We start from the raw sequence: 72089 nt of genomic DNA, 5'->3' as shown, positions 1-72089 counted from the left end.
AGATTGTTGTGGCTCAGTCAGCACTGCAGTAAAGATTCTCCTTCAGGAAGTCCAGCATCTTCCTCCAGGCGTCTTCCTGAGCGTGGGAGTGCGGCGCCGCCTCTCCGCCCCACAGCATCATGACTGAAACCAAAACAACAGCAACACGGTGACTGGAAGAAGAAGCTGCTGACTGCCCAACCATTTTTGGGCAGGAAACCAAACGCTTCGGTTCACAAGGCAAATTAGTGTGATGTGGTGAGAGCAGGTGGTGGGGCCGGGCTCAGCACAGTTCTCTTGTTAGAGGAGCTTTTCAGGTTCAGAGGACAGTGTTCTCACCTGGGAAAACCACCTGAACTGAAGCAGGAAATAAACTGGGGATGATCAGTGAGTGTGTGTTCATTAAAAGGTTTTAAGGCAGGACAGAGGCAAAGACCCGCCCAACACAAAGACTCCACGAAGTGCCTTAGCACCATTTTCGGTACACCTACAACTTGATTATCCCGCTTACACCATGGTCATTTACACAGCTGATAATGAGTGAGCATTGACAGCTGTGCTTTTTGATTTTGCCATGGTCACATGTCTGGTAGCAGGTGACTTTAGCACACTGATCAAACTTTAGCCAAACTGCAATACATGGTTTTAATGCACACCTGCCAGCTAATGAGAAAAGAGTATTCACCCACATTATGGTTTAAGAACATTTATAGAGCTGCAACCAGAGATTATTTTTAACATTTTTGTTTTTTGGCATTTCTGCTCCAGTCAACAGCAACAGTAGAGAGAGACAGGAAAGGCAGGACGACATGCACCAAAGGGCTCAGGCATGAATCGAACCCGGGCTGCCACGGCAAAGACCCCACCCTGACACAGATGGACCACCAGGGCATCCTCAACCAATCATTATTTTCATTGTCTGTTACTCTGTTGACATTTTTTTGATTAGCACATGAATCTTTTAATATATACAATGTGAAAATAGAGTCAAAGTTATCAGAGTCCAAAGTGATGTCATCAAATTGTTTCTGTAGTCCAAAAACACACAAAATATTAATTATGCCCACCAACCAGGAGTTGGACAGGGTTTATGTGTTTTTGGATATTACTGAACGTTTGAAACATGAGGCTGCATGAGGCTTGGTGGAAGGTTGGTCACGGGACAAGGAGGAACTGGGGAAATACCTTTATTACCTTTTCACACTGACTGGCCAAAGGGGGTGAGGCTTTCGAACAGATTCACACAACACCATGAAACTTTGTGGAAAGGCTGGTAATCCATCAATTTCATGGCAGGCTTAGAGCACATGTGCCAAATCACCTGTTGGTTGGAATGAAAACCTGCAGCCTCTCACATGTGACAACATGTGTTGACACTTGTTGACACATGTTGACACATGTGCTTTAATACACTCAATGTGAAAAATAAAGCCAAAATGTCATGGGAATTATCAGAGCCCGAAGTGATGTGACAACACCATGGAACGTTGTGGAAAGGCTGGTCATGGGTCAAGGATGAACTGATTCATTTTTCACAGCAAAGGAGGGTGTAGCGGTGGGCCTGATGAACTCATCCTGAATATCCAACAAGTGGAACTGGCAGATCTGGACAGCTGCATCGTGTTGGCAGAGGTACGCACTCTACTGAGGGCCATCCAGCTTTATCAAACATCAGATGATGTTTGGCTTTTTCACTTCCAGTAATCTCTTAATTATTGCAGATCAAAAATGAGATAGTTACTAATTTAGAACTTGACACGACAAATATCAACATTGTGAAACTCAATGCTTCCTTCGTAAACACAGCACACACACACACACACACAAACACACACACACCATGGTTGACATACCTCTCTCCTTATGGAGTGGTGTTCTAAACTTGCTGGCCCGGCAGTGTGGGCTGTACGGCGGCTCGATCAGGTGACCGGTTCCGGGATACGACAGGACGGTCAGCAGGTGGCTGTTCCCCGCTCGCTCCATCATCTGCCTCATCTGGGAACATACAGTTAAAATACTGAATACATTCTCCTGTTCTCTGTTTTTTTTTTTCTTTGTTTACCACAGGTGGATAACAAAAGTATTTGTAAATTAAAGGATTTACAAACCACAACAAAGAGTCATTAACACATGGACACATTGCAGCCTTAAACCTCTTGATGCAGTCAACCATTCCACATTTATTTTACTCTTGAAAAAAAAGCTTTGCACTTTACCTAACATAGCAGGTACATTATAGCAGTGCAGATAATACAGATAATGCAGATACAGTACAGTTGATATCAGACTGACACTGAAAGGTTAGGGAAAGGTTTGTAGACTAATAATAAAAATAGATGATTACAGTCTTCTGACCGACTGGAAGATGCAGTAGGGCCCCTTCTAACCCATACCTGTCAGGGTTATTACAACTAACAGCATCCATTCAATGGTATGATAACATTCGGATCAGGTGTAGTGACAGTTTGCTTATATATTAGTGCTGTCTGACCTCAGACCGTCTGTCATGACTCAGGAACAGGAAACTCACATCATCTGCAGATTCAGGCACAGGCATGTTCTGATCATCCTCACCCACAACCAACAAGAGAGGACACTGCAGCCGGCCCACCTGCAACACAGCAAACATCCACTGCCTGTCAGTCATTTGGTGATAAAGTGTTATCATTTATGTTTTTTAGTGAACCCATGTGGCAGATACAACTTTCTGGCTTCTGACTAACAATTAACGTTACTTAACGTTAGTTAATGCCGTAATGCAGTGGTCCCCAAACTACGGCCCGCGGGCCGGATACGGCCCACCTCTACATTTGGCCAGGCCCCCTGAACAATACCAGAGACACATTATGATTTTTTTTCAGTCTGGCCACGCGATCGAGACTAATACACGCATAGAATGTGACAAGCCTACTGGAACCTACAAAAGGATTATAAGGAAGGAACACAGGAACTTTGAGAGGCTGCTCATATGAGTCATTTAAGCAGTGGCGGTTCTGCCTATGTTGCCGCTCTAGGCGATATTACTGGATGCGCCCTTTCATGTTACTAATCCAACCCCCCCGCTCCCGCGGCACCAGTCGGGTGCGGCAAAGGGGCAGCATCAGTTGGCATCAGGCGAGCCGGCACTGGCCGGCATTAAGCCGCTCACCTGTCAGATTCGGCAGACCAGACCGGCCCGCCTGATGCCGACTGATGGTACCCCGGTGCCACGGCATGTGCGGGTCAATATGGTAGTCTAGAAAACTGGCGAATTTTTTTCTTGTGCGCCCCCAAGTAGATTGCACCCTGGCCCACATTGCCCATAGCAAAAAGAATTACATGCATTTTACATGCATTTGATTGTGCACAGCACAACAGAAAGTTAATGTTCCATGGACTTTTTTTTCTGTGAAGAACCCAGAGAGGGTTATTTGGTTATTATTTATTTCATAAATAGTGTTATTATATATTTCCTGACTTTATTTTTTCTGTGAAGAACCCAGAGAGGGTTATTTGGTTATTATTTATTTCACAAATAGTACTATTTATTTCCTGACTTTTTTTCTGTGAAGAACCCAGAGAGGGTTATTTGACTTTTATTGATTTCATAAATAGTGTAATTTATTTAATTAATAGTGTTATTATTTATTTCCTGACTTTTTTTCTGTGAAGATCTCGGAAACGGTTATTAATATTTGGTTATGTGTGGCTTTCTGGAAAACAATAAATGTTTCCGTTTAGGCACCCCTGCGATCAACACACTTTTTCTGTTACAAACTGACCCCCGGCCCCACATCAGAGAAGGGAAAAGTTATGTGGCCCTCACAGGAAAAAGTTTGGGGACCCCTGCTTTATAAGGTCCAGGAAAACCTGAAAGACAAAGACTGACCAACTTCTCTCTCTCTCTCTCTCTCTCTCTCTCTCTCTCTCTCTCTCTCTCTCTTAATTCATGAGAACTGTCAGTGATTAAAAGAAGACAAACAAACTGTGTTGATTGTTGATTGTTTGCCTGATGAGAAACTGTGTGATTCTGTTGTTTGAGTGCATTGTCCCTTTATGTGGCTTCTGCAGAAACCCAGGCTTTTATTTTTGTGATTTTTTGCCATGTAAATAATCATTTTCCAGAAATTCACCTCACCACATGTGCTCGAGTGTTTACCAAGAGCCTCTCTGAGCCAGATGTCAGAGGAAAACACCCCGACAGGTTCAAACAGAGGGCGCAGGTGCCACCTGGTGGACGCCAGGCACACTGCAGCCATCAGTGACAATTACTGCAGTACTTCCATAAAGTTACTACATTACTACACAGTACTACACTGTAGAAAACCTTATTATGACAAAAAACATTCCTGCAGTATGTTTAAATGGACTCACGCTGCATCCACCACTGAGTTAAAGGTGCACTATGCAAAATTATTGAGGCTTAATTAACCTTTTAAATCCCATGAGCCTTTTTTCTGAAAGGCTGAAAGGCTTATCAATATATTTAATTTAATTTAATTGCATATGTATATATTTATTTACTTACATAGGCATTCATTCATTCTAATTTGGCAGGGAGGGGTGGAAATTGTAATGTAATGAGACAGGGAAACATGGTTTGACATTTTGGAGCAACTGTAAAATATGATAATATATAATAGTGGATAACCATTTTAAAGTTCAAAGGTGCAACCCTCCCTCCATTAAAAGCAAGTTTTTATTTATTTTACTCTGTATGAATAAAAACTGGTTTCTAACGGAGCGTGTCGCCCCTTTGATCTTTACATGTTCAGACGATATTCTTATCTCACGATACGATGCGATACATGACATCATGATTCAAAACAATCAGTGTGTAATAACAGAAGTTAAAGTCGCCCTTCACTCATTCAATAAGCCCTTAACAATAATCTCTGTTCATCAATATTGCTCATTTAGAAGTTTCATCCATGAAACAACATCGTATCATCTTTTTTTTTTCATTTTTTTCAGCTAACCTCTTAGTTGCAGAAATATTGTAGACGTTGGTCTGGTTGATTTTTTGAAAATAAAACGACCGGCAGAGCTGCTGCTAATGATATGCAAAGCAGCGCCCCGTCAGCTGCCAGCTGATTGGCTGTGGGATTTGTGGCCTAGGGTCGATCTGAATCACACACACACACACACACACACACACACACACACACACACACCCCTCCACCTTTAGTAGGAGTATGAAAACACCTCTCTAGTGACAAACTGAGCAGATCCAGTCAGCAGAGTGAAGTTCACACATTTTAGACAGAAACTGAGGAAACACAGTTTTGCCTGGAGGAGAGTTTAAACAACCGCAAAGCACGTCTGTCCAGATGTTTATGAGTCACTAATCTTTCTAGCAACTGGCAGCAAATTAAAAATGTTGTCATTACAAAGTGCAGATAGTAGAGCTTGTGTCACGTGTGGAGGTCAGGAGGACACAAACACAGGAGCAGGCAGGAAGAAGACTCGAGTACAAGAACATCTGAGGAACATCTGAGGAACAGCGACAACCACCAGACAAAGACCTGAACTGAAACAGGACTTAGATACACCAGAGACTCACCAGGTAACAAGACCCACCTGGGGAAGGGGCTGGAACAGCAGACTGGACTGACACAGGATTGGCTGAGAGGAACGGACCAATCAGGGCTGGGAACGGCAAACGAGACTAAGGCCGAACAGGTGAACAGGTGTGGAGGCGTAACGAGGGGGAGACTCAGGGGGCAGACGTGGCAGCTGACTGGTTAGGAAACCACAGGAGGCGGGACTAACAAGACGCAGGTGAAAGCACGAACAGGAAGCCATGAGGGACAAACAGAGCGGGAACAGAACTCAAAGCACAAAATCCATAAAGACACAATCTGAGGGAACCACAAGAGACGAGGAGTTCAACCAAAGTCCACAAACACAAAGTCCCAAAAGCTGGACTGAGCCAAATGTTTGCATCACAATCCACACCAGCCTCATTTTTTTAACTTATGATCTTGTGGCGTGCAGAGATCCTTCGTGTTAAAGAGTTTCTCAGGATCAGACGTGTTGATCCAGACAGCTGAAGGAACGTGGGCGCTGTGTTTCCGTTAAAGATCCCGTCATTTCATTTTAGGAAAAAATACTTGAAGGGTGTTTTTGTTTTGCTCAAACCAAAATCTCAGTTTTGGAGGATGCTCACGGCCTGCGGGAGCCTAAATAAAACTCATCCAGCACTCCCACAGGAGCTTACAGTTTGTTTGTGGTCTTTCAGTGGTGACCTCATTTGACCTGATCTTCATGAGCTGCATGGTATTTTTATCTCATGTGTTGTTACTGTCAGATTTCCTAAGGTATCATTTTTTTTTTTTTTGCCCAATAGCAGCTGCATGATACTTCCATCGTTTTGCTTGTGTGGTATACCCTTCTACAATTTATTACAGGTTTGCCGTAGTTCTTTTTGGCAAGTGATAATCCAGGTCAGATTCCTCGTTGGGCGATGAGCTGCTGCTCGGATCGGGCTGCCCTGTCATTTGAGCTGCAACACAGCAGGTTAGGATTTCAAAACTGGGATTTACAGTGGCTGTAATTGGTGCATAAGTCACATTCCTGAGCCGGGGATTTTGATTTGGGAACAGACGAGTCACCCGAATGTCGCTGCTGTGTTGTGAAGATGATTAAAAGACGCCGCTGCAGCTTGACTCCTCCTTATAATTTGTGTTTCTATTTGTGGAAACGCTGATGGATCAGCAGTGAAAGCTCCTTCCAGATGTGGGGACGCTGCTCTCCCTCCTCCTCCTCCTCCTCCTCCTCCGGCCTTTAAAACATCTGACAGGGAGGCTGTGTGTGTGGAGTAGAAATTTGGCAAGTGCCCTCGAAAAAAAAAGAAGAAGAAGAAGAGGAAGGAGCAGGAGAGGAGATGATTTAGTTTTACAGTAGCTGCCACTCGGCCTCAGTCTGGCTCTTCTCAGAAAGTGCAGACGAGATTGATTTCCGTCCTGTCCGGTTTCTCTGTCGGTTCAGGTGAGGCATGAGGACGATGATGATGATGATAATGATGGACATTTTGCCCAGGATGAAGGCCAAAGGTGTGGTTTCAGTGGTGGTGGTGATGCTGTGTCTTCATCACCTCTCCTCTTCCTCCGCTCAGGTGAGTACATCTACCAAGTCTTCCTCCCTCTGTTGAGACGTGATGTCCTTTAGCACAAAAAAAGGCACTGAAGGTTAAAGGAAAAATACTCCAAAGTAAAAGCCCTGCCTTCAAAATGTTCCTTCAGTAAAAGTATATAAAATAAAAGTAGTTGCTGTGAAGAACCGTTCCTTTAAGAGCCTTAAAATACCAATGCATTCATTTGTAAGTTGTGTAATATATAGTTTACACTGCCGGTAGTGGAAAGAGTACTACAATACTACAGTACAAACTGCTCCTCAGGTAGTAGTACTGTTCCTCTGCTGGTATCTGACTGCAGTAAAAGTAGAAGCTGTCTAGTAAAAATCTACTGCAGTAAAAAAAAAAAAAAAAAATTAAATTAATTAATTTAAAGCCTGGGTACTAAAAGGTTTAGTGATATGGGGGGGATATTTTTCCTTTTTTTTTTTTTTTTTTTTTTTTTTTGGGTTTTTACATAATAGTAACATCCCAAACCAGAGCAGCTGACAGTGAGTAAGACAGCTTTTTGCCACAGACAGGGGGCGCTGTGGAGCTCGAACCATCTCTCTGTTTATTTAATTAAAAAAAAAAAAAAAAAAAAATCTACAGGATACTTTAGCAACTTTTTATTCTGACATTAAACTTTACAAGAACATAAATTAGAGCTGGTTTAGTAATTGAACACTATGAATTTCTTTATGTTTTGAGATATAATTTTTTTAAAACAATATTTTATTATTCCACTAAAAACAAATGTATGTATTGAGGCACTGCTGGAAAGTTGAAGCCATTTAAACAGTTCTGCTTTTTCTGTGTCTTTATTAAGCGAAGTCACAGAGCAAAATTTGTGTTTTTATGGAAACCGGAGGCAAATTTTGTGAACTCTGTAAATATTAACTTTTCTTCACCTGTACTTTCATACATCAAATGCACCAAAGCAATCTGAAGCGAATACATTAGATAAAATGAATTTATTACTAAAGCAAAAGAATATAGCACAATATTTAATGTAATTATGTCACTGATTCTCATTGTTGACTTCTTTGATGAGGAATCTGCTGCTCAGGGTCACTGTACAAGTTGCTGTGTTGAAATTAGATTATCATGTTAAAAAATCATAGAAAAATCATATGTTATATCATAGCCATAAAATCCTTGCCGGTAACAGTGCTGGAATGCATTTTAAAGCGGCGGCGGGTCAGAGTTCAGCCTCCTGCGGGGAAACAGCCGGTGTGTGACGAGGCTGCTCTGAGGTCAGCAGCGGGCGGCGCTCCAATTTGCACCACCGTGCGACTGCAGCAGAAAACCTCACCTCTATCTATAGACCTCACACCTGAGACCCATAATGCAGCGCTGCGGTTTGCTCATGTGAGCGGAGGGACTGTCAACAGCTGCCGAGGTGCTGAGCTTTCAAAGTGAGGTCCGGGGACCTTGAAGGGCCTCTAGGGCGTCCTCAGCAACATGAGGAGTCCAGCTTTAATGCTTGTGAAAGGCATCTGAGCAAGAAAAATTATTAAAAGAATTTTTTTTAACATAATTTTGCTTTTTTTTTTTTTCTTGCAGATTTTTCATCATTTATTTTGCAAATTTTTCTCTAATGTTCCAGTCATTTTTTGGTTCATTAATTAATTGCCTTTTTTCCCATGAGAAGGGAATTTGTGTCAAAGGGTTAATTTTGCTTTAATTTAATTCACTAGTAATTGTTCTGCTGTTGTACAGTATAGTACATGTATGAGTGATTGTTTTAAGTGTTCAAGTATGATTCCAGAAACAGTTTACCGGAAACCAAAATATCTTTTCATATCAGGGTCCATACAGTAAAATCACTTCAAGTGGGGGTCCAACTCCAAGGCTGAATGAAAGTCCATTTGGGGCTCCAGAACATTGAAAAGTTAGACAAGTTTTCCTTTAACTCTATTAAAAAAACAGCTGTTGGTGATGTACTTTGCATTGCTGTCTCCATTCGGTAGTCTGGTGTTTGTTTCTCCTGGCCATTCGTACACGAGGTGACGACACACCCACATATCTCCAGTGGAGTTTGATATCAGAAAATCAATGTTCAGGAAATCAGCATTTCAATGATCTAAAAAAATCAGGTTTTGGAGCGAGGTTTTCTTTCTAGAGTTGTGATTTTGTACCATCGTTCAGCAATCATACAGGGAGAAATCCATCACAGAACAGGACGGAGAGAGGCATTTTGGGTAATGTAGGAAATCACAACCAGCAGCAGAAGAAGACAGGGCAGGTTGAAGGAAAGTAACCTGGTTGATGCGCAGGGCAGCATGTAAGACTGATGCAACCTTGTCTTTGTCCCGCCCTCAGGAGTGCCCGTCCAATCAGGAGCTGCAGAACTCCCTGCGGCAGGTGGAGAAGATGCTGGCAGCTCATGAAGCGTCCTATCAGCAGAGTCTGCGCTCCCTCAGGAAGAAGCTGAGCGCTCTGCAGAACAGCACCAGGGCAATCAGCAGGAAACCCAAGAGCAGTGAGCAAAGGCCCTTCATGTTGATGTTGATGTTTCTCCTGCTGTTGAGCCTCCTGCAGGAGAAGGAGGAGATCCCTCATTCAAGATGATTCAGAGCCAAAGGTTTGAGGTTCAGGACAGTTTTAGGGAAGGTTTCAGAAGTTCCTGAGGGAAGGGTCCTTAAAGAGGTCTACCTTTGGAAAGGTTCAGGGGTGCCTTGAAATGTCCCAGAGTGCTTGCAGGGGGTTCCAGGGCTTCATCAGGACAAGGATTTTCAAACTGTGGGTCCTGACCCACTGGCAGGTCCCAGTGTGGATACAGCAGGGTCGTGAGATGGCCAAATCAGTGTGTTTTTTTAGTAATAGAAGATTAGAAATTTATAAATCGTGTTATGTAGGCAGAATTTCTTCATCCATCACACTCGGTAAAGCACCAGTGATCACGTTTGAGAAGACTGTCCTTTGGGAGATGTGAGGGGTTCCTTTCAATGTTCCAGGGTGCTTGAGAAAGTTGCACAGGTCTTTTAGGGAATTCAAGGGGCATTGAGGAGCTTCCATGGGGGATCTTCAGAATATTCAGGAGTCCCTCGCCAATCACATGGGTTTGTAGGAGGTTCCATATTATGTTTAATTGCCAGAGGTTTCTTGGGGAGTTGATGGGATCCAGGATGGTCAGGTGACAGTTGCAGTAAATAGACCAGACTATAATGTAAACACTACATGGGTTGTGGTTTGACTAAGGGCAAACTCACTTTTTCTTAACTTGAGAAACATTTTAACTGTCACTTGTGTGCATCTCTTCTCTAAGAATTATTGAAAGGCATTCTGGAAAATGTAAATGAGGCAGGCTGAGGAAAGATTAGTGCATCAAAAAGGGAAAGTATAACCCTTCAAAAGTGTATTGGATGAAAACAGGAGATAAGGCAGTAGAGGAGGATCAGGAGTTTTGAACAGGATGGTGGAGCTCTGCAGCTCACAGGATAAATGGAAAAACTTCTCTCTGCCCCCAGCCACCTGCCCCAAACCAGAGCTCCCAGCAAACAGCCGCAGACTGGGGAGGGTGTTTGCCATCGGACACGAGGTCCACTTCTTGTGCAAGCCCGGATACGAGCTGATTGGCCCGCGGACCCGAGTGTGTCTGGAGTCTCTGAAATGGAGCGGCCAGCAGCCGATGTGCAGAAGTGAGTCAGACGCTGAACTGAAGTGAAATGTTTACATTCTGTAGGGAATGAGATGTTTGAGAGGACGCGCCTACCCAGTGTCCTGCATACAGATGCCATTTTTATATAGGAGTTGGCCGGTGATTTGATATGATGAAGTCTGTAGGGAATATTGACATTAATAAATATTAAAATACCATGCAGACATATAACTGCAGTACTAATACTCTAATACTATAGCAGCGACAGCATTTGTGCTGAATGTTGATCAGCGTTTGTTTCTTCCTGTTTAACGTCTCGTCTTTTTCCTTCAGTCCTCAACAGCACCAGCAACTCCCTGCCCTCCTTCTCCGCTGCTCCTTCCTTCTCCTCTTCCTCCTCATCCTCCTCCTCTTCCTCTTCATCTTCCTCCCTCTCCTCCTCCACCTTAGTCTCCACTCCCCTCGCCCCCTCATCACCCACGTCTTCCTCTCCCTCCTCCCCCTCCGTCCGTCCGTCCCGCTGTACTCACTTCCTGGGTTCCACCCGCTGCACCTGTGACGTGGGTTTCACCATATCAGGCCGCGACAACAACATCTGCACAGGTAACATCTGTACTGACAATCAGAACTGACCAAAACACAACTAAATGGACACAGCCAGAATAAAACACTCTGATGTGTTTCTGTTGGTTGTGACTCCAAATTCACAGGTCAGAGTTCAACAAAAGTGAATTGTTTTCAGTTGTTATGATCGGGAAGCACAATAACTTTATGTATGAGTTAGGTGCTAATCTGATGGCACCATGAGACTGAAAGACTGAAAAATGACAGGTGATCCCCTCTGATCTGGGAGCGTCAGAGGTCAGAGTTTAGTCGGGGTTTAATGTTTTGCTCAAGAACACTTCAGCAGACCAGACTGGTTTAAGTGTGTGTGTGTGTGTGTGTGTGTGTGTGTGTGTGTGTGTGTGTGTGTGTGTGTGTGTGTTTCAGATATCGACGAGTGCCGGCTGTTTCCTCTTGGCCAGCCGGGCCGGCTGTGTGTCCATCAGTGTGTAAACACACCTGGCAGCTTCCACTGCCTCTGTCCGGCCGGCTACGACCTTGCCAGAGACGCCCGCAGCTGCAAAGGTCAGAGTTCAAAGGTCATCCCATCCCGTTGGTTAGCGGTAGGGTTTGAAAAACGTGATTGGTGGTGATGACTCTCTCGCTCCTGTCCTCCTGCCTGCAGACATTGACGAGTGTGAGAGCCGCAGGCACAACTGCACAGCAGAGCAGGTGTGTGTGAACACGTACGGAGGGTTCCGGTGTGTGACGGTGGAGTGTCCACGCTTGAAGAACGCCACGTACATCAGGACATCACCAATGTAAGATCCTCCTCATTCTTCACTCTTAAATGGTGAAACTGTGTGGACATTAAGGATCACAGCTGCACAGAGCCACTGCCGGCCAGGACCTGTGGACATGGCTTTTTCTTTTACTGCTGATCTCAGTATCTCAGGTGAAAAGCCATGTAAATTGTTAAAATGTGATATGTAACTCTCTGCATTAATACCGAGCTGATGGGCACAAAAAGGTTTGACCCTCCAATGAACTGCACTGACTGAAATTTTTATATAGCTGCAAACTGAAACCCTGAAAAAAGAGAGAAAAAATGCAAATGCTGTGGGTGAGAAATGAAAACCCAAAAGAGACAAAATAACAGTGACACTGACAATGAAGTAGAGATTCCCTGCATTGTGGATGGGATGGATTAAACCCAAACAAAGAGTTGTAATTTCATTTCACCCACGTTCCTTCCCCACCCATCATTTGGATCCTGTGTGTCTGCCAGAGCACTGCCGTAAATCACCCAGAGGGTCAGGGAGCCGCCGAGCAGCGCGAAGCCTGTTTATCGCGGCGCTCAGAGACTGAACATGTTTACCAAAGAGGTCACGGTCGAGTCTGATTTACTGCTGCAGCCAAATCACAACTGTACAGTACAGTGAGGCGGGAGGAGGGAGGGTGACATGTCAGCCAAACAGATCTGAGTGAGTCTGTCCAGGTTGTCCAGCGTGTCTTAGGATCTTATATCCACCAAAAAATATGTCCTCCCTCAATCTGGGTATACACCGCACCTTTTTGACTAAAGATGACTAGCGTGGAAGCAACACGGTGTTATCTTAGGTCGTGGCTCCAAAATGGCGCCCTGCATGAGAGACGTTCACAGTCCGCCATCACGGTCTTGCAACTAAAGGTAGCCTGGAACAAAATTCTGGAAATTCTTTAACAGAAATTTGGGAGAACCATCTCACAGACAACAACAAATAGGAACGCAGCATAAAATGATGACACTGATCAACACGACACTGACACTAAGCCCAATGATGGAGGTAAAACGAGCAAAATGAAATGTTTGGGATTCCAACACAGAAGAAGTCAGACCCCACATCCTCCTGCTCTTCTTCTTTGGGTTTTTGTCCAAACACATTAATATCACTTGATATTAATAATTAATATTAATTCATTAATGTTGCAAGGCTCCATTCTTGCAGAGTGATCACGTACGCCGATGATATTTTGTTCTATATTGACTTGTACTGTTTTAGATTCAGTCGCATGATCATCACACAGTCTACATAAATAAAACTGGATGTCAAGTTTAGTAGATCCATGTGACGCAGTGTGGCCTGCACTTCCTCATGTCAAAGAACATGAGGAAGAAAAAAATTATTTGGGAGAATATGTTTTAAATACTTGAAATTCTATTGAGATACTATATTGTATCTCAAAACTTTTGCTTTCTCCCAGGAAACTTTTGTGGAAATACCACATGTTCATCATCACATTGTAGAATTTGTACTTTTTCTCTCATGAATTCCAGTTTGTTTGTTTGTTTGTTTTTTAACTATATGACTTTTTTTTTTTTTAACTATATGACAACTCACTCAGTTAAAATCAAATCCTTAATAAATCCAATATTTTTTAAATCCTTGTGTTTCGTTTCCCCCTCCAGGCGCTGTGAGAGGAACCCCTGCATGGTGGGCGACAGGACCTGCACTCAGGCACCCAACTCCATCTCCTTCCACTTCCTGCCTGTGGTGTCCAACATGTCCGCCCCCCGCGTGCTCTTCCGGGTGTCGGCAGCTCGGGTCCTGGGCGACACGCTGCGCTTCGGCCTGGCGGGGGGGCGTGGGCGGGGGCACTTCAGCGTGCAGCGCTCCGGCCGGCAGTCGGGCACCCTGCTGCTGGTGACGCCCGTCCAGGGACCTGCCACCCTGGAGGCTGAGGTGGAGATGAGCGAGCTGGAGCACAACGTGCTGCTGGGACGCTACGTCACCAAGGTCACCATGTTCGTCTCCCCGTACGAGTTTTAGGGTGGGGGGTGGAGGGGTTTGGGGGGTGGGATGGGTTTGGGAGGGGTTGGTGGGTCAGGTAACTCACTCACAGGTGGAACAGGTCAGGGTTCACCAGTTTGTTTGGTGATGTCCCAGTAAGAAATGGTGCACTGGATTATTGTCTTAGTATCAATCATGCAAATCTACAGTTTATGCCTCCATCCCGAAGTAATAATTAATCATTATCTATGGAAGTGAAATCAGGACTTTATTATTTCAAAAGTGTACCCAGATTTGCGAAAGTGTGATGGGATTTGAACACGTGAGTCCACTTCTGCAAACATATGGTCTCATATAGTCTCATTGGCAAACTATGTACAGTGATTGATTGGCGCCCTCTTCTGGTGGGATGTAGACGCACAACTCCACAAATATAAGTTCTGCTCTTTTTCCTGCTCTTTTACAGAAATCGTTTTCCAGGATTTTTCTAGAACATGTTCAGGGACTTATGTGGATGTTAGCTATGGAAAGTTAGAACGATTCCAAATGAACAAAGTGGCCAAATGGCTCAAACGATGAATCTGACATCTCAGAAATGTTGTTTGTACATTCTGCAGCATGTTGTGTGCATGTAAAAAAAAAAAAAGAAAGTTTTCCAGGCATTTTCCTTGAGTGGAAAAAGCCCGTCTATACATTTCCAGGTTTTCCAGGATCTGGACAGACCAACAGAATTCACAAATACTTTGACACAAATTTGTAAATGCATGGTAACATTGTTAAAATTAACATGAAGTACTAATTACATACATAAAGTGTAGATGCATATTTACAAAGCTAAGAAACGCACAGGTTTGCAGATGTGACAACACATTTACAGCTCAAAACACACATTCACAGATCTGGACTCATCACATGACACATCCACTATAATAAAGTCCTGATTTTATTTCCTTAATCCTCTTTCTCACACTGAGCTGCTTTGGTGAGAAAAAGTAGGAAAGTGAACTCGCTCTGCTATGTTGATTTTCTGCAGTAAAACGACATAGATAGATAGATAGATAGATAGATATACTTTATTGATCCCAACCAGGGAAATTCTGGTGTTCCAGCAGCAACAGTAGAAACATACAATAAAGTTAACTAAAAAAGAATAAAGGCTAAAAATATACAATAGAGACTATAAAGACTAAAGACTCAAAAAATACAATAAAGGCTAACCTAAGGAAAGGAGATACGAGATGTGAAAATATACATATGGAGTGAGTATGACAATATACAGATGGCGCTGAAGTATATGCATGATTGTATAGATTGTATAGATAAGGAGAGTTAGTATGAAACCAGGAGACTAAGAACCAAGTGGCAGAACCTTTAACGCCCGGGACTGGGACAAGGAACTAACCGCCTTGATTCAGCCTCTTAAGGAATCCACTTCCCCTCCAGTCTGAAAAACAGTGTGAGTGTATATTAACTTAGGCTGTAATATACAGATAATAAATAAAAAAAAAATAAATAATAAATAAATAAACAGTTAAGGTGCTGAGTGATGGATAATAAATACACAGTTAAGGTGCTGGGTGATGTACAATAAGTACAAAAACAGTTAAGGTGCTGGTAATGCAGTGTTAAGAACAGAACTATACAGCAGACAGTTGCAAGTCTCTGTCTGACAGATGTGATTTGTTGTACAGTGTGATGGCTTGTGGCAGGAATGATTTCCTGTATCTGTCCCTTCGACAGCGGAGCTGTAACAATCTGTTGGAGAAGGAGCTCCGCTGTCTGTCCAGTGTGTGGTGGAGAGGGTGGTCAGGGTTATCCATGATGGTTAACAGTTTAACAGTTTAACAGGTTAACAGGTTTAACAGGTTAACATTGAATTGTGCCATGAATTAATCAAATAATATTTGTCAATTTCACCAAAAAAAATTTGCATTTAGTTCAGTGTTTTTAAAACGCTCAGTGAACTACACACATGCACACGCATCACATTCGTGTTGGCTTCAGGAGTTCTGGGTAGACATAAAGTTCTGAAGTCACTTAAGCCACTTTTGGGTGTGCAGTCGTTCTAATTACGTATTTACTTTTTCTTTTTTTGTTAAATGTATGTTTATTGCTTTTCAGAATGAAACAAGAACACAGGAAAAACAGATAAAAAAAAACTCCCTCCCCCACCCCAAAACTAACAGATCAAACAAAAAACATGAACAGGATCAGCACATCATATGTAAGAAATAATGTATTTTCACAGGTTTACACTTCAGCGGTTTTATGACCAACTGCGACTTTCTTGACTTGGAGAAATTATCTTTTAAATTGACAAACATCTTAAGTTTAATTCATGGCACAGTTCAAACACAACCAACAAATTCTCTCTCTCTCTCGCACTGTTGACTATTAGACTTTTTTTTTCTGAAATAAGATCCTCTGGTGGCCCAGCAGAAGGGAAGGGTCATTGGCTCCTTGAACTGTTGGTCTGGAGCCCCCTGGTGGTCTGAGAAGGTATTGCAAGCCGTCCCTGACCATGCATTCTATAATGGGAGTTTAAACGCTGTTGTTTTCCATTTATTACTCCATGTTTGTGAATAATTCATTCAAATATATGAGATTAAGAAACGCCAAGGTGATGATGACAACTAGAGCCCGTCTGGTCCTTGGTGGCCTCTGCTGATGTTGGGATGTGTGGCCTGCCTTCACACACACACATACCTGAACTGAGCAATATGAGCGCACTGACCAGCATCTCAAAAAAGGTGATCATGCAAATGAAGGGACATTTTGGGGGGGGGCTGACAGCACTGGGTTTTGTTGCAGCGGTTTTTAACTTTTTAATGCTTTTGTAAACTGTGTGACTGTATATAGCCGTGTGTCATGTATGTAAACTGAATATTTTAGCACAGGGAGCCGTGTTTCTGCAGTTTTTTTTATTTTTACTGCCAACAATAAGAAACTGTGCCTGATTTAAGAGGCATTTCTTTATCCCATTAATCTCTTAATTACTGAATATCTGCTGAGAATATCAGCACCAAACTCACCATGCAGGTAGCTCTGAATGCAACACTTTAGCATGCAGGACATCAAGAGATCCAGGAGCGCATCTATTTCAGGCATCATCTGCAATTCATGTGTTATGAGATTTTGTGCTTTTGTTTGGAATACTCCAATACTCCTTTTTCCTACTTCCCCAGACTGAGACCAGATGTTGGACACAATTTTCACCTCTGCATGTCCAGAGGTTCAGTTCTTATTCATTCCACTACGATATGAACATGAACTTTCAGAGCCTTCACACTTTCTTCACTCCAGTTTTCCATCAGCCCAATAAAGTCCTCCACATGAGTTTTAATAAAAGCAGCAGCACTGTTGGCTTTTCAGGACTTTTTCACACTGAAACGCTCCCTCCTCCTCCGCTGGGGAAAATAGTCCCTAAGAGGGGAAACGTTTTGCTTTCCACAGCCAATTATCAGCTGTGTGGTTTCTGAATGTTGAGGACTTTGTTCTGTTTGACTCTGTGTTGTTAAATCTTCAGCTCCTGCAGGATTTGCCAGTTGGTTTGTTGACATGGAAAATGTGTAAACAGGCCAAACATTGAAAATCACCAGGATGAAGCTTTAATAGACTGAATGCTAAAATGTTAGTATGCAGAATCCTCTTATATTTCTTAGACAAAAGAGACAAAACTTACACTGTAAATATCAGTTTATTATATATGTATAAAAAAAAATCAATATATGCTTGTTATCAGCAGGAAAATTCTTATACAAGTTTTCTCCATTTTTTAAAAATTCTGTTATTGGCTGTTAACTGTCTTGCTGTGAATGATATAATTCAATACACACATCCAATAAACATGTTTTTATGGTAGCTGTGTGTCATGTGTGCTGTAAATCCTCCCGGGCGATTTATTTTGAAGGCTCTGAGTCGTCACAATAAATTTTTGGTTTTGTGCGATGTGAGCCGAGACGTCGACATGTTTTGGTCTGAAGAATTTAACACAAACCTGTCAGACGGCCCAGAGCCCCCAGAGAGCAGACAGAACACACACACACACACACACACACACATATATAAAACACACACACAGACATATGGATATATATAGACGCCCAGACAGAAACACACACACACACACACACACACACACACCAACATAAATGCACAGACACGTGTGATCCAGACATCCAGAATGTCTCAGGTCAGTTCACAAATTCGACCGCAGATCTTCACATGCATGGACGTGTGTGTGTGTGTGTGTGTGTGTGTGTGTGTGTTTTGACTGGACAGTGAACACAACACGCTGCGACAGGAGGAGCTGGTCAATACTTCAGATTCATCCTCTCGTATTTATTGTGGTTGGAGGAGCTGAGAGGAAACTTCTTGGTCGGAGCGAAGAAATCAGCTGTGAGCAGCTGTGACAGTTTTCTACAGGGGAAACACAGAGGCAGCAACAAATTACTGACATAGAAAAATATACTGATAAATTTACTCAGAGGTAGATTTTGACCAGTTGTCCATTCAAAAAGTGATCAAATATCTCAGCAATATTCACTGAGGCCAGTTTTAATGTGTTTGTTGTATTTCTAATGGACTCTGAGTTCAATAATGATAAAGTTTAATATTTTTGAGTATTATTGAGATCTTGGACAAACGTACAATTTCTTTCTAGATTTCACACTTAAATGTAGGGAAAGTTAAAGTTAACGCATGAAATTAATTAATATGATGCTGCTTAAGTTATTTAAATATAATGCTGCTTATCGGAAGCCAAGTCAGTAACAGTAATGTGAGCTGTTTATGTTAGAAGCTTTTGAAAGGCTCAATCAGCTGCTGCTCCGGATCCACAGTTCATGTTACAGTGTGTGTGTGTGTGTGTGTGTGTGAGGCAGAGGATAAGCTGAGGGACATGAGGCTGGACTTGCTAACGTCCCTATTAATAACCTCATTATTTTCATGTATAGGTGCCTGTAATAAAAATAAATAAAAAACTCATTGTTAGAATTCCCAGTTTACATTACAGATTCACTCAGTCCCTTTTTCCACTCGATGTGACTCAGTAACTACAGGAATATTGCAGGAATATTACAGAAATATTGCAGGAATATTGCAGGAATATTGCAGGCGACAGTGTGAAAGGCCTGGTGTAGCTCGCTCTCTGCTGCGTGACCAAACTCCTCTGCCGACACCGCGGCATCGGTTCAATGTTTATGCCTGTTGCTATGGTGATGTGAACCACCCAGGAACCAGAAACCCCACAACTGCTGTACCCGTTGTAATACCCGTTGTATTAGTATTAGTATTTGACACCACATTGCACAGTGTCAGTATATTAGAGCTTTTGTTACATGTGGTTATGCTTGGTTACCTGACGTCATGGTTACCGGACATCATGGTTGCTAGACGTCATGGTTAGTGCACGTCATGGTTACCGTACGTCATGGTTATTGTACGTCATGGTTACCGTTCGTCATGGTTACCGTACGTCATGGTTATTGTACGTCATGGTTACCGTTCATCATGGTTGCTTTACGTCATGGTTACCGGACGTCATGGTTGCTTGACATCATGGTTACCAGACGTCTTGGTTGCCGGACGTCATGGTTGCTTGACGTCATGGTTACCGGACGTCATGGTTACCGTTCATCATGGTTGCTTTACGTCATGGTTACCGGACATCATGGTTGCTTGACGTCATGGTTACCGGACATCATGGTTGCTTGACGTCATGGTTACCGTATGTCATGGTTGCTTGACGTCATGGTTACCGTATGTCATGGTTGCTTTACGTCATGGTTACCGGACATCATGGTTGCTTGACGTCATGGTTACCGGACGTCATGGTTACCGTACGTCATGGTTGCTTGACGTCATGGTTACCGGACGTCATGGTTACCGGACGTCATGGTTGCTTGACGTCATGGTTACCGTACGTCATGGTTACCGTACGTCATGGTTGCTTGACGTCATGGTTACCGTACGTCATGGTTGCTTGACGTCATGGTTACCGTACGTCATGGTTGCTTGACGTCATGGTTGCTTGACGTCATGGTTACCGTACGTCATGGTTATCGTACGTCATGGTTACCGTACGTCATGGTTATCGTACGTCATGGTTGCTTGACGTCATGGTTACCGTACGTCATGTTTACCGTACGTCATGGTTGCCTGACGTCATGGTTACTGGACGTCAGGTAACCATGACGTCCTGGCATGCGGTCCAGGGAAAAGTCCCTCTGAATCCCCTGACTGGAGGAACTGGGAGACGCCAGCTGTGGCTGCTTCACCTGGGAGCGACTCTCCTGTCCCGTTTGGATTTGAAGTTACTGCGTCACTGTTTGAGCTGGTGAATGTTACTCGGCACGGTGAGTTACAGTGTTTCCTGTTGTTTTCCTAAACCTGGCCATTTGTTTCCTGCTGTCTCTGGAGTGTGGTTTGTCTCTGTCCACCCCTCCGGTGTCTCACGGCCTCATCGGTCAGTATTTAAACCTCCTGTGTGTCTTGCAGCTGTTTCAGTTTCTCTTCTGTTCTGAGTTCTGTTTAGTTGACCTCATTTTTAAGTCCAGAACTTTCGTGACGTATCTTTGTTTTAGATTATGTGGGTATTTCTTGCATTTTGGGTGAATAAATGTCCCCATGTTTTTTTTGCTTGTCCTTGGAAAATTCCTGGGAAATGATTTCTGTTAAAGAGTGGGAACACTGATGATGAAATTATAACTGAATGTATGATGCTGAGGACTTTTATTTTACAAGGTTATTTGAAGCTGCCCTTAAAGTTCACTATTTTGGAGCCTCTGGGCCTGTTGACTTGATTATTTGGCATCATTTCAGACGCTTCAGTATTGATCCTGATGTGGATGTGCTGCAGGCTCCCGCTCGGCAGTGTGGCGGTCATAAAAGGCTTTGAAAAGCGAAGGTAACAGGAAGATCGGTGTAGAGTCGGACTGATCTCTGGATGTTCTCCTGAAAAATCTCAGACCAAGCCTCGTGTCAGGACTTATAGGCCGAGACGGTCGCACTCCTCTGGGACTTGTTTTGGCTGCTTCTGCATGGGACCCTTCTAGCTACAGCGAGGAAGGTTACAGTTTGAAAGGTAGTGCTTTGGTTTGTGAAATAAAGTAGGTCTGCTCCAAACAGAGCAGGTCTGTTGATTTAATGACTGTAAATTCTTTCTAAACTATGTACCAACTTTCGTTTTTTTTTTTTAGTTGAGTGAGTTCAGATCTTTTTTTTTTTTTTTTGCATATCATCCCCGCCCTCAAACCTCCACCAGCCTCCACTAACCGCTCATGCTTGTTCATCGTCCGTCCTCTGGGTTTGATTTGGGTTTTGATTCGACTGATCTCTGTCCACTGATTGGCTGTTATCAGCCGTAATACGTCCCGCAGGTTTGGGTTAGCAGGTCCCGCAGCATCTTCTCATCTATTTCATTCTATCTATCCTGTTCCTCGTCACTCGCTCTTCCTGTGTGTTCAACACGGCGCAATTACATACAAAGACAATGCAAAGACACAAACGGACGTGAATTCATGCCGGCTAATGCAAAATGAGGTGAATTGCCTTATTTTCCAAATTTTTCAATGTATTTGTGAGTCCGTGACTCGAAAATGCACTTGGTTTGGTTTGTCTGGTAGGAACAAACAGCCTCACAAACGTTACCTTTAGCCACCTTCACTAGTTACTTGGTTAAGGTTAGGAGAGGCTGTTGTGATGGTTAAGGTTAGGGAAAGGTGATGGCTAAGGTTAAAAAAAAAACTTTAAGCAGTTTCTAGCTGATGTTCACTAGCTGTCTAAAAAACGAACGTGGGTCTTGTTTAAGTCGGGACCCGATCCCTGACCTCTGGAGTGAAAATGCATGTGATTGCCCCCCCCACCCCAAACCGCCTCCTTCTGTGACCAATTTCTTTGGTCTTCATGCCGGGACGAACTTTGAGTGACTGAACCTTTGAACATTTGAATGAAACACCTCCTCAACCTGCAGACCGTATGAACTGTCTCTATGACACTTCAGCAAAATCTGCTGCTGGAATAAATCTGACCAAGACCTTTTCCACACAGGAGGGTCTGAGGATTTCCTTGGATTTCTCTCTGCAGGTCAGCGTGGGGGCTAAGGTGGTGTTTAGTGCGTGAAGCCCAGCAGGCTGAGAGCAGGTGGGTGTGAAGGCAGGGTTAGTGTCATCAGGCTGAAAGCTTTACGACAGCAGAACCTCAAGCCCGAGTTTGTTTAAAGCCCAAGATCAGCTCAGCGTCCAAGACCCACAAGGCCACAACAAACCAGACAGGACGACACCCCCTGATCCTGACTGAGCCCTCGAGACGCAAAAACCCACAAAACCCCACAGGTGAGTTATGGGAAAGGGAGGAGATGTTGAGGGGGGGCAGAGGAAGACAGGTGGGCAAATGATCCAATGAGATCAGCTAATGAGACCACAGAGGAAAACAAATCAAAATGCAAAGACTGAAGAATTAATTAATTAGCCAGTTAGACAAAATGAGAACAAGAATATGAAATGCAAATTAAATAAATGAAACAAGCGAGCAGACGAAGCAAAGCGGGCAGAAGCAGCAGCAGGACGACCTGACCGATTCTGACAAAAACAAACAAAAAAAATTAATTAATTAATTAATTAAAAAAGAATAAAGCAAATTAGTAAAAATGTTAGTGGAAACCAAGACCTCATACGTGTTTATGTAATGTCTTGTATTCTTAAAAATTAAACAAATCGTCAAAAATCATAAATAGAAAAATTCTGTATTTTATTATGACCTGGAGTTCATGTCTCATGTCTCAGGAAACATTTCTGGTTGTATTTTTATTCATTTATTACTTTTATTATTTTTATTATTATTTTTAAAAATAAAGGGATCGGATGTGGAAGCACTCTGACGGTCTATTATGGAAGCAAAACACTTTGATTTCAAAAATAGAGGAAGGAGCGAAACATTTTTGTCCCAGGTAGGCGAAGGAATCTTTTTTTGTTGTTTATTTGTTAAACTGCTGGTTTTGGGTTTGGATTAGGAATCAGCTGGTGACTGAATGTAAGTCAATTAAATCTTCCCTCGCCATGCTGGGGAGAAAAAAAACACCTCCAAGGAGGAATAACAAGACAAGACAGCAGAGTAGAAACCTGCAGACTTTATTATTAACAAACTGTCCAATTTTCATCTGTACAGAACAACAAAATGAACGAAACAAAATGGAAAAACAAAAAAAAAAAACAAAAAAAAAAAGAGAGAGAGAGAAGCGGACAGGGAAAAGCACCGTCATACAGCGGCGGCATGAAACTCCATAGATTCAGACACAAAAAACAGCGTTTACAAAAAGATTTTTCTCATTTTTTTTTTCATCATAATCTTAATCATATGTTCTAGTCATCGTTCTGGTCGCTCCGGACAAAAGAACAGCAGGGAACCGATGGACGAGAAGGACGAGATCACACAGCGTTCTGCGAAAAAACCGGCAGGCCGCACTCTGTGGGCAACACACACACTTAAACACACACACACACACACACACACACACACACACAGTCAAGCCCACACACACCTCTGCTCGGTGCTGGAGTGGTCAGGTTATTATGGGATGTTCTGTACAGTGGGATCCCTCGGTGGGACGGTGATTAGGCACGCGTTGAGAAACCAACATTAGATGGAGAAGCGAAGGCAGTTCAGCGATTCAGAATGTCTCATTTACAAGCGAAGCCGCGACGAGTCTCAAAAAACTAAAACACAAACAAAACAAAAGAAAACAAAATAAAACAAACAAACAAACAAAAAAAAACCGTATGGTACGATGAATCTAGTCACTCGGCGTAGCACACGTGTACGGATGTTCGGCTTGAACTGATAACTGGAGACTGGAGGAGACATTTTGATTCATGAGCTCAGACCAAGGTGAAGTCATTCCGGCTCGCCGACGCAGATTCACACGGCAGCGGCGTTTCCTGTCCTCACACCGAGCGCCGCTTCCTGTCCTCACGCCGAGCGCCGCAGCTCTCCGCTCTCAGTGTGAAGACGGGAAATCCTTTTGTTTTTGGTCGAATGACTAAACCAAAACGTCGACCACCTTTTCATCACCCGGCATCGACCTGCAGAGACCAGCAGAGACCTGCAGAGACCTGCAGAGACCTGCAGAGACCCGCAGAGACCTGCAGAGACCAGCAGAGACCTGCAGAGACCTGCAGAGACCTGCAGAGACCTGCAGAGACCGCAGAGACCTGCAGAGACCTGCAGAGACCGCAGAGACCTGCAGAGACCTGCAGAGACCTGCAGAGACCGCAGAGACCTGCAGAGACCGCAGAGGCCTGCAGAGACCTGCATCGACCTGCAGAGACCTGCAGAGACCTGCAGAGACCTGCAGAGACCTGCAGAGACCGCAGAGACCTGCAGAGACCTGCAGAGACCGCAGAGACCTGCATCGACCTGCATCGACCTGCAGAGACCGCAGAGACCTGCATCGACCTGCAGAGACCTGCAGAGACCGCAGAGACCTGCAGAGACCTGCAGAGACCTGCAGAGACCGCAGAGACCTGCAGAGACCTGCAGAGACCGCAGAGACCTGCAGAGACCTGCAGAGACCTGCAGAGACCGACCGAGCAGAAACAAGAGACAATCCACAAACTCAGACGGGGGTCGGTCTCTAAAAGGCAGCAGACGGCGAGGCGTTCGCTGTCAGCTGCGTGTGGAAGGCCCAACAGGTCAAAAACAGGAAACTGACGCGCCGTCACGTCGAGTCGATACAAAGAAGCCACACCTTCAGCGTGCAGACTCTCTACGTCCTCTGCACCCATATTTACATTTGGCTCTTTTCCAGCAACTCAGACAGACAGACAGCGCCTCAGTGAGCTCAGTGCTGACCACAGAGTGTGTGTGTGTGTGTGAGTGTGTGTGTGTGTGTGAGATTCATCCGCCTCAGCAGAGTTTAACGGTCAGCTGAGACGATGAAGACGACAGTGGAGAGTAAACAATGTTGTCAACATGACGATGCATGCAGACATGCTGACAGCACGCTGTCGACGTTTTAACAGGAAAACAACACAAGCGGGTAACAGCTGTGTGTCGTCAACATGTTGGCGTGTTGTCAACATGTTGGCGTGTTGTGCATGTAACATTTCTGTGTGTTCAACATTAGCGTGTGCACTGACCCTCTGTGTGTCGTCCACTTTGACCTTTACCAGTAAAAGCCGAACACGCCGACATGCAGACATTTCTGTGCAGATGCACTGACAGGTGTTTTCATGTGTTTTGGCCTGTTTGGGCTTCCGTATGCGTGCGGTGAGCAGCCGTGCCGTAAAGCAGCTGCAGGTTGATGTCCGGCAGAAAAGAGGCCGACCCGTCGGCGGCCACCCCCCCTCCCCTCAGCAGGAGGGGGGGGGCTGTCCTGCGGCGAGAAAAGGCAACCAGAGAACATTCAAATCATAAAAAAAAAAAGGACTCACAAACTTTGACCATTAGTAAACAAATAAATAAGGCTATGACAAAACAATATATATATATTTATAGATATAAAAAATGAACGAAAAATGTGCAATGATTCCAGTATCATCTTTCAACAAAAATGTTCACATCTCTATAATAATCTAGCATCTTTTTAGTTTCATTTCTTGACGTTTTGTTTTGCATTGCTCTCAGCCTGTCTGTACCGAGCAGCCGCTCCGCTCCGCCGCACCGTCGCCTTGGAAACGGCAGGACGCCGAGCCGCTTCGGCCAAAGCGGGACGACCGGGGCGGCGTCGGGCTCCGTGACGCTCAATACTCCCAGCCTGTGATGTCATCACAGCGCGACGGAAAAACCTTTTGTTTAGTATCCTGGTGCTTCCAGACGGCGAGTGTGACGCTTAACCGTTTGTGGCCTGACCCGCCGGCCTCGCGGCGCCGCGCAGGGCGGAGACGCGCCCCGTCCTGCCGGGACGCCGCGAGGCTGATCCGGGAGCAGCAGGTAGACGTGGTGAGTTTATGGCACGGGTGGAGGGTGGGAATCGGGATGGAGGGGCTGCGAGAGAGGGTCAGATTGAGCATCCTGTGAGCGAGCGAGTGAGCTGGAGTGTGTCGGCCCCTCCCCCCTGTGGCTCGGTGCAGGGCTGGTTGGCTCCGCCCGCCTGGCAGTCCCACGGCCAAAAATCTAACTAACACACGACAGCAATGTGACAGACCGAGAACCGAAACGGCCCTGAAACCCTCGCAGGGGAACAAAGTATAAGAACATGTGGTAGAAGACAGTTTGGATCATTCTCACACACACACCACACACACACACCACACACACACACACACACACACACACACACACACACACACTCTGTAGTCATTAAAGTACTGGAGTCATTAAAATGCTCTATGGACGAGCTCGCCCCATCCCACCTACAACACTTAACGCTAAATATAATTTCACCTCTCCCTTGTGACCTCTGACCCCAAAACCCCTAATAACACCACCCCCCCTCCCGCCCCCGCCCCCCTCAGCAGAGGGGCAAAAAGACACAAACAAGCGAAGAAGTACTGCCATCTACATCGGGGAGGAACGAGGGTTAAAACTCCAGGAGAACCGGCGCTCTCTGGAGAAGCACTTCCTTTCACGGCTGAAGCAGAAGAAGAAGGAGGAGAAGAAGAAGAAGCAGTGGGCGTGGTCTCCCGGAGAGCAGGCGGGGCGAATGTAGAGGCAGGGAAAGTCAATAATCAATAAGCGAACCCACTTTCCCATTAGGGGAGGCAGGCGATGGAGCCTGGGGCATTGTGGGTAATGTCATTCCAACATGGACGTCCCAACACCGATGAGAGAAAAGAGAAGAGGGCGGCGAGGAGGGCGAGGAGGTGAGGAGGGGGCCGGGGCGGGGGGGCGGGGGGTGAGGGTGAGGGGGTGTCAAGCTGAGGGCCGTTCGGTGGTGGTTAGTTTCTCTGGTGGGCGTGTCCTGACCCCTGACCCCCGGGTGGGCGGGGTCTACCTGTCCTTCAGCTCCTGAGTGACGCGCTTGGTGATTCGCCCACACAGCAGCCCCATCAGGAAGAGCAGCGCCACCCCCAGGCCAATCACAGCCAGGATGTAGTTCTTGGACGGTGATGTCATCACTTGCATGGCCAGGTCTGAGAATCCCTCCGCCGGGGCGATCTGCCACGGGAACACATTATTCTGTATTTACAAACTGCAGATCATTTATCATCACGACTTCACACGACAGCAGATAAAGCCTCATGTCCTACTTGTTATCACCAGGGTGTCTACAGGTGTCAGAGAATTTCATTTAATGCTTTTAATACCTTTTGAAGACAACTTTTAATATAATTTAAGACTTCATATTCAAATATGCATGGCAGGTAAACATTAAGGCAAGAACAGCCTGGTGCTGCTGTGATAAATCTTGACATTTCTTTCTTGCACACACCAATCAGGGGCCAGATTCTCCAAAAAGTTCTTACTAATAATCTTAAGACGTTTCGTAAGAGGAAAAAAATGAGAAGTTCATAAGAATGTTCTCAAGTGCTATTCCCCATTATTTTCTTAAGAACTGCACATTATCTTAAGAACTTCTTATTTTTTTCCACTTACGAACTTCTCAACTCTCTACCTTTATGTAAACAAACAGCCTCGAGCTGCAGCCCACAGCAGCTCCATCTAAAATACAACAAAACAATATCCATTATAGTCTCAACTTTGATTTGATGTTATAAAAGTATTTTCTCAAAAATTGAGATACATACTTTGTATTGGACAGCAATGATATTACTAACCTATTAGTTAATGGAATCTAAATATAATTGACACATGAATGGTGACTGGTGGCTAAACAAAATGTCCTCATATAGACTCAGAAACAATATATGTGCCTATATGTGTCTAAATACTGGTTTAGATATTAGGCTGAATTACAGTTTAGATAACGATTATCACTATGTTAACTTATACAATGTGAAATTATTAAGGTATTAGCCTACTACATTAATCTATGTTATATAATCAAATTTGGCTCTAAATTAATCACAGATGTTTGAAAAATAGCTTACCTTCACACAGCATGTGGTTACTTAAGACGACCTTTACCTGTCTTAAAGTTACGATACTATTTAAGAAAAATAGTAAGATAATTTCTTTCAAGAATCCCATGTATTCTTAAGAAAAAACTTAAGAATAAAGTTGAGAACATTCTTAAGATCTTTTGTTTGGATTCTTAAGATATTTTGTTTGTGAATTCGAAAATATCTTAAGATTCTTCTTAAACCCAAACTTAAGAAAAAAAGTGGAACTTAAGAAGAAATTTAATCTGAAGAACCTTTGGAGAATCCGGCCCCAGGACAGGTAAGTACAAAGATGTTGTTGAATTTCTCTCTACAGGATAACAGAATTAGATAACATGTTGAACTTCAGTCCCCAATGATTCAAATGCAAAAATTCTCAGTGACTTCCAAGGCCTAGTTTTTATCAAAATGAATTTAAGACATTTTGAGACTTTTTGAGGACATGCAGTCACCCTGAATCACCACTAGGAGGCAGACACAAACATTTAAATGTTGTTAAGGAATGTTTATTTTCGTGCTGTTGATGCTGTTCCTGTTCAGCCTAAACATGATGAAGACACTGCAGTGCTGAAAGTTATGTGGGTCTGATCAGTGGAAGACCCTCAGAGTGTTTCCTGGCGGGTGTTTCCTGTCAGGCTGACGGTGCAGCTGTCAGGTGTGAGCTTACCTTGGCGGCGTAGCTCCACATGTCGATGCGGTCCTGCAGTCTCTTCTTGCACTCGGGCTGCAGGCGGACTCGTTTGTCCTGCAGCGCCTCCATCAGGCAGGACATCTCTGAGGAGACGAGAGGAGAGACAAAGGGATCAGCCCTGCTGCTCTGCAGGACACACCTCAGTCTGTTATTCAACAAAAAATTATGTTTGAAATCAGTTGCATCTGAGACTGATGTGTGCACTGAGGGGCCAAAATTGGTACATAGAAATATCCAGATAGCAAAGCGGACAACTACATTTTTCAAACCACAGCTGTAACGTCCCTGCAGAGAGTTGGCCTGTCGGGCTGTGATGTGTTTCTGCAGAGTGACAGGTTTTAGCTGAAGTCTCTCTGGACAGTAAATCAACTCTGATGTCAGATTCTGAGCTCTATCATCACACTTCCTCCTCTCACATTTGATCTCTAGTGCTGGAAACGTTATTGGACGTGGATGTTATCGCATTACAACCAGAGGCGCAAAAGAATGAGAACTGTGAAAATTGAAGCCCTAAACAGCTTTTTTTTTATGCCTGAAATGAAAACTCCTCTTACTTTGATCTGAATTCCATGAAATGTGTTTAAACTGAGTTATCAATTCAACTACGGTGTTAAAGGTTTCTGTATTTAAAGTCTCGTCTGAAAGAAGGAGCCATTTTCTGTAGCAGGTGTTCATCTCAGGTGTCTGCAGAGTGTGTGTGTGATGCTCTGCCCCTCCTCGGCTGTGAGGTGCGTTTGGTTGTGGACTCACGGCGTCCCCGGCCGGGTGGGATGGCAGCACAGTGGTGTTTGATGTCGAGAGCGCAGGCGGTGTGCAGGACGGGGTCGACGAAGATGTCGGCCTTGCTCTCCTTCAGCATGTTCAGCACCTCCTGCAGGACGAAGCCAAGGCGTTCATTTAAAACGGCGTGCACACACTCCGAGGGGAACAGCCCCTCACTCTGGACGATAACGTTCTCTAAAAAAAAGACTCCTCTCTCAGTAAAACATTCAAGACGGTCAGAAACATGCAGAGTGATCTTCTCAGCTGATAGAGGCTCATCACAGCTTTATGTTTATGTTGGCTGATGTGCAGAAAAGGCCGTACATGTTGTAGTAAAACACTTACAAGCGGCTGTGTGTTATTTTTAGTTTGTCCATCAGACTGATTACACACCAGCCAATCACAGCTGAGCAGATGGAGCTCAGGATCGTGTTAACAAGTTAAATGTTCAACAGTAAAATATCAAGCCTCCAGTAGTGGGGCTGTAAAACTGTAAAAACACAAACCAATACACAACACACCCAACATGAGAGCCCTCCGACCACACTGAGAGGATGAATTAATGAATGAACTCAAAGGATTTTTTATGCTTGCTTTAAACAGTCAAAGTAGACTTTTGCCTTTGAGAGAATATTTGTTGATTTCATATTGTTATCCTAAATCTCTGAATGAAAAAAAGTTATTTTTGCAAATGAGACAAAATCCAGAGAACATGAGAAATGGTGTTTTTTCTCTCCCTGGTGTACAAACCAAGCCAAACTGAAACCGACACAGTGACTCGAAAAACACAACACAACTGAACTGTGGGTTTACTGAACTGTGACACTCAGGACTGGTGTCTGATGAGCTATTTTGAGGATTCCTATTTTTCAACATTTTTTGTATAAATAACAGCAGCCAACATATTGCTGTGGTATGTTTTTCACTCCCAAATAAGACACAAAAGGTCAGTGTTGCTCGGGCTCCAGCCCTGCTGGTTTCACTCTCCTCGACTCTCCTTTCTGCCACTTCACCTGCTGCTTTTCCACGAGGATCCTGCTGAAAATTATTATCTCCAAAACTGTTTGACAGGATTTTTTTGTCTGCCTGCTTCTCCCTCAGCCTGAGACGTGTCACAAAGCTCAGTCACAGTTAAGAAAACGTAAAGGCAGACAGTTTGAAATGGGAGGGCACAGCACCTTGTCACTACATACACTACTCACAAAAAGTTAGGGATATTCGGCTTTTGGGTGAAATTTCAGGATGAACCTAAAATGCATTCTAACCTTTCCAGGTGAACTTAATGTGACCTTCTGTAAACTTTTGAATGCACATGTCCAACTGTTCAGTGTTTCAGTACTTTTTGCACAAGTTGCTGTTCTCTAACAAGGAGTTTAACGGCAAAATTCACATCAGGTGTTTGATGCTCCAGCTCATCGAGGTCGTATCATTAGGGAACGGCTGCTGGAGACTGGGGTACCTCAGATGGAGTGGCCTGCACTTTCTCAGACCTGAATCCCATAGAAAACCTATGGGATCAGCTGAGTGGCCGTGTAGAGGCTCGGAGCTCTGTACCCCAGAACCTCAATGTCCTGAGGGCCGCCCTTCAAGAAGAGTGGGATGCCATGCCTCAGCAGACAATAAGTCGACTTGTGAACAGCATGAGACGTCGCTGTCAAGCTGTAATTGATGCTCAAGGGCACATGACAAGTTATTGACACTGACATTTTTTGTTGTGGTATATCCACCACTGTTGTTGGCTTTTGTTTCAAGAAATTGTTTGAGATGAGGAAATCACCAGTGTATGCTTCTACTTAAATGCCCTACTTTCATGATATAATATCACTGTAGCGCGAACTTTTTACATTTTCCACAAATTTCACCCAAAAGCCAAATATCCCTAACTTTTTGTGAGTAGTGTAGTCTGCTTTTAAAAAAAACATTGCATTCAATTTGAAATTGTGAATTTTAAAACATCTGCTGCTATTTATTCTATATCAGCATGAAAAATTCAAGCCAATATAATTCAAATACAGGCTCTTGATGGCACTGAACTCCTGTATTTTTCTGTGTTTCCTGCCTGGTTCCCTCCTGACCTCCGGCTGAACCCTGACCTCCACACGCATCGCTCCACATCTCACAGCATCACAGGGTTTTCCTCCCAGCGCTCAGAACCTGGGGGAGTTTCTGTACCTTCTTGCATCCTTCCTGTTTGATCTTGAGCAGGTTGACCTTCAGACACTCCTCCACCTGCCCCGTCTGCTCCTGAGCCGCCGCCTCCTCCGGACACAGCCGAGAGATCTGCGCACACACACACACACACACACACACACACACACACGGACTGTAAGCAGGGCTGCTGATTCATGGTGTGTGATTTTAATTTCCACCGTGATGAAATGCAGAGTTCTGGCTCGTCTCCACGTCCTCTCTGGGTTCTCCCGGTTTAAAGGCCAGATGACATCACGGGCTAATTTGTTTATTAGCGGCATCAGCTGTTCCAGTTTTATGTATATATATATATATATATGTCTATACTTTTAAATTTTATTTTAATCCCCATACCCTTCCCCAGGGGGCTACTACCCCCACCTAGGCCGTTATTGTAAATAAGAGTCTGCTCTTAATTAACCTGCCTAGTTAAATAAAGGTTGTAAGTAAGTAAGTAAGTAAGTTTTAGGGCTGTCAAGATTCATCTGCGTTAATTTAAGACTTCTCAAGACCTTTTAATGTTGGCCAGAATGAAATGTAAGAGCAGTGTCGCCACTTAAATCGACATGGAGACAACAAAAAGACGGAGTTTAAGATGTTAAAACTGGATTTAGAGCGCCGACCTCCTGGGTGCAGTGGATCTGCAGCTGAGGGTCCAGCCTGTAGTCCAGCGCCGACTCCTGCAGGATGACCCGGATCTGATCCTCACAGTCTGGAGACAACCGCTGTCACACACACACACACACACACACACACACACACACACACACACACACACACACACACACACACACACACACACACACGCCACAGAGAAGTTAACTATTACCAGTGTCACAGAGCTAAATTGTTGACATTACCATCAAACACTTTTTTCGTGTGCAAATTTATTTAGTTCAAATTTATTATTGTGAACGATGTGATACGGCCCAGCCCGAACCGCTGCAGTATTCCAGGTGTGATGAACCCAGGTGTGCTGGTCTCACCTGGTCGGCGTACTTCAGCTTGAGGCAGGAGATGACCTGGCCCTCCAGCTCGCTGTCCCCCGTCGCCTTGTTCAGGATGGACTGGCAGAACTTGGGGATGTCGGCTTTACACGACTTCCTCAGCACCGGGTTCAGCCTGTAGTCTGCACGCGCACACACACACACACACACAGAAAGTGGGTTAAATGTAAAATTCCAGGATTTTCCAGGACTCTCTATCACTAAAGCAGGGTATATGCAGGAATCTTGAAGTTAATTTTAATACCTTTTTAAGACTTTTTCAAGACCTTCTCAATATCTTTTAATACCTCACCGCCACTTCAAGCTGTCACCATTTACATCAGTGATATTTTTAACTGAACAGTTTTAGTTTGTGGTAAAGACTACAGACCACTATGATACAACAGAGACAATTTACGAACGCACCCACAATAGCCTCATTTTTTATGTACCTGTTCATCTTTGTTTTTTTAATTAAAATGAACAAATTCACACACTTTTACGATGTTTTTGGGACTCAAACTCTTGGACAGCTAATTCAGAAAAAAAAATGCTTTCAAAATTTAAGACTTTATAAAGTCGTGATGAGACTTTTTAATACCTTTTAAGGGTCTTAATTTTTCCCAAAATTGATTTATCACCTTTTAATACTTTTCAAGACCCCGCGGATACCCTGTAAAGTTCTCCCATCACCAGAACTTGAAATCCTACAGGGTTTATCACTCTGTCTGCCTGTTCTGTATGGAAAATATTCTTTTGTAATTCTAAACCTGATTATTATAAATTTTTGTACAATGAGTAAAAAAAAAAAAAATGTAGCAACAACAGAGTTAGTGTTGTGGTTCCTCTTTGGCGGACCAGCTGTGTGGAAATAAATCTGTTGGCATCCAAAAAGAGGTATTACATGGGGTAACTAAAACCATAATAATTTAGAAAAAACTCCTCCTTTTTATTAAATGAAAGTCAAACCTACAATCAATGCCATGAATGAGAAATAAGTAACAACTAAAGCATCGTGAAATAAAATTAACCTTGTCTGTGATAATTGCACACCATCATGTTTTTCACACATGAGGAACGGCCTTTCGTAGACTTTGGCACCATCTAGTGGTCGTATATCACAACTGCACTAAGCTGGTGTTTTGTTTTTTCCCCCCTTTTGTGCACGCACCAAAAATTGCACCCCCCCTGTAATTTTATCTACACGTTCACATCCCCAATTATTACTTCAGCATGCAAGGTTTTCATTGTGATCAGGAAGTGGTTTCTAATCATACACAGTTCAACAGAGCGTCAGTTATTAATCTCTGTGAGCCATTTGTGTTCAATCAGTGAAAACAGAGAGTGAATCCAGACTGTTTGGAGAGAAATGAGATGAGACGAGCAAATTAAAAACAGCACGGCCTCTTGAAGGAGCAGATGGAGCTGCTTTGTTTTCTGATCAGTGTGTGTGTGTGTGTGTGTGTGTGTGTGTGTGTGTGTGTGTACCTGTGTTCTGGGTGATCTGTCTCTTGGTGATCATTTGTTTGCATTTGGGATCCATCAGCTCACTGTTCTTGTTCTGTTTCAGACACTGGAGCACGTTCTTCCCGTCTGCCTCTGTGCAAAACCGCTGCACACACACACACACACACACACACACACACACACACACACAAATAAATAATACAGCAAGTACATACAGGTAGGACACAATGCAGTCATGCAGCGAGGAAATAAACAACAACAACACAGCCACACTCTGGGACAATTTAATCAAATGACTTTGTTTTACTGTAAAAACATCCCATTTGATCCCAAACAGGCTTGTTGTGGTCGTAGGATTTTCATATGCAACATTTAATCCATAATTTCAGAGTGAGAATACGAAGCTATTTCAATGACAACGTATTCATTTTCTTTTTTTGACACCCACAATACTGAACAAGTGACTCCACGCAACTAAATTCATCTCCCTTCTAACATGTAAAGCCTACAAAACTGTAAGATACAAGCAGCGACTACTATTACTGCTACAGCTAATGATGATGATGATGATGATGATGATGGTAGTGATGATGGTGGTGATGATGCTCCTACCCTGATCATGTGCTTGCAGACTCTCATCAGCTGGTAGTCGAGCTCAGGATCCATCATCTCCACTTCCTGCAGCTTGAAGACGCGCTGGTGGCAACGCTGAGTCAGCTGACGCTTGTTCTCCTTCAGACACTCAGTCACCTGGAGAGACAGAGAGAGAGAGAGAGAGAGAGAGAGAGAGAGAGAGAGAGAGAGAGAGAGAGAGGGAGAGAGAGAGATGTTTTCGTTTTGTCATTAAAATGAACTGTATTTGTTCAGCTCACTGTTTTGAGATGCTCGGGCAATATTATTATTATTATTGTGATTTTTATGCCAATAAATTGAATTTAATCCAGAATCAGAACTGGAAATACTTTATTGACCCCTGAGGGGAAATTGGATCAGTTGCAGTTACTCAAATCCTCAAGAGGATATATTACAAACCTAAATGAAATTATAAGCAATAGAAAAGAAATACAAAAATATGTGCATTAGAAATTTGCAACAAAAAGTCTGTTCTTTTTCTATTTCTTATAATTCTTCTCTCAAGAATTTGTGCAACTCACCGGTTTCCCCTCAGGAGTCAAAGGACATTCTGATTCTAATGAAATAAGCCATTCCTGGCTTTTCCATTTGGTCGTTGTGTGTGTGTGTGTGTGTGTGTGTGTGTGTGTGTGTGTGTGTGTGTGTGTGTGTGTGTGTGTGTGTGTGTGTGCTGACCTGAGCGTTGCCGAAGGCCACGTTCTGACACAGCCTGTTGATGTCCTGCTTGCAGGAGTCGTAGAGGTCGGGGTCGAGCCGGATGTCCTCCGACTGCAGGGTCGGGTTTGGATCCGAGCGCAGGAGCAGAGGAAACACAAACAGGAAGAGTTTAGTCTGCATGTGTGTGTGTGTGTGTGTGTGTGAGGGAGAAAGACGAGCAGAGGAGCTTCTGAGGAGCCATCAGCACACAGAGGACAGAAAGCAGGTGAACCCACCATCTCCAGCTCCTCCACCCGCAGCTGTTTGCGGCATTTGACGGAGACTCTCTGCTCCTTGGCGTCCTGCAGCGTGTCGTTCCTCACCGTGGTGCTGAGGCAGATCACCACGTCCACCCTGACACACACACACACACACACACACACACACACACACACACACACACACACACACACACACACACACACACACACACACACACACAGGGAAATTTAACCTCAGTGACTGCTGCAGAGACACAGTGAGCCATCCAGGTGAGTGGATGTGATGGATGATGAAGCAAATCAGAAAAGCTTAGAACAAACGGACTTTAATAAAACTTCTTCAATACATGAGACGTTTTACATTCACCTTTCCAGTGGTTCTCAAGCTTTGTTCAGTAATAATAAAAAAAATCTCACATACCCCCTGCAGCACTCCAACATACCAATAGGGGGGACACGGAACCCCAGTTGGGAACCACTGGATTAAAGGTTGTATAAGTTTGTTTGTTTGTTTTTTTTAATGTAATAAAACACATTATGCATTCAAGGGCAATGGAAATGCAAGATTTGGATTTGCATGAATTGGTGAATAAAATAATCAGTCTTTTTGCACAAAGTATCTCTTCATTATGTGTGTCTGTTTCCATCAACTGACAACATGACAGCCATGAGCTGACAGTAAACAACAACAACAACAACAACAACAACAACAACAAGCTGCCCGACACTGAGCCGGTGGACCTGTGATGTTGTTCTGACGCTGAGCAGCAGGAAGCTTCATCCTTTTGAACTGATGGACTGATGCTGATGAAAACACACTTCAATCATTCACATTTTATTTTTCTTGACAAGTGAAAATGCACTGTGCTTTCCAGGTGGATGGAAACAATATAATAATTCAGTAATTAGCGTTCCACAGCCTGGGACGTGTCAGAAGCTGTGCAGTTCAGGTTCTGCCGTTTGTTTCTTTTTCCACTGCAAGAGGAACAAACTGTGACGGGCAGGAAGTGCCTCATGAAAAATCATTTTGTTTGTTGTGTTCCTTCATTTTCCACCTTGAAACCCAGCTCTCTCAAATACAGTGCCGTTTTTATATTCTCTTTTTCACTTCTAAAAGTCGAGTCGAGCTGTAAACACTGTCAAACTTCACTCACAGTCAGCCTAATCAAAACAGCTGTGATGCATCAGGATATTTAACCTTTTGTAGCCACACTCTGATGCCTTTACTCTTTTTCCTCTAGCCAGCAGGGGGCGGCTTTTCCTCCTCCTGCCTAACGGGGACAAGCAGCTTGCTGTTGTCCCGTCCCGTCACGTCCCTCTCGCCTCCCGGGACAGCAGCAGCACTGCAGCTCCCCAGATACTGATCAGGTCATGCAGCTCCTTGCTTGTTTTTTGTGTGGTCGTCCTCTAACAGCTCATATTTATCAAAGTGTTGCCAAGTCAACGCCTGGACCAATCAAGACTGACTACCCTGCTGGCTCCTCCTACAAGCCCCTGTAAGTCAGATTTTAGTGTCACCTTCTTAGCAGGGCCCACGTCAGGGTGCAGGACCTTTAAACAACAACACAACTCAAGAAATCACCGGCCAAACGGTGGAAGAGGATTCACGAGCGCGTCTTACTTCTTCTTGATGTTGGGGCAGAGCTTCAGGACGTCCTCCTTACACGCCATCTTGAACTTGTAGGAGAAACGGAAATCTTTGATCTGGATCTGCAGACAAACACGCAGACAGACAGACAGTGATGCTGTTACCTGCTCATTCCTGAGGCAGCAGATGAAGCTGTAACGCTCTGCTCTACAAACCAAATAACATGAGATTATCTTGTTTTACGCACACACAGGAGATGCTGAGATACTTTTCTCTAATGCATTTAAAAAAAAAGAGCTGTAATAAATTTTGATAAAGAAAATGCTGAGAAAAAAATATATGCAATATGTAGGCATGTTGGTGCTCTGTGTCGCCCCCTGTGGCTCACCAGCTGGAAGTGTGTCACTCCCACGGCACATTTCTCATTCATCTCCTTCTGATGTTTGTTCTGAACCAGACACTCCATCAGGTCACCTGTATCAATCTGATTATCTGCAACCTCCTGAGAGAGAGACAGAGAGAGAGAGAGAGAGAGAGAGAGAGAGAGAGACAGACAGACAGACAGAGAGAGAGAGAGAGAGAGACAGAGAGACAGAGAGACAGAGAGAGAGAGAGAGAGAGAGAGAGGGAGAGAGAGAGGGAGAGAGACATCATGGGGGGGTGAACCGAAGTGATTTATGCAACCATATGCTTTGGGTCTAGGAACAGTTGTGTGTTATCCTCCATACAGATTATCATACACATTATACTTCCAGATTTAATACAGGGTTTCTGCAGGTATCAGCAAATCTAATTTAATGCTTTTTAATGCCCTTTTAATGCCACTTTAAACAAATTTAATGCCCATGTCCAACTGCAGATAGTTTTTTTTTTTTATATCTGTATATATCTACATCTATATCTATCTATCTATCTATAGATAGATCTATCTAGATAGACAAAATTGTAAGCATTTGACAATGCTAACCTTGAATATTTGAGAAAATCTAAATTTACATTAACTGTCACTCTATAGTGAATTAGAAATGGCTCACAAAATGGTTTACAGTCTCAGAATTTATTTGCACATTTCAAAAATAACAAGCTGCAGGTGTGGTGGTTGCAGCAGCAGCTGCAGGTGTGGTGGGAGCAGCAGCAGCTGCAGGTGTGGTGGTTGCAGCAGCAGCTGCAGGTGTGGTGGTTGCAGCAGCAGCTGCAGGTGTGGTGGTTGCAGCAGCAGCTGCAGGTGTGGTGGTTGCAGCAGCAGCTGCAGGTGTGGTGGGAGCAGCAGCAGCTGCAGGTGTGGTGGGAGCAGCAGCAGCTGCAGGTGTGGTGGTTGCAGCAGCAGCTGCAGGTGTGGTGGTAGCTGCAGGTGTGGCGGTAGCAGCAGCAGCTGCAGGTGTGGTGGTTGCAGCAGCAGCTGCAGGTGTGGTGGTAGCTGCAGGTGTGGTGGTTGCAGCAGCAGCTGCAGGTGTGGTGGGAGCAGCAGCAGCTGCAGGTGTGGTGGGAGCAGCAGCAGCTGCAGGTGTGGTGGTTGCAGCAGCAGCTGCAGGTGTGGTGGTAGCTGCAGGTGTGGCGGTAGCAGCAGCAGCTGCAGGTGTGGTGGCGACAGCAGAAGTTGCGTTGCTGGTCACGGCAAAGAAATTGGGCACAGTTAACTGCTGCCTGCCTTTAATCGCCGACTTGTGACTGACAGCATGTGTGATTTCACCACATTGACGCCCACTGTGCCAAGTTTGAAGATCTTTTTGCACACGCTGCAAAATGCCTCTGCAGGTTTACCGTCGACGGGCTTTAACCAGGTTCTGAAGAGTTCCTCCAACCACTTCTGCTGAAACTTGCATTTTCCCATTTTTCCGACATTTGCTAATATTCCCTCCGCTCTTTGGCCACAGCATGAGCACGCTCACAGCGCGTTGCATTCCAAGCATCCGGTGTTGTGACTCGGTGCAGCGGCCGTAAACAATAGCCAATTAAAGGGTTCCGCCTGTCAATCATCACACTATACTTCCAAATGATTAAATGTTCATATAATCAAAATAAATCGTGAATAACAATGTTTTTTTCTCCATCAAGTGTATTTAATTTTTTAATGCCTCTGGACATCGAATTTAATGCTTTTTAATGCCATTTAAGGCCTTAATTTTTGCAAAATCTATTTAATGACTTTTAATGCTTTTTAATGACCCGCAGAAACCCTGTAATAACTCATCATCGATACAGGTAAAGAGGTTTGCCAGGGGACTGGAGAAGTGCGGTGAGAGTAAGATGGAAACGTTCAGGTTTTGGGGCTAAAATGCTCCGGGACAACAGAGAAGAGAAAAAAGATGAACACAGAGCGTTGTTTCTTCAGTATTTGTTTTAGCTGAAACTGAGCCACACGATCAGTGAAGCAGCATTGTTAACTGGCTGACAGTGAAACAGTGAAGCAGCATTGTTAACTGTGACACTGGCAAACCCGTGGGGCAGAGGCTGGCAGAGACTCACGTGGCAGTGGGCCTGGATGACGGGTTCACACGCTCTCATCAGCAGCGCCTCGATCTGGATATCCTGAGGACAGGACAGACTCTGTTTAAAACAAAACTTCAGACGGGCAGAGGACCAAAGAAAATTCATCATGTGCCCTCAAGCACGTGGTTCATGACTTTCCTTTAACCCAAACACTTTGCTAGCCATGCTCACAATTTCATAAAGCAACAAGGATATTAAACACTGTGTTTAATAACACAAGCTAACATTGAGTTTAATACAATACAAGCTAACACACTGTCAGTTCTAATACCTCTGAGTTTGGATTAACCTACTTCAAGTCAACTCTTTTCCTCCCCATCAGTAAAAAGCAGTGTCACAGCAGGGAGATTAGATTAGATTACAGGATGAATCTGGTTATTTTACCCCTTGGCGTTGTTTTGGCATTGTTGCAGCTATTTGCCATAAAGAGCATCAGCTGTGGTCAGACTTTACTCAGCTGCTTCACAGCAGAGCTCGTTTGGACTCCTGTAAACATGGAGCCTGGCTGCTGAGCCAGAGCAAGCGCCCGGTGCATTATGGGATGTTACCTCGGACTCCAGCTCGGTCAGGTTTCCCACCACGTCTCTGCAGCTGGTCACCAGATCCTCCATGTGATCCTGCAGACACTCCAGCTCCTGCAAAGCCCCGCCCACCAAAACACCCGCTGTCAATCCCAGCTCGAGACCGAACTGAACATCCTGGCCTCTGAGAACGAGGCCGCACGCCGACCGCCTGCAAGACGTCACCAAACTGATGGAGCATGTTCCAGAAAGTTTGAAAGCAAAGTTCCTGGAACACAGACCAGCACCTGTCCAGGCAGCAGGTGTTATTTTTAGCCAGGTATATTTTTACACAACAGGTAGTTTTGGGCAGGGATTCTGACTGGATGATGTTTTCCACAGTCACAGAGGAGAATGCTCTCGGTGGCATTAGTGCTGTAATGATGTCTGACAAATGGTGCTTTGAGGGCTGAAACAGGCACAGCCAGTCTCATTTATGTGAGGAATAATGGAGCCTCTTTGTAATGGAAAATAAGGTGTAAAAGACGCCTGATGTTGCTCTATAAATAGCTGGGTTTCCATCCACCTATTTTTAGAATGTGCGCGTTGAAGAGAACCTGAATGGAAACGCTGGGAATGCTTCAAAACTCCCCAAGCTGACATGAAAGTTTATATGCTTGGCTGAGGTGGATACTTCGGCGAATGGAATAAGAGAAAATGCAATTAAAGCTGATGGAAACATATAACTCGCGATTAGGGCTGGGTGCTGAACTTAGATACTTAAGGCACCGACCGAACGGCTTCACAGATCAGATCGATACCACCGAGTGTTAAAAGATGCCATGGGTACCAAATTTCAGCAGCTAAGCAGTAAATCCCATCAGTGTCCTTGAGCCAATAAGCACGCAGCATGCTTGTACCCAGATCTAATAAAGCTGGTGATTGGCTGTCTAATGTTACACGGCGTAGAGCGATGCAGGAGAAACAGCACGTTACCTGCCAGACAACACCTGTCTCTCAGAAAAAGCCCTTACACTGAGGGTATCACAGCGCTTGTTCTGACAATCATGACTGACCTCAAAGTTAAAATAACATCATTTGTTGAATTAGGACGACTGCATGCACGCTGCGGAGGTGAGGGAGGAGATCTACAGCAGAAACCAGCAGGACCAGGGGGGCCATGTCTGACTCCAGCAGTGGTTTACAGTCACTCTACAGTGCAATACTCCTGTGTATATATGGTGTATATATGGTGCATACAGGTGTACCTTCTACATATTCTCAGCATCTCATTTCTGTTTGTATTGCTGTAATATTACTGTTGGATGCACATGCTGCACACACTTTTTTTTTTTTTTTTTTAACAAATCAGGACTAATACACATATTATGATTAATGCACATTTTTTTTTACATAATGCACACACTTTTTTACGTATTTCTAATGCACATATTTTTAAATTTATTATTTTCCTTTTTCAATTTCCAACTGAACTGAACTTCTGCTTTTTTTTTTCTTTCAAGAATTTGAGCGACTCCAACTGAGCCAGTTTTCCCTCGGGGATTGATTAAGTATTTCCGATTTCTGATTTCAGCTGCTGCAAACCCTCTCCAGCATCTCTTGTCTGCATTTAATACAGACGTGTCCGACTGATGTTAAACTGAGGACTTTAACAAACACTCGTCCCGCAGCAAGGAGTTCATTCAATCTCTACAAGTTCTGATTGGCATTTAATTACATTGTGTTTAAAGTTTTCTTATGCCCAATTTTTAAAATCTGCTTAAAATACACGAAAAACACCATTTTGGATGGGAACATAGCTAGTACCCGTACTATTATAAAATACATTTCTGTTGCAACTCTGATTCACTAACAAAGCATGTTCACATGAACACAGCAAACAACTTGTGTTTTCAGAGAATGAGCAGCATTAAGTGATGTTCTGTTTTGTAATAAATGAAATTCAATGAGGACAGCTGGGAATTTCTGACATCTCTCATTTTCTCCTCACATGTGATGCCGATTAGTAGAATTTATTTTCGCTGAGGCTGATGCTTTGCCTCACAGTGGACAGGCAGCTCCAGTTATAATAGGAACATAATGTCATGGTGAATCCATGATAGATAAGACTGCCTGTCATTAAGAGCCTCTTGCTAAATCCCTCTCATTCTGCGGGGCCGACACTCTCTGTGTGCAGCAGAGTGGTGGCACATTCAAGACACCTGGGAATTGGGAATGGCCCGACTTCTGAATAGTAAAATGTGAAGAGGCATTTTCAACGGTCTTTCCAAGAGGTTTCCCCCACCTTGCATCAGCTCACAGTGCCGAGAACCGAGCGCAAAGTCTGAAATCCCAGCTGACTTGAAGGTACAGACGTTCCCATTGTACACAGCAGATTCTGCAGAACACCGGGCCAACCAACAGCAAGCGATCATACAACAGTTCTGAATTCGCCATGAAATAGCACTGCAGCATCATGCTGTTGGCTTCAGGTGCACTGTGGAATTTCTTTCTTCACTATTTGTGGAGATGAATGAAGTTTAATCTTGTCTCCATCCATTGTGATTGTAGTTGCTTCACTGATTGGAAGCAATCGACAACATCACAGCTGAGCAGAAAACAACGAAAGGCATCAAAAATTCCCAGCTAGCCCCTGAACTCTCCCTGACGTGTTCGGCCCTCGTCTGGAAACGTGAAGCTGAAGGTGTGTGTTCTGCGTTACCTGTCCGGCCTCGGTCTTCTCGCTGCACCACTTGCCCAGGTCGGTCATGCAGCGTCTCTGCAGCTCAGGGTCCAGCTTCACGTCCAGCGCCCTCTGATGGAGGATCCTCTGCACCTCCACCTTACAGTCCCGGGACAGCTGCAGCAGAACAGACACCCCGTCAGAAAAAAAAAAAAAAAACGAACAGCTCCTTGAAGCTTTGAGGAGAGCTGGCACATGTATCGCTGCTGATTCACTTAAAAAACACAAACACAAACACTTGATTCATCAGCGTCTGACACTGACATTTTCCATAGATGGGAAATTTTGCACAGATTCTTCACACAGATGTTCAAGGATCACAGCTGTTGTTCAGAGCGCATTACAGCATCCCACCTTCAGCGATCACACCTTCAGAAATCAACATCTGCATGCACACGAGGTCATGAATTAAACACAATCATTTCCCCTTCACACACGCGTCATGCTGACAGACATTTGCAGTTTCAGATGATTGTGATTGTCAGCAGTCGAACAGGGGACGTACTCACAGTCGAACCCTGGGTTCCTGCTTCAGACGCTCCGTCAGGGAGCTACGAGAACATTTTGTGGTCAGTGAGGCGTCTCAGAGCGTTCCTCCACATGTTAATGAGGTCTTTCATTTTCTTTTAATCTTCACACTGATAAGAAGTGGCTATTTGCAGTATATTGACATGTTGGGCACATAGATAATATTGTTATCGAGAGTGATCCTCTAATCAGGGTTAACAGAAGTTTGAAATACAAAAGAGCCAGCAAGAAACGGTGGAAAACCTATTTTTGACAAATGTTTGATTACAATAAACCATGTGACTGCAGCTCTGCCAGAGAAATTAGGTTATTGTTGGATTGTGCAGTTTAATGGCATCACGTTACATGATGCCCAGCTAATTAAGTCTTTCAGTCTCTCCAAAATTCAATTATCTCCTGCTGCCGCTGGAGGCCAGAGTGTGAAGTTGCCCGGCTCAGTCTGGGTAATAAGACTGAATAACTAGTAATTAGTCGACTAGTCAAGCTAAATAAATCAATCAATCGATCAAAAAAAAAAAAAAAGACTCTTAATAACCAGATTCAGGCTGTCTCAGTGATAAAAGCATGAACTCTGAGGCAATGCTAAACGAGATCTCTTTAATTAACTAAGAAAAAGGTCAAAGAGCAGACGCCAAACGCCTCAGTCTGTTTTTCCACATTCTGAGAAATTAAATTGTGATTGAAACTTTCCAAAGTACCTATAAAACTGGTGGGATTAGGCAGCTTTGGTATGGTAACCACAACTGAATTAACAAACAGGATGTAACCAAGCAGTGCAGCGCTTCATTAATCATTCAGCCTGTGACCAAAATATAAATTAAGGCCTTACTGACTTCTAGCAAATTAACTTACAACTTATTATATGAACATCAGTAGAAAACAAACAAAAAAAAAACAACTGATCACTTCACTAATATACTATAGACTATTTATTCATCTATTGATTTATAGCTATTTATAATAAACTATCACTATAGTAACTCAACTCTGACCCGAGGCGACAATCTGCCTCCAGTCTGGTCACATGACTGTGTGTGTGCAGTGTGTGTGTGTGTGTGTTTCGGGGCGTCTCACCCGGCGGCCCTGCTCCACAGAGCGGTAGGCGTGGCGGTACAGGCAGGAGAAGACGGCGCCGGGCGGGATGGAGTCGTTGGTCTCGTTCCAGCCGTGTGTGTGGCAGAGCCGGGACGCGTCGCCCTGACATTTCTTATAGAGGATGGGATCCAGCCTGCAGACGACACGCTGCAGTCAGCCTCTACATTCACACACCTGAACATCTACACACCTGAACATGACGCCAAGTATCAGCAGCACAGGATTCATAGTAAGAACTGTAGTTTATATATGTTGTAGAATAAATAATTCTGTTTATCATTTTCACATTTCAGATGAAGAACAGTCTTACGTCACTGCATGTGTTTACTGACGGAAATAAAAAGTTGGCTGAGTCGTTGGCTCAACTTGTGGTTTACAAGCTCAAAACAAACTCAACAGCTCCAAAAAAAAAAAAAACATTCTTAAATCAAATCTCCAACTAGTGAACAGTGAATTAAATTTGAATCTGTTGAGCTAAAGATTCAATCTTCTGACACAAATGTATACTGTACATATTCTGCAAAAAGAGTCAGAGAAATCTGAGTTTATATAGTTGGCAGATTTCTCAAAACAGACTGACTGCCCTCATCAAAATAAAAGTCATATTAGCATCAGCTGAAGGGTTTGAACACTTTTCCATTTTTATCATTAATAAGTAATATTTTGGTGGTTTATTTTCCTGCTCAAGCATTTCAAGACACCTGAGCATCGTCATTACGCCTCATCAGTCTTGCAAACCAGCCACTGTTTGATCTAGATGTCTTTTTTCTCTCACCCTTGTTACTGACTGTATAAACTTTATTAACTTAATCAGCTGACGGGACTCACTTCCAGTCTCTGGCGATGAAGTACTGCAGCTCCAGCAGTCTGTGCTCGCAGTCCTCCACCATCTTCTCAGTGTACAGATGCTCCATCAGACACGACAGGATCCTGCAGCATCAACAACACAACACGTTTAAAAACCACGTGTCAGCGAGAAGACACTGCAGCCACACAGCTCGCTCCAGCTGTCAGCATCCTGCACATTCACAAGTAACATAAAACACTTGTTTTGGTCATTTTTTAAATCTGTTTCAGGCTGTTTCTCTGTAAAGTCCTTTTTGCCACCGCAGTTTAGTAAAAACACAAAACCAGGTTTAAACAGAATGGAATCAGCCATGACAAGATGAAGCACCACTGAGAAAGTCACATAGAAAAATCCACCTTTTCAGTAAATATCCAAGTTTCGATAATCATCTTCTAAAATGAAATTAACCAAAACAAAGGACATGTCTGTGTGAAACACACATGACCCATCTCTGGAAATTCTTTACATTGGATAGCATGAAATTTTAAATGATCCACCAAATATCCTGGGCTGCTGCAGTAGCAAAGACGAGCAAGATACAATAAAGAGAACAGGAAAAATAAAATGGCATTAAGTATTGCCAAATACATACAACACTAGAACAGATGAATAAAAAATATTTTTAAAAACTAAAAAAAAACAAAAAACAGCAGAACACAGAGAGAAATGTAAATGAATGAGGAGTGCTATTTGAAAAAAAAAAAAAAAAAAAAAACACCAAAAACGACAACACCTGCAATACAAACATTGCAAAACATAAAAATATATTTTTTATGTGTATGCAATCTTATATACATACAGTAAATTAACGAACAATGAGACTAACGAAAAGCAGTGTGGCGTATCAAATGTCTGTGTGTGTGTGTGTGTGTGTGTGTGTGTGTGTGTGTGTGTGTGAAGGCTCAGCGTGCTCACATGGGGTCTCCGTTGCGGATGTGCTTGCAGGCGGTCTGGATGACGGACTCGCAGGCCTCGTTGAGCGCTCGGTCGATGCGGTAGTCGGCTCCGGGGTCGGCCTCCTGGATCAGAGTCTGCAACTGAGAGACGACACACACACACACACACACACACACACACACACACACACGCACACACACACACACACACACACGAAGCGTCAAACCAGCCGCTGCTGCACAGAGTCACAGTGTTTCCATGGAAACAGCTGACTCACATCAGGCCTCATCAATAACACCTTTTCTGGATAAATGCATTCAACAGTGAAAGAAACACACGGCTGAATTAAGAGTGACACAGCAGGAGCCGTCAGTAACACTACACACTTCTAAGCTCTACAGGAAAACATAAGATCTGGTTTATTTTTTCTCATATTGTTAAAATAAACTGCACTAATTTACTTATTCTATATGAAATGAAATACTTTATTAACTTTATTATTACACATATATATCCAATGATATGTTTCAAATTAATGTGATATTTTATTTGACGACACCACAAACAGTTTCCTTCCCATGATGGACACGGTCCTGTTCTATTCAATTCTAATTCTATTCTAATCTAATCTAGTGTTATTATTGTCAACTCGCAGCCTTCTGTGTTTCATCTACTATAATAATTATTAAGGACCGACTGATTGGGCTGGACTTTGCAGAGCAGAAGCCATTACGGATTATTAGGAAACTGATTTGAACCAGCATCCAATTAAAACAAAATCATCAACACAAAACTGCCTTTCTATAAACATCAAATTTAAAAGTGAATGACTTTCCCATCTGGCAGTGAACTAGAGTCTGCCTCCGACCAGCATATCAGTCCAAACAACCAACAGTGATAATACGGAAAAGAAAAATAATCAGCTCCAGCCAATAATCTGTCTACGCCTAATAATTATTATAGTTATTATGAACTGGCAGCGTCCTGGCAGAGCGTGTCTATCACTAATACAATTATAATTATTGATAACACCAGTGACTTCTGGCAGAGCGAGCGCATCGGTCATATTCTAATAATTATTGATAAGGCTGGTGACTCACAGCCTTCTGGCAGAGCGTGTCGATGGCGCCCATGTCGCCGCGGCCCACCCTCATCAGGCAGTGCAGCGTGCGGCCCTTCCTGTGCAGCCCCGAGCAGTGGGCCTCGATCTCGCTGCGGCAGTGCAGCACGATCTCCGGACTCAGAGAGAAATCCTCCATCAGCATCCGCCGGTAGTCCAGCATCTCGCCCTGACACTCGCCGCTCACCACCCGGCCTGACACACACACACACACACACACACACACACACACACACACACACACACACACACACAGAGTGATTTTTAAACTCAATGGGACTTCCTGGTAAAATAAAGCCTGTTTGGAGAAGCCAGGGGAAAGTTGGAGCTGGATTATGTCTGTTGTTGATTAATCTTTTAATTATAACGTGTGTGTGTGTATTTATAGAGTTTAGTATAGTTTGTGGCTGTAAAGTTTGATGAGGCTGTGATTCTCCTAGAGGTCACTAGAGGTCATTTTATACAGCGACAGACAAAAGTCTCTGCCTGCAGTGAAATGGCTGCTATGGGGGCCAACATCATCACACAGGAATCAAATGCGGCAATATCAATTACAAAATCGTAAAAATACTTAAGTGCATTGATTTTTTTCGCCCACTGCTAATAATGAGTTAATTTTCTGTTGATTAATTGAGGCTAACTGAGTGTGTGTGTCGGGTACCTCTGTGCACGGCGGACTCCAGGCAGAGCAGCAGGTAGGACAGGCGCGCCTCGCGGGCTCGGGGCATGTTGGTGTCCATGCTGCAGCGGTACTTCCTCAGGTCGGCCTTGCAGGCTTTGGCCAGCGAGTAGCTCACCTTGTAGTCCTGAGCGATCAGCTTCTGCCGCGTGGTGAGGGCCTCGCGGCACTGAGGGCACACACACACACACAAGCGTCACAACCACATCACTAATATGACGGCGAGGCTGCTTGATGGACCGGCAGGGGCCCGGATGTCAACAACCAGATCTATTCTTTCCATGACCTTTAACTGGTCCTCCCTCCTGCTTTATTTATGTTGTTTTTTCAGTCTGAAAACCAGCTGATGCAACAAATGTGTGAAACCAGAAAGCTGGAAAACACATCCTGCGATGTTCCTGTAAAAAGACACCCATCTGCATTCCTTTAATGTTGATTTCCCTGCACAGTTTATTTATGCCTCTCCTGTCTGGAGCACACCTCTTTAAGTTCCAGGCCCAGAGGGAGGCCTGGATGAAGATGAGATTAATTTAAGGAAACTTTTAGTGAGCCGCATGGAGGAGTTAGCCAAATTTTACAGAGTGAGTAATTTTCTCAGATTTTCTAAATATTTAACAATAATAATTTCACAATATTCAGTGCCGGGCCGCCTGAGACTCTGACAGAGACTTTCAAGACTCCTAACCATTCTCCAAAGTCCAAAGTTTCTTCTCTGTATTTGAGGGTTTTGACCAATGTTCAGTCTGAATGCTCTGAGAGTGTCTGCACCGCATGAACGTCAACAAAAACTCTGTAAAAGAACATTATTCAACATTATAGCTAACAAGACAATTTAAAATGCCAGTAGGGTTACAAAGTTTTACTATAGTACAACATAGTGTCAGTTCAAAACATCTTTTCAGACTTTTATGCACATTTCAAGACCTGGAAGTGCCTCAAACAATAGCCCATACTTTTAGAGACCGGTTTAGTGATTTTAGTAGCGAGTTTGTCTTCAGTGAGAGGAAGGATTTTATTTCAGATGCAGCGAGGCGGACTCACCCTTTCAGACATGGCTTCCTCAAACTTGTGGTTGAACAGACATTTATAAACTCGTCCCTCCCCGGCTGGAGTCTGAAATCACACAGCAGTCCATCAACACAACACACACACACACACACACACACACACACACACACACCATCACATTACACAGCTGGACTCCAACGTGAAACTTGTAATGTTGGTAATGTGGGAATATGATCTCATGGTCTGCCGCTAACTCGACACAAATGCTGATTGGCTAAACTGGGACACTGCAGTTATTAGATTATTTATTAAAAGGTCAAACTTTAAAACTCTGAAAAGGCACAACTGCTGCACCACCAGCCTGATTTCAACGAAACTTGATGATGCATCTTCCTGCATCACTGGTGGGGGGCGACATGTTGTTTTGTTGATAATTCCAACAGTAATGTGCTCCTCAATCCCTCTGGTAGGAAAAGTCCTTCTGTGGTTATGTGATATGTAAATTCACTGCCACCAAACCAGTGAGTTCCAGTCTGCCTTGTGGTTTTTACTGTAACACGGTGTCTGCGGCATCCAGGAAGACAAGGGTTTTTGTTTTGTTTTTTTTAGAGCTTTTAAAATGCTATCTCGAATTGAATTCAAGACCAATTTAAATATCAAAAAAGCAAAAAAGCCTGCAAATGCAGCCAATTTCTGACTGAATACAGCTGATAAAAGTTATGAAACAATAATAATGATATTAATATTAATATTAATAATAATAATAATAATAATAATAATAATAATAATAATAATAATAATAATAAACACTAACAGTTAATGCGTTTTTCAGTTCAGCTGTGATCAGTAAAGCAGACAGAATGCAGACTGCACTGGGACACTGATGTGGATTCACTAAAGAAACCTGGCATTACACGGTAAAAAATATGACCTCTAATAGCTGTTTTCAAAGCTTTTTCATTAAAGCCTTAAAATCAGACAGCTGGTTTCAGAGTTTCTGAGGAGCAGTGGAAGCCCAGAGTCAGACCCTCTGAAGAAAAGCATCAGCTAAATGTGTAAAATGTAAAAGTTGCTGAGGAGAGCAGCTCACGTTCTCGCAGAAGCGCTCGCGGTCGTCGCGGCAGGAGAAGTACAGGTATCTGTCCAGGTGGAAGTCGTCAGACGACAGCTCGGCCACTCTCATGATGGCCTTCTTGCAGTCGTCATGGATGGCGTGCGCTCCCGGCTGCTCCTCGGCCTCCCGCACCAAACCTTTCTCCAGACAGGCGATCACCTCGCCCTGTGAGTGGATGTCCTGCACAGAGGAGAGCAGAGCAGCTTCAGCCAGCAGGAACAGCGAGGCAGGTTTACAGAGACATCAGGGTCAATGACATGAAGTGACAAACCGCAATGAGCTTCACTCTGGAGAATAAAAACACCCGAGCTATGAAACTTGGGCTTAACAGAGCTTCCAGTTCCTTCAATTGTTAGTCATTTGAAAAACTTTGTAAAAAATGAAAAAAGGATGACTCAGAGCAATTATTAATATTATCATCATTGTTATTATTATTTTATTATTATGTAAAAAAATATTGTGTCTGCTTTGCACAAATGCTTTCTACAAGCATTTACGTATTTGAAGCCTAAGCAAAATATGTATTAAAACATAAGTGTTCATTGTGCCAGAGAAACCTACATATTAAAGACTTGGCAGTGTGGGAACTGAAGGCTTTTGTTCATTATGTAACACTGATGTGCCAAATATCTTAAAACAGATGATTATATCTTCTAAAATATTGCCTTGACAGCAAAAGCCTCCGAACAGCTGACTGATTGTATTCCACAGTGACTTTTATTTGCATGTTGTCCGTCACGCGGTGCGAGCGGGCGTCAGATGTTCTGTGTTGGAGTGATTTTGGAGAAGGCAGGGACAGTGCTGGCTCTATATTTAGCTCAGACACTGCTCGGTCTAATCTGTCACACCAAGCGGCGACAGCATGCTGCAATAAGCCGCCGTGGAAAATTCCTGATAATGAAACTGACTCGTCTCCCGCTGACGAAAAAATAATTAGCTCACACTTTTAATTGTACGGACGTGACTTCCCATACCAAGACCGGAACTAACGGGCTTAAGAGGTTTAAGCCGGGCTCGGCAGCGGAGCATCGATTTGCTCTGCTCGGCGACAATCTGCTGTCAAACTTGTGTTCTCTCTCTTTCCGGAGGAGCTGAACTCTGAGGAGACCCGCTGAGGTTTCTCCAGTGAGAGGAGGCAGCGGTGACGGCTTATTAAACACACAGCAGGATGGGACGTGTGTGGACTCTGGCAGGTCTGTCTGCACAGACCACCTCAATAATAATCACAGCACAAACAGTCAGAGGCAACCGAGTTGTAAAAACATATCTGAGCATTTAAAAAAAATCAATACAATTAATTAGGACAGATTGATTCCAGATTAATTGCTGGATAATTTGAATTCCTGTGCAAACTGAGGCCCGAGGATCCACCTTTACATTTACTGTGCGTCTCTGAGAAGACATTAAGAAAATTTATTTAGATTAATTTATTTAAAATATCAAAAGAAAACTGAGAAAGTTTTGTATTGCACTTATACAAAGGTTCAACCAATCAAACTGCAAATATAGCGTACTATAGGCTTGGTTCAATGAGATTAAGGCCGGTTTTTGTTTTAATACACAACTTTCTTTTTCTCCGCTGCACAGCTGCACTGTGCAATATCGCTGAGGGTCGATTTAAGTGAGGACAGTTCAGACTAACTCACTGAGTTACGGGCTTATTCCACATTTTATTATTGATGAAGTAACAACCATCAAATTATGAGCTTATTCCACATTTATTTGTCAGTCACAAGTATTTTAATATTGCCTATTGCTAGATTCACTGAGATAAAAAAAGGTTCCACATCCCTCGAGTTAAATGAAGCCTTTATCCTTTATTTTGTAAACATTCAGCGATGTAAACAAGCCTAAACAGACCAGAATTAACATTCATTTATTCAAAATTCATTCATTTTAGTATTTCCTAAGGATTTTTTTCCTTACAGCAACATATGGCACGCACATATTCAACAGCAGGGACGCCTCTGAATTATTATAGAAATATTATATAAATACTACAGGCAGCAGCGTGTGTGTGTGTGTGTGTGTGTGTGTGTGTGTGTGTGTGTGTGTGTGTGTCTTGTTCTGTCAATGACCTCATGTTGCTATTTGTTGCTGTGATCATGATAAAGTTGCGTCTCAGCAGAAATAGGCCACATCTGATGTTTTACTGTGATACTATAACGCACATTATGTGATTAAAGAAAAAAAAAAAAAAAAACAGAAAAAAGAAAACTAATTTTCCAACTGAAACTTATCAGTCGGCTGTAGGGGGATTAAGATATCGACGACTTTATGGTGGCTGCTTGTGGAAAGACTGGCCATATTTCACTAACTGACTGATTCTGCAGATTTTTAGTGATGTCTAAAAAATAAAGTTCAAGCTCAGGTTTATTTAGAACATTAAAATCACTGTTTGCAGTCTCAAAGGGCTTTACAGGGTCACAAGTTTACAAGAAACAAACAGCACGACACCCTGACCTGAACCCTCACAGCTGGAAAGAAAAAAAAAAAAAAAAAGACTCCACCACAAAACCCACAGACGACTACTGAACGGATTCATTCACATTCATCCTGCTGATTAATCTGCACGCCGCTCGTAACAATTAAACCTGTTTTGATATCATCGTGGTGAAATCGCATGTGGAGGGAAGAGATTAGAGTCTGAACCCTCGCACACCTTTCTATTTTCTGTGCCGACAGTCCACACACACACACTGCAATGGAGTCTGCAGACTGGCACACACTCCAGCTGGCTGTGAATTCTGGGTAAAATGAGGACAGTGGTGTATCCTGAGCTTTAAGTTGATTAAAGGCTTTATCCAGGTTGTAGGGTTGACTTGGTGCAGGTTTTACGATCAAATGGCTGCAGGATGATGTGCTAAACCTGTGTTAGCTGCTCAAGGAACGCTTTGTGTTTTTATCTTTTACTATGATGTTATGGGTTACATTTGGTTTTGATGTTATAAACTCTCTCTGTAAAGGAGGAACAGCCTGAGAGAGATTCTGATAAGAACAAAGCAGGGCAGGTTTACATGGATTTACTCTGGATTAACTTTTTTTTTTTTTATCTGACAGAGTGAGATCAGCCACCATCGTCTCCGAGTCAGATTAAAGTGTCAGAACACGGTGTCACATTTTTTTTTTTGTAATCTTTGGTAATCTGTTGTTTGTGTTGACGTGCTTTCAGAACACCTTGACACAGAGCGGCATGACTCTGCTGCTGGAGACGATAAACTTCACGCAGCACAGGACGCTACGCGAATTACTGACATGTTGTCACCTGCAACAGCTGTGAGCTTTCAGAAAAACAAACATTTCAAATCAAGAGAGACACAAGTTCAACTGTTTTCATGGCCAAATAAATATAGAGATCTGAGTGTGTCATTACTAACTTCCTGTGGTTAAGACAGTCAGACTAACACCCTGTTAAAACCGTATTATGATTACTGAGGAAGGTGCGGTAACTGTAATTATTATTATAACAATGGCTTCTGTCATTTCAATCCGGTACAAGTCTAACCTGCCTGGCAACAGGCAACACGCAACAACCTCTGACCTGAATCATGTTATCATTATTATCATTATCACTGTTACCATTATTGTGTAATCACTATAACAAACTTTATACATCAGCTTTCATAAAAAGGATATATCTTGAAGTGTTTTACAATAAAATTAAATGCTTTATATGAAGATACAAGAGATGAACAAAAACTCTTGTCAGCTGATATAAATGTCTGGACAACCTGCTGCTGTAACACAAGAATTTCCCAGTTTGTAATCAATAAAGTCCATCCATCCATCGACTTCCACACCGAGTTTATCCAATCAACCAAACCTCTGTTCATCTGAACAATTTCTAACACGGATGCCCTGCTGGTGGCGCTAAAGGGAGAGGAGATGGAGCCACCCAAGTTGACAAGGATCATCATCTACGCTCTAGCCAACCATTCATCCTCTGGCCAACATGAATGTTGTCTCCAAATTTCCAACGACATGAAATTCCAGGTCTAGAGGATATCAGGTTTAGTTCATGAGAAAGTGTGCAAGTAAAGGCATCTGGTGACACTTTCTGATTTCAGTGTGAATGGTTTTTTTTTTTTTGTTTTTGTTTTTTTCCCCCCGTCGGCTCACCTTCTCTCCGGTGCTGATGCTGCCGCAGTGCAGCGTGTTGATGTCGTCGCGGCATTTATCCATGAAGCCGCAGATGAGCCGGTAGTCGCTGAAGATGATGCTGGTCATCTTGGTGATGTACTGGTTGCACTGGTACTCGCTGATGTTGCCGCGGTGATCCACCAGGCAGGAGACCAGGTAGCCCTTCCCTCGCTCCTCCGCCGCACACTCTTTAATCTGAGGAGGACCAGCAATGCCAAAACATAAATATTTAATCATAATACTGACCACTGTGGTTTCTCAAACAGATTCCTAAATAAAAAAAAAAATCTGTATCACTGGTTTAACTGGTACATAGTTTAAGTATGACACTTTATTTTTGTAGGATTAATGTACTTATTTATTCATTGTGTACACACATTTTTTTTTTTAAACAAATTTCTGAGGCACATATTTGTATACTTCTTTTTCTATTTCTTAGAGTTTCGCTTACGCCTACAATATATTCTCTTGAGAGTTTGAGCTACTGCAACCCCAATTCCCCTCGAATTTCTGATTCTGATTCATATGAAAAGGAAACGGCTCAAAGATGACACCTTCCATCATAAAGTTGTTATTAAAATGTGTGTGTGTGTGTGTGTGTGTGTGTGTGTGTGTGTGTGTGTGTAAGAGGCATGGATGATTATGTGTTTGGGAGGTCAACAGCTCCTACAAGTTAAACTGAAATGTGAATTCAGTGAATTGTGTCAAAGTCAACCGATATGTGAATATTAATGATGAAATTTGCTCCACATGCTTCTGAAAGCTGAAAACAGGGTAAAATACAGATGGGAGGTTGTGTGTGTTTTGGCGTTGACTCTCAGCGCTGCATTTTCTGTTCATCCAGTTTCCTGACAGATTTGACCTGGTGTGATTTCTCCAAACTCTGTTAGGAGCAGCAGCCAGAGCAGTGGGAATCTGTCTGTCAGCCTGGAGTTTTCTGTAATGATGCTGTAGAGAGAGTGTGTGTGTGTGTGTGTGTGTGTGGGGGGGTGTGTGTTAACAACAAACTAGCAGGTCGGTGGAAGAGTTTGGTGAGAGGAACAAGAATAAGAATCCACAGAGCCAATGCATGAGGAGCCGGGACACGTTCACTTCAAGCAGTTATTAGAAGAAAAAAAAAAAAAACTGTTTTGTTTAATTGGATGGGGAGGCTGGGATTTTTTTATCATGTGACCTTCTGAAATGTATCTGACCAAGTGGGGAGCCACTGAATTAGCCAGCCAGTTGGGATGATTCCCTCTGGGAGTAAGCTTTGTCCCCGTTTGCCACGGAGGTAACAGGAGAGAGTAAGAGCGCTTTCATATTAGGTATGACTGCTGGACTCGGCCACGGTATGTTGATCCACGCTCAGATCAACATACCGAATCACTTGGTAAGGTGGATAAATATTGCTTCAAACTTAGGTAAAGGTAAAAACTAGCATCGCCATTTTCAGCGGGGTCTCTTGACCTCTGACCTCCAGATGTCCCCTCTGCAGACACGCCCACCTTCTGCTAATCCCATGCAGTTTGGGCCACAAACCCTGCAGTCCACACGTGTTCTCTTGCAGTGAGCCATGTCACTGCTGTCCTGCAGGTTTCTGCTCTGTACGCCGTCGGGAGGCGTTGCTGGCTGGGGAACATTGTCTCTTGCAAAAATCTGTGATTTGTCAACCAACCTGAAATCCCACTTCTGCTGCCAGAACACAAGTATGCATGTTGGTGATCACGCTCTTCCCATTTGGCCTCACCATGACCAACGTGACGGGCCCATACTGTCACTGCTGTACTGCCAAGTCAACACAGTTTGACAGATCCTAAAAACTAGGCAGTGAGGGAAAGACTGATTCACTTAACTACTGCGATTCTCTTTTTTTTTTTACTTTTTTTTACTGATTTAAAGTAAAGCTATTGTTACCATATGAAACTAGACGGTCTAAGGAATGCATTGGTACCAAGCAAGTCATGCTAAGTTGTCGGCAAGGAGGCAAAATGCTGCTTCAAAGTTCAGCTAAATTTTGGCGAGGGAAAAACTAGCATGGCTGTTTCCAGCGGGTCCCTTGACCTCTGACCTCCAGCTGTGTGAATGAAAATGGGTTCTCTGAGCAGCCACGGCTCTCCCCTTTGCAGACACGCCCACCTTCTGCTAATCCCATGCAGTTTGGGCCACAAAGCCTGCAGTCCACATGTGTTCTTGTGGCCTGTTGTAAAATGGTCCCAGTTCACACTAATCAAACACGCTGGACTTTGTGGTCGACTGTACTCGCATCCATGCCCGTGTCCCTAAAATGACTGACCAGAGTTCTGCCTCCCTGAAACATCAACAGTCATATTTCCCAAATTTTCAAAACACGGTAGAATGTCTTCCCAGGTTTACTTTAAACTCTGGACGAACTGTAGTTCGGTTTCATGTGCCACAGACTGAGGGCAGCAGCTGATTGGCCAGGCGCTCGCTGGTTCTCAAACTGGAAAAACATGGAAGCCTGTTTGGAAACTCTTATTTCAAATAAACAGACATCTGTTACTGAAAATAGCAGAGCCAAGAAACAGGCCATGTAGCGTCTGAATCTCAATCTTTACATCTATTTTACATCTAAAACTGCTAGTAAGATTTTTGCGCGTTTTATATTTTAGAATTTTGTATTTCATATTGCTATTGCAACATTGATAAACTGGTGTTTTTAGCACATTGCATTCTTTTAATGAATGGCTCTCAATGAATTTGGTGGTGCAGTGCAACTGTCTGTTCTCTTTCCATATAAGACAATAAAGTTCATCTTTACTGTTAAGTTTAGAAGTTTGTTAATGAGGTTTGAGAGGCGGTGAACCACGTCGGACGCTTCTTTGTTTAAAGTAGGCTTGACTTCTGCTTTACGCTAATGCGGAGCAGTCACCATGACGTGCTCGTTTTAGAAACTCGCTGAACTGAACGACAGAATGATCTGCATGGCCACTTGTACAGAAAATTAATGTCACAGCGTAGAAATGACAGCCCACAACAGAACGGGTCAAAACAGCACCACAACTTCCATCAAAAAGAGAAATTCCACCGGCTTTTTCCAAACAGTTTTTCTCAGACAGAGCCGGCGTTCAGAGCGGCGCTGCTTCCTGCTTCCTGTTAGCGACTGACCTCAGCGATGGTGGACTTGCAGACTTCCACGGCGACAGACTCGAACTTGGGGTCGGTGGTCAGGTTCAGCTTGTAGTTCCACAGCAGCTGGAGGAGAGAAGACACAGAAAACATGTGGGTCAGACAGATTCACACGTCACCATTTCTCTTTATAACTGCCCGCATTATAAAATTCTTCATGAACGTGGCTAATATGATAACACACTAAAAAAAGACAATTAAAAATGTCTTTTTATATATCTATATTCATACTGAGCTGTGTGAGCCTGTTTTTCCTGCCGGGCCCCGCGTCTCCGCCTGGCTCAGCACCAAGCGGAGAGAGCTGCAGACCGTGAAGATTGAAACCACAAGATTTCAACACTGTCCGCAGCAGGTTTATCTTCTCATAAGGAAGTTACAGTGAGTGAGTCGCTGCTACACAGATAGACAGATAACAGAGACAAAAAAAAAAAAAAAAAAAAAAAAAACGGTCTAAAGGCATGCAGAGAGCAGCCAGGGACAAAGGTTTTTGGGCTGACTGTCTTTTTGGCCAACCTCCATGTTTATGTGCTGAGAAGCTGGACATCAACTGTGTGGAGTGACAACAGGCTCCAGTGGTTTTAATCAAGTAAAAATCAACTAAATAAAATTTAAAAACAAAACAAAACAAAAAAAAAACCTCTATGCCTCAAGTCTTTGTCAAACATAGCATCATTTCCACTGGTAGCAAAACAAACTGAAACACGGATGTCTTGCCTAAAACATGGAGTTCATAGCTATTACACCTTTCCAACCTTTTCTTAAAAAATAAAAACAGAATAGAAAAACAATATGAAAATCACACACTTGACAAAATAGACAATTGAAAGTAAAAATACCTTATTCAGAATGTGTGCATCTTTGAATTTGCTAAAGCCATCGTTTCACTCTCAAACTGAAGCTTTTTAGTGTCAATCAATCAATTTCATCTCAGTTATGAACAAATTACACTTTTTAGAAAAAGATGTTTCACTGCTTATAATTTTATCACTTGATGTTACCTTTAAATTTCACCAAATCAAGGAACTGAACCGGGATGTGTCCTGTGTTTGATGCTGCAGTGAGACAGTCCGTACTTCCTAAAAGTGTTCGCTAACTAGGAAGTTTCCTTGCACATCAGAGAGACCCTTAGAGCAGACAGGGTGCATGCTGGGAAATAGAGCATCAGGGTGAGATGGCGGGGGAAGAGACACTTACATGGTTGCAGTCGGCGGCGATCTCTGTTTCCTGGAGGAGGAGAAGAAGAAGAGGAGGAGGAGAGGTTAGACAACTGAAGGGCTCAGAGCAGAGTGTAACACACACACACACACGCACACATGCACACACACACACACACACACACACACACACACACGCACACGCGCACACACACACGCACGCACGCACGCACGCACGCACGCACGCACGCACGCGCCTTGAAGAGTGTCACCAAGGCCACATGTGGATATTTCTGAAAATGTTTTTTTGGGTGAAAAAGAGTCATCGATGTTCTTTTTTTCATGACAATGATGTTAACAAGTTGCTCTGTGAAACCAAATTCAAAATGAATTTTCATTAAAAATAATTTACCCGGGCCAACAAAAGATACTGACATGAAAACATCAGAAGAGGACTGATACAGTCACATTAACATGAATTTTCCCCTCATTTTCCTGAGTCTGACACAGGAACCGCCGTGTTGGTGAAATTTTAAAGATGATTCTCTGATGTGCTGCTCCTGTGAAGGCAGCATGGAGCTGCACTACAAGCTATCCAGCTACAGGCAGCAACACTAAAATAAAGAGTCGTTGCTATGGAAACGATACGCTGTTTCCTCCAGTCTCATCAGTGTGAAACTGGCCAGTTTCACCACAGTGAAAACCAAACGTGTCGACTTTCTCTTGCAAGGCTCTGGAAGTTTCCACTCATCTTTGGTGTAAAAGTCGCCTGTGATGCATTGAAGTTCCAGCGGTCACATCAGTTCAGAGGAGAGCAGGCCCTAATGTTTAATTATGAGCTTTAATGTTGACATACCAATGGCACTGTTTAGCCTTTGTATTGTTTCAGATGTAAAGTAAATACAGTCTTAAAAACGGTGCTCACTTATAAAATATCAGTAAAGTGCAAATGCTGCACCTTAATATAAACAAGGGGAGCGACCAGGACAATAAGACAAGGAACAGGGAAGCTCAGAAAATGCAACAGTATTTTGAGAACAGCTGCCACTGGACTAACGTGACTAAAATTATTAAGTACTTCTGACTAAAACTTGGCTAAGAGGAACGTAAAATAAATAACTGACTAACATCTCACCAAAACAAAAACATATTTCAAGAGATGACTAACACTAAAACTAAACCGAAAATTAAAACTAAAAGATATGAAGTCGATCCTTCCCTTCATACTTATCGGAGTTGACCTATATCTGCTGATTCTACTGGCTGAATGGAAGATAAAAGCAAGCAAAGTCACATTCCTGTCACTGTCAAATCTGATGGGTGCAGCGAGCCGTGTCACTGCTGTCCTGCAGGTTTCGGCTCTGTACGCCGTCGGGAGGCGTTGCTGGCTGGGGAACATTGTCTCTTGCAAAAATCTGTGATTTGTCAACCAACCTGAAATCCCACTTTTGCTGCCAGAACACAAGTATGCATGTTGGTGATCATGTTCCTCCGATTTCAGCCTCACCATGACCCACGTGACAGGCCCATACTGTCATTGCTGTACTGCCAAGGCTCCCGAGTCAACACAACTTGCCAGACCCCAGAAGCAGCAGGTGGGGTAATTTGCAATTGGTTGATTTTAAGTAAAGACACTGGTATCACCTAGGAAGTAGACCACCAAAGGAATCCATTGGTACAAAGCACGTCATGCTAAGTTGTAAGCAACTAAACTGGTGAGGGAAAATCTGGCATGTCTGTTTCCAGCAGGTCCCTTGACCTCTGACCTCCAGCTGTGTGAATGAAAATGGGTTCTCTGGGCAGCCACGGCTCTCCCCTTTGCAGAGACGCCCACCTTCTGCTAATCCCATGCAGTTTGGGCCCCAAAGCCTGCAGTCCACATGTGTTCTTGTGGCCTGTTGTAAAATGGTGTGTGTGTGCAGACTGGGGCCTAAACAGTCTTGGAGCTGCATCAGTTGGCTTTGACTGGAAAGCTGAGACTCTTGTGGATTCAATGAGCCACATTTGATTCGTGTGTGATGATGTGAACCCCCATGGCAGCCATTTCAAAATAATGAATCACAATACTAATACTTGTAGACTCACAACACATATTTAATCATGACAGCATGGAATCAGGAGATAAACTTATCGTCCCAGCCCTACAAAAAGCAAAGGGACGCTCTGCTTTCCTGTTCAGGTGATAAACCTGGTTGTTGGGTCCATCCACATCTGATCCAGTGGTGCAGTTTAATGAACTGGGACAGGGCCATACTTTTATTGCAAACCACAGAACTATAAGAAGAAATAAGAAATAATTTGCCATTGGAATCTGGCATTTGTAAAATTAAACTGTCCTCCTGCCTTGTTCAAGCTGCTGTCCTGACATACACATGCACCTGCAATTCATCAGAGAAACAAACAAACAATAAAAACAAACAAACAATAAAAGATCTAGAGGCAATTGCGATGAGTCAGTGCAAATTTCCCCTATCATCACTTCACTGAACAAGCAGTGTGGATGTGGTGAGAATGTGCCAGTCACCCTCAAAGGGAGTTCATTTTGCTCTCACTCCTCATGAGGTGACAGCAGGAGAGTTACTCCTTCGTCTGTGGGCTGAACTGGCCGATAGATCCAAAAGAGCGAGCGGCCGTGTTGAATATCAGGGCGGCCAGACAGATGTTCAGGAGAGAATCAGACTCCAAAAAAAAAAAAAAAAAAAAAGTCTGCCTGGTAAAACACTGCGGCCGGGTTTGTTTTCCTGTCGTGTTGCACTGACCTGAGGCGACTTCATGCCTCCACGCCCCCCCCGCCCACCCCAAATTCACAGTGTAGTCCTTATGCAGGCCTGTGTGTGTGGTGTGTGTGTGACAGAGAGCAAGAGTGTGTGTCTGTATGTGTGTGTGAAGTCACAATTCTGCAGATGGCCTCATAGTTTCTGACTGTTTACAACATGGCAGCCACAGTGCAGGCTGGGAATAGGCTGTCTGCATGTGTGTGTGTGTGTGTGTGTGTGTGTGTGTGTGTGTGTTATTTAAAGTGTATTTTACAGTGAAGTGTCACAATGCTCTTCACACACACAGTAAACAGTGTGAGGGGTGGAGTTCACGGTGGAGGACCGAGGAGGAGGAGGAGGGTTACAGTCGAGGTCCAGCAGCAAACCAGCGCTCCAACTACTGACTAAACCTGTGATGTCACTTGTTTTCTGAGGCTGGAAGGAGTTCTTAATGCTTTAAAAAGAAAAAAACGTTGATTTTTTTTTTTTCTTAGCTGGTTGATCCGGTGCAAGTAGAAGCCTAATCTCTTCTCCGTCCAAACAGCAGCTTTCTAATACACGGCTTCCACGAGGGATTGATGAATTATCAGCTCCGGACGATTACTGGCGCCGATATTCAGAATTTTCAATAATAATCTGTATTGTTATTTTGATTACATGATGGCCGATAAGAAAAACCACTCAGACGGCGCCTCTCTGTCTGAAAGGGAGCAGGAACAACACGAGGGGGACGAGCAGGGCAAGGCTTCTGATAATGATTACACTTTTCATTTCCCTTTTCACTGGATTTGTATTTCATTTAGTTTTACAAAAAGACAGAAAAACACTAAGTTGTAGTTTGATGGATAGAAGGGGGACAGTTGTCTTTTCAGCTCTACTGAATTTTTGTGCTTACAGCAGGCACCTTTCACTTTACAGCATTTAGGCTAATCCAACATCACTGATCTGACGTTTAAATATATTTATTTTAATAATTTTTACGTCTATTTTTGTAATTTTATTTCGAATTATCAGGGGTTTTTTATATTCTGGTAATTTTTTGTATTTTTTTTTTTGCATTTTTTTTCGTTACCAACAATGTTAATTAAATGTTTGAAGATGCCATGTTTGTGCAGGCATTTCTGATACTGTAAATTTTGCTACAAATGTTGGCAAATATTGGCCCCCTACATCCATTACCGATGACCTCGATAACCAATAATCTCGAAAAAATAACAATTATCACAATATATTTTTCTCCAACATAAATTTAAAAAATGATTAAATGTCAGAAGTCTGAAATATTTATCTTGCAAACAGTAGCCTTTAACTGTGACATAATAATCATTTTAGATATCCTGAAATAGTTTTTAATATCAACTGAGGTGATTAATTTTATCATGATAATAGTTTTAGTTATATGGCCCAGGCCTGTGCTGTATTAAGTAGAGATGAAACAATAAATCAATAATTCAATATATTTGCGATACTTCCTCTTATAAGACATTTATCGATACACCTGTGCCAAGAATAGATTTGAGTTTTCAACCTGATTTGCACAGATGCACATTTGTTCCTGCCTTTTTAACTATTTTAAATGGAACTGTTCTGTCAGATATTGTAAAGTATCATAGCTGATTATCTTATAATATACTGCATATGTCTCGTGATACATGTCGTGGGTAAAACACCGTGATAGCTTCGTGTGGCCAGTTATCCAGTGATTCCACTCTTTCTGTTGGGTTTGCTGTGTGTAAACGTGACAGTGGACGTGCATGTAGATCAAACTCGCTGTTTGTTTTCTGACTGAAACAGAAGAAAATAAAAACAGCACCATCGCCGTCTTTCCTACGCTATCACTCATCTGTCAAAACCTCAGGTTTTTAAAATAAAACAATTAACTCTCGCCTGTTTGTCCGAGAAGTGTGTGAGTGTGTGTGTGTATGTGAGAGTGTGTGTGTGTGTGTGAAAGAGCGGTAGAGTGAGACCGGCTGCAGGGGGAAGCCGACCATTTCCAACACCTTGTGAGTCATGAAGCCACTCATCTGAAGTGAAGCGTCTGCCAGCAGCAGAGAGCACAGCAGCCTGTGGTCAGGGCCTCCACAGCCTTCATCATCATCATCATCATCCTCCTCATCCTCATCACCACCTCCTCAGCTCTGCTCCCTGCAGCCAAAACCTCAACCACACACGAGTTCCTGCATCTCATGCAACACCAATGTGTCAATGAGATAAATTATTAGACATAAGGACTGACGAGATTTTATCTCCCCTCCTATTTTATGTTAAATTAAAAAATAAACAGCTGCCCTGCTTAACCTTTCAAAACCCTGAGCAAATTCACCTGATTTCTCTCAAAAACATGTGAAAAAGGCAACTAGCAAATTAGCAGAAAATTACTGGACCTTTACTCAAAAAACAGAAAATCAGAATAAATAACTAAAAATGAAAACTAGCCTGTATTTATAAATGTCAGATACGTGATGCTGAACTGAAATCATAATTCTTGTGTTTATACAGTTTTTACCTGAAAATTAGCAATAAATTAGTAAGATGTTACTAGACAACTACCAGAAAATGTTCTGAAAATTACCGAAAATTACTTAGAAAAAAAAATAACAGGAAAAAAAAAAAAACAAGCATAAACAATTACCTGAAAATATGTAAAATATTACTGTACAATGAGCCAAAAAAATAGTTGACACAATTACAAGGAAAAGGAGTAAAATAAAATAGTATTATAAAAATATGCAAAAATAAAAAAATAAAAATATGTAAGTCAAGAGGGATCAAACAATCGACAGTCACTAACTGTGTGCTAAATCAAAAAATAATTGATAGATTAATCGACAATGAAAGCGATCATTAGTCAAAGCTCTAAATCCTTCTGTAAAAGCAAAACGAGATTCCTTTAAGCCTTCATTCTGAGCTCGGTGCCGTCCGGCAGGCTGAGCTCAGATCAGCTGTTTTTCCACTCCAGTCGCTCAGACAGTATTTGGTGTAAACACGTAACCACGGAGCACCTGAAGGCATCACAGGGACATTCAGGATCAGCGCTACAGGCGGCAGCACGGGCCGGGTCAGCAGCTCCTCACCCCCGCTGAATGTTGGCCAAGTGTCTGCCTTCACCCGTCAGTGTGAAAGAAAAGGCACGCGGCGTCCAGGCCCTAATTGGCAATTATCTTCAACAAGCCAGGTAGGCAGAGACACGGAGGGAGCGGCTGCACGAAAACGGAAGGAAACGGAACACACTGAAGATGTGAACCCTGAGCGGAGGCCGCCCGAGCCGCCTCCTCCTCCCTCCACACCACGTACACAAAACCACAGACACCAGCGGCTCTGACAGCAGCCGGCCCAAGACAGACAAAATGCTAGGTTGTCTAAAAGCGGCTGTAATCTTTACCCTCGCACCAGAAGCAGCAGCGCAGTGCCAGCTGGGCAGTTCAAAGAGCCTCGCCGGACACCACACCCAAACCCAGACAGGCTTCACTGGACATCCCGCTGTGTCCATGTTGGATCGTAGAGACAGGAGACACAAGCTTTCTGCTAGAACATGCCGTCCCCTGTGTGCCTTTCCAGCGTGGGGAAATCTGGCGACAGACAGAGCCTTCTCCATTAAAAGCCAAAGTTAAAAAGGAACTGAAAACATATTATTTATGTGTTTAAGATTTGGTGCAGTGCAGCAATTTGACCAGTAGAGGGCATTAATGACACGACTCAGTCACTGGCTATGCAGAGGAAGCAGTAACGTGTATCGCCAGTCTGTGTGGGCGGGACCATTGTTCTGATTGGCTAAGAAACAGCAACTGGTGCCAACTTGGTCAAGTAGCACTATGCTGAACAACTTTTCAGAGTGCAGCCTTATTTTTCCAACGAGAATAGCATCAACACATGACAAAAACAAACAAACAAACAAACAAAAACCCTGAAGAATTTCAAGTTCCATGTTCGGCCAGCTAATATCTAATTTCATCACGTTTCCTGATGTTTTAGGTTTTTGTAATGGTTGCATTTCACTTTCAGTATTATTTTAGGCTGATTGTATCAAAGTCATAATTTTGGTATTGTGACAACACTAGCGGTGACTGTCTGAAATTTCACCTTGTGATATTTATGTCTTCAAAAATGATTTTGATTCACAACTCCCAGCGACTGTGATGAAACTTGCCAACAACCGAAACCTGGCACAGCAAATTCCACTAATATGCAAAACAGCATTTGACATCATCTGCACCTTGTGACAGAGGAAACACAAAAGACCCATCTGAAACCCACGAAAAATACAGCAAACACTACAGCTTCTAACTGGTAAAAAAAAAAAAAAAATGTGGGAACACAAGAATTGATGATGGACACTGATTACTCCGACTTCCTGAATTCCAACTCCACCAACAAGGAAAAAGCTGCAGTCTTGTCTAAAGGGTTTACTGTAAAAACAAAATGTCACTGAGTTCACAGCTGAAAACTGTGAAAAATCCAACAAAGAGAAACTAAAAACAGACAGAAAACTAGAGTCATGATGTCTGGGCAACTTCACACCAGCATAAAGATGTGAAAACTTCAAAGTCCAGCTCTCCTGAAAGACTGAACACAGCAGTGTTTTGAGCTCCTGCAACTCCTCTCCACCTTTTAGGACTGTTCTCCAATTCAAAGAGGCTTTTCCTCTTAATCTATGTTTCAGTGTAGGGAGGACGAAGGCTGGGCTCCTCCATGGAAACTTCCCACCAGAGGGGACGCTGTCTTGTGAGGGTGTGTAAGCTGATAATTGGTACAAACTGAGGGCTGTGTGCTCAGGACTGTAAGCCTATGGAAAGCCCCTGGTTTGCTGTAGCCCTCTCTTGAAAAGCACCTAATAGGCTTAAGTACTAGAGTCAAATGCCACCCAGCTACCAGGCGAGGTGCCTGGACGATCTGTCAGGATGCGCTCGGACACTCGCTCCTGTGAGGAGCAGCCCTGAAGGTCAGAGATACACGCCACTGACCCAAACAACACAAATTATATTTGCCACAAGCCTGAGGAAAATCTGACTGTGTGGGACTGGTGGAGGTGGTAATCCTCTTTTCTTCCCTCATCCCTCAACAACTACCTTTGAGGTGCCTTTTAGCAAGGCATGAAACAGGCCAACAACTGCTGGGAAGCTGCTCAGTGTCCTGAATACACTGAATGATATATTGAGTTTGCTTTTTTAAAACTTTATTTTCATTTGAATACAGCCTACGACAGTGATTGGTCTGTTCTGATCAATAAAATACTTTGTGAAGTAACTGCATTTTCTGTGTCCATTTGATGTCATTATGATGTTTTTGGAAGAATACTTCATTTCCACTTTTGTGCACTTAAAATTTCAAACGCATGTGAATCCATAATCATATTGTATATCGTATCGCCATTGAGATATTTGGCACAAAGATCAGGGTATGAAATTTTGTCCATATCATGCAGCCCTTGTGTCCATCGGGACCAAAAATGTCCCTTGTGAAAGCAGCTGCACACCCAGACTGTCCAAGAACACAACACTGTGCTCTCAGTCAGCTTCAGCCTCGATGAATTAAGACTGAAAATGAGTCAAGAAAGGAAGAATTGGGTTCCTTATCATTTGTACATCATTGCATTGCCTCAACATGCCAAGACAACAGCCACTAACCCAGCAGTGACTAATCAGCAGTGGCTGCCAGACTCTCCTGGCCCCAGGCTGCAGAGGCCCTCACACACTCACAACTTGTCCCAGGTGGCTGCAGCTGGGCTTTGCACAAAATATTTCACTCAAATCTGGTTTCTACCTGCCTTTTTATAAGCTAAAGCACATTTTGAACCTGGTTGATAAAACACAGTCAGCCCTAAACAACCAGCAGCTCAGCAGTTGCAGTTACTTCGACATCAGCTAACACGCAAAGACTGGAGGGGAAGGGGTGATTCCATGAGGCTGGATCAAGTCTGACAGTTCCTGAATTCCCAGTACCGGGCGTCAGGTTCTGTCGACGGTCTTGGTCTCATGGTTTCACACTGACTCTGAACCTCGGTCGGAGCGTGTGTTCCTCAGGTTAGGTTATTTTCCACTGCTGTTTAACTGTTATTACTTCTGTTGAAATTGTTCATATTCCTATCTTTTTATAATCCTTGTTCATAGTGTTTATATTGCTTACTGCTATTTATCATGTGTATACTATATATTTCTTCTAAATTTGCACATTGACCTACCTCTATGCACATTTTATACACCCATGCACACGTTTTTTTTTTTTTGTTTGTTTTTTTTGCACATTGCTTTTTGCACACTGGGTTGTACTTAGGTTATTCTGTTGTTCTGTTGTTGGGTTATTCTTATTCTGTTATACTTAGATCTTATTCTTTATTTCTATTTTTTTATTTACTTAATCTGTAATCTGTGGATACTGCTGAACAAAATGTGAATTTCCTGCGGGATGAATAAAGTATCCACCTACCTACCTACCATCACAACTTCTTGTCGAGGTCTGACGGAGAGAATGAATGACTTCAATTAAATTAAATTAAAGTAAATCCACAAATAACAATCAAAGGGCCCAATGCTTTCTAACTGGGCTAACCTCTAGCTAATGCTATCAAACAGTGAGGCTCACTGCCATAATGTGAGCTGACGCTGTTCGTCTTTCGTCGTGATTTAATGCAACCGAAAAGGCTGCATTAAAAAAAAAGAAACTATGAGCTTAATAATAATTTTTAGGCACTGTTAGGACAAACTGGGTGACAATGATCCGGTTAGTTTTACAGCTATCCGCTAGCGAGCACTGGTCTGCGTCGTGTTGGATGAGGATGAACTCACAGACTGAAGTGCATCCGAAAATATCAGGTTTATGTTAATGTGGGACTGTGGACTGGAAAACACTCACACAGGGAAAGTAATCACAGCATCTCCTGACACAATAAGCACTTCTGATTTATTCGGCATGGAAGTGACCCACCAAGTGACACTTATTTCACCGACAAAAAAACTTTATGTATTGATTTAGGTGCTGTTTAGTTTAGTGCTTAGTGCTGTTTAACTGTTCATACTTCTGTTGAAATTGTTCATATTCCTATCTTTTTATAATCCTTGTTCATAGTGTCTATATTGCTTACTGCTATTTATCATGTGTATACTGTATATTTCTTCTAAATTTGCACATTGACCTACCTCTATGCACATTTTATACACCCATGCACACGTTTTTTTCTGTTTTTTTTTTTTTTTTTTGTTGCACATTGCTTTTTGCACACTGGGTTGTACTTAGGTTATTCTGTTATACTTAGATCTTATTCTTTATTTCTATTTTTTTATTTACTTAATCTGTAATCTATGGATACTGCTGAAGAAAATGTGAATTTCCTGCGGGATGAATAAAGTACCTACCTACCTACATCATCTAAAAGTTTAAAGTTTTGTGAAAGCTACGGGCTCTTTGGTGCACTGCTTTATGCCGAATTGAACATTTGATCCTTGTGACTCCAAAAAGGTGTTTGGACGTGTTCTGTCGTGCAGGTAGTCTTGGTTTGTAAGCAGCGACACATCAAATCACCAGATTATCGAGCAGAGTTTAACGTGACGTTCTCTCCGTGCGGGGCTAGCTGCTAGCTGCTAAGCTAACGGGCGCAGCTAACGTGATGCTAGCTCTGTGGCTCAGCAGGCACACCCAGCACTGTGCGTCTCTGCCGGGGAACCACGCCACCTCATCCCGGTGTTTTACCTCTTTCTTATCCTGCAGACACTCCAGCACAGCCAGGTTGTTGTTCCAGGAGTGTTTCGGGCACAGCCGGGTCAGGTCATCTCTGCACACCGCCTCCTCAGCTAACTTCCAGCCGGCAGAGCGCCTCCGGGGCGGCGAGGCCCCGGCCACCGGGCTCCTGTCAGCGGGTCCCGGGTTCCCGGCAGCCGCTCCCGGACCGCCGGCTTGGTTCTGCAAGTTTTCCGCATTACCACCCGGTTTAATGATAACGTTGTTATAAGCGTTATCTCCTCGAATTGGATGCACATACGACAAGATGCACATCAAAAGCAAGAGCAGAGGAACACGTATACAGTCCGCCATCTTCACAGAGCCAGTCAGTCAGTCAGCCTGCCGCTGCGTTCACGGACAGTCGGAAGTGTTGGAATTATGTGAGGAGCTTGCACACCAATGAGCCAACAAGGTCGTAAAAACAACAGGGGAGACATTACAACGACACATGCAAACCCCGGTAGGTGGGAATCTTGCGACTGCATCAAAAATCAAGACAGCCATTACAAAGCTATTTACAAGATAAATTAATGTGCATCCAAAACATAAAGCAATATATAGGGTATGGAAGCCGCGTCAATATATTCTTAAAAATATATGTTATACTCTTATATGTTATTGTTTTTCGTTTTCTGTAATTAACCAGTGTACTGTGTTTCAATTTCTCGCTGTTTGGTTAACTTTAAGCTGTCGCGATTTCTTTTATTCTTATCAACTGGCCGAGTTTAATTCATAGACACGTTTTCCAGAATAACCGGCTTCCAAAATGAAACAATCACCACCTCAGACTAACTCCATTTGCCCCTGTTGTCAACCAAAAGCACACGAAATATACTACGTCATATTTTTTATCGTGTCTGAAATGCGAACATGACAGTTTACGAGCAGATAGTGAAGGCAGCACGGAGTTGTTTTGTGCCATTGGCAGAATCAGACGTAGAAATCTGTTGGTAGACTGGGATCCTGTGACTGCTGTGGGTTGACTTGTTCACCGCATAATGACATACAATTACATACATAACAATGATAAACAAGTATTATAATTTAACATGAGTGCAGTTACGTAATGGTGAATAAATAGCAACATTTCTGTAATACTTAAGGGACTTGAAGTGTGCATGTGTGCATGTCAGTAGTGAGGTTATACTGGCTTTACTGTACCTAATGGTATTTTTTTGTATCTCATAATATTCCTATGCAATATATGTTTGTGTTTTAATCACCTTTCAGTTACATTGATATTGGTGATGGAGTGCTGGAGTTGTTTTTCATGAGGAGAAAGCTGGCAGAGGAGCTGTGACCTGCCCTGAACTCTGCACCAGCTTCCTGCCAGCTCTCTGCTCCGTCCTCTTGTGATGCTGTGATGCTCATCCGGACTGGGAAGCCCAGAGCCTCCAGGATCCAGGATCTGGGATGCAGCATGCAGCTTCCCGCCTGCAGCCTGCAGCATTCAGGAGCCCAGTGTAGATGTAAGGCAGCTTCACTGTTTTTTTCCTGCAGAGAGCAGCAGGCTCATGCAGGCATTTAAGAAAAAAAAAAAAAAACATCCAGGCTGTATTTGCAGTTTTGTGGCAGAGTCCACAGTGTGAGGCTGTCTGAGCTGCTGCTCTGATCACTGCTTTGCGCTGCGTTCATGTCTCGTCCTTTTGCCCTTTATAATCTTCATTTTTGTGTTCACTGCCTTACGTTTGTCCTGTTTGTGTGCAATCACTCTGTCCTGTGTTGAATTCATGTTGCTGTGATCATGTTACTCTGTTCAATTTGACTTATTTCCTGCCTGTATAACATGTTTTTTTTTTTAAATAGTTTTTTTAGGATACCTTTTCACATCTGGCCAAGGACAACAGATGAAAATTAGCCTCAATCAGGCTCATTTTTACTGATTCTCCCCCCCCCCTCTCTCTCTCTCTCTGACCCTTTGAAATCTGAGTTGATTCCTTTGTTTTCTTTAATGAATACAGGAAAAAGGCAATGAGCACCTTAACAAGAAATGACCCAAAAATTAGCAAGAAAACTTGGAAACATTTTGGGGGGCGCCCGTGTACTTCACCGGTTAAAAGCACATACCACTTGTTAAGGCTGAGTCCTTGTAAGACATAAGATAGAAAAAGAAATGGAAATATAAAAAAAATATGTGCAAAAAATGTATTAAAAAAGTGCATAATGTCTAAAAATGTGCATTAATCTTACAAAATATTACAACAATAAATACAGAAATAAGAAACTAAGCATATGAAAAAAAATCTGCTTCAGTACACTGCAGACACACAGGGATATTGTGACCAAGACTTGGGGTTAGGGTTAGTTAAAAAATATTTAAAATTTAATAACTTAATTTCAGGATATTTTCTTTTCTTGTATTGTTGCTTAATTTCCACGTTTGTTTTTTTACTTCTACTTTCTGTGTTATTTTCTTGAAACTTTGTACTGATTTCTTGCTAATTTTTGAGTCATTCCCTGCTAAGTTGCTCACTGCCTTTTTTGCTGCAGTTTCAACAGAAATCAAGTCAATTTGCAACGTTGCGACCATAGCTGTAAGTTGGTTTACCTGAAGACCCTGGTTGTGATGAAACGTTGCATTAAAATTACATTTGGGAGCGTGAGGATAATTTCCTTTTTCTCATTGCAAGTTTAAGTGCAAAATCTTGCACTTAAACAGACAGTTTCACGAGACAAATGGAGTGCAGGGAAAAGTACAAGAGTTTTCCCCCTGAAAATCCCAAGTTTAAAGAACAACACTCCATTCTGAAAAATAACTCAGCATTTTTATTAACTGTAAAGTCGTACACAAACAGTGAGTAACAAATATACATATATACAGCTTCCTTTTCAAAGACAAACAAAGGAAAGAAAAAGTTAAAAACCAGCCCAGTCCTTTGGCACGTGATGCTCAGATCCACAGGGAGATGAAATAAGACAAAAAAATCATTTGACAGAAGACGGTACAGAAAC

The 72089-nt window shown here is 43.2% G+C and overlaps 2 protein-coding genes and 1 long non-coding RNA gene across 5 annotated transcripts; 2 read left to right on the top strand and 1 right to left on the bottom strand.

Moving 5' to 3' along the window:
• The first annotated feature begins 6982 nt into the window (after window positions 1-6982).
• On the top strand, window positions 6983-14029 carry LOC115360334 (fibulin-7). The gene is given in 7 exon segments (XM_074933716.1): window positions 6983-7075; window positions 9398-9557; window positions 10546-10728; window positions 10950-11279; window positions 11667-11804; window positions 11905-12040; window positions 13669-14029. Coding segments are annotated over 7 exon segments (1401 nt in total).
• A 3742-nt stretch (window positions 14030-17771) lies between these two features.
• Window positions 17772-69505, bottom strand: glg1a (golgi glycoprotein 1a). 3 transcript variants are annotated; one of them, XM_030053175.1, is made up of 27 exons: window positions 69108-69505; window positions 58709-58738; window positions 57494-57580; window positions 54365-54580; window positions 50222-50425; window positions 49165-49236; window positions 48106-48292; window positions 47425-47639; window positions 46343-46464; window positions 45409-45510; window positions 44560-44713; window positions 42937-43074; window positions 40263-40349; window positions 39691-39753; window positions 37613-37726; window positions 37258-37346; window positions 35652-35769; window positions 35395-35487; window positions 34699-34836; window positions 34108-34231; window positions 32620-32762; window positions 32257-32358; window positions 31616-31723; window positions 29432-29552; window positions 28658-28764; window positions 26922-27085; window positions 17772-18409 (listed from the first exon to the last, which is right to left on the bottom strand). In XM_030053175.1, the coding sequence occupies exons 1-27, from the start codon at window positions 69447-69449 to the stop codon at window positions 18304-18306; spliced, it is 3546 nt and encodes a 1181-aa protein (XP_029909035.1). In that variant the 5' UTR covers window positions 69450-69505; the 3' UTR covers window positions 17772-18303. The 3 variants fall into 3 exon arrangements, 1 of the variants encoding a protein (XP_029909035.1); XR_003928331.1 differs by lacking the exon at window positions 17772-18409 and adding an exon at window positions 23103-24345 and having other exon boundaries at window positions 24560-27085; window positions 69108-69449; XR_003928332.1 differs by lacking the exon at window positions 17772-18409 and adding an exon at window positions 23103-24069 and having other exon boundaries at window positions 24560-27085; window positions 69108-69449.
• LOC115360335 (uncharacterized) lies at window positions 25913-45746 on the top strand. Its single transcript, XR_003928334.1, has 3 exons — window positions 25913-25984; window positions 36621-36629; window positions 45736-45746. It is a non-coding gene; the product is annotated as an uncharacterized LOC115360335 (long non-coding RNA).
• Window positions 69506-72089: the final 2584 nt, after the last annotated feature.

Source organism: Myripristis murdjan, chromosome 6, assembly GCF_902150065.1.
Source record: "Myripristis murdjan chromosome 6, fMyrMur1.1, whole genome shotgun sequence".
Taxonomy (NCBI): Eukaryota; Metazoa; Chordata; class Actinopteri; order Holocentriformes; family Holocentridae; genus Myripristis; species Myripristis murdjan.
The sequence above is the reverse complement of the archived record's forward strand: the minus strand, read 5'-3'. Positions and strand labels throughout refer to the sequence as shown.

What these genes read in the sequence shown, in the direction of transcription:
- glg1a (XM_030053175.1), bottom strand. Translation starts at nt 69,449, where the DNA reads ATGGCGGACTGTATACGTGTTCCTCTGCTCTTGCTTTTGATGTGCATC. An exon ending in AGAAGACCGAGGCCGGACAG is followed by an intron (nt 40,350 to 42,936) that starts GTAACGCAGAAC and finishes GGGGCTTTGCAG; the next exon opens with GAGCTGGAGTGTCTGCAGGA. An exon ending in TGACCGAGCTGGAGTCCGAG is followed by an intron (nt 39,754 to 40,262) that starts GTAACATCCCAT and finishes TCCTGTCCTCAG; the next exon opens with GATATCCAGATCGAGGCGCT.